Source organism: Amblyomma maculatum, chromosome 1, assembly GCF_055883805.1.
Source record: "Amblyomma maculatum isolate TAMU_Amacu chromosome 1, ASM5588380v1, whole genome shotgun sequence".
NCBI classification, from domain to species: Eukaryota; Metazoa; Arthropoda; class Arachnida; order Ixodida; family Ixodidae; genus Amblyomma; species Amblyomma maculatum.
The window spans coordinates 236,658,003-236,730,091 of NC_139344.1; the positions used below are offsets into that span (position 1 = coordinate 236,658,003).

The following is a 72,089-nucleotide window of genomic DNA, read 5'->3' on the forward strand; positions in this document are numbered from 1 at the left end:
CTTGGAATTGACCGCGAAAATCGAATTGATGCGGGCATTCATGACAAAAAAAAATGGCAGCGGTAATACAGTGACAGTGACATGCTTTAATTTACGCAGTTCTTGTAAACATTTCGGGCCCCCAGAGGACGTTCCATATGATGATTACATTTAACTTAAAGCCGAGAAAGAATGGCATAACATTTGTTGGTTTTTTTCATGTGTGTTCCAGAATAAATCTTTTTCAGGGCCGGTTTTGGCCTTGGGGACGTTTTTTCCTAGTTGCCGCTTCGTCAGGGGACGTTTCTTCCGGAGACGTTTTTTCCGGGGACGTTTTTACCTACACCTGTTTGCGTGCACGTTACTTCAATTAAGCACTAATGAAACTGACCATACAAATATTTCAACTTGTCTCTGTGGCCTACAGCATACATGCAGTAAAGAAGCAAAAGCAGCCAAGCTGCTTGTTCCATGCAGCATAAATAATTATGCACTGCTGTTGGAAACTGCACAGCATATATTGGTGGACGATCGTTGAACGTGCAGCTTTCTTCAATAGGTTACGCATCTCGCGTGACGCAGCCTACAGTGACACTGAAAAATATGCCATCTAAAAGACATTTTCTTGCAATATTATGCTGCAGCATATATGTGTATAGTATGCATAGCTTCGAGATGCAACACATATACTGTTGGTATCGCCCCTCATAAAGTACTAGGATTTTTGCATCTTTTCATCAGTCTAAGATCACCGATTCAATCGTTTCTTTTTTTTTTTTTTCATTTGGCAATGAGACGGACAGCATTTGCAAGTGTCATTATGCAGCAGAAAGCTTTAATTCAGAGTAGTTCAGTTCAGCAAGGGTTTGTTATAGTCTCAGGAAACTTAAAAATGGCATATAGATGTAGATGTGCAAGTCAAACCTCAAAAGGCTGTAGCAACTTTTTTGCTCGGCATATCCTTGTGCTGAAAAGAGAGTCAGTCCGGTTGTTTATAATCAGCCAAATGAGTGATGTAGAGAAAGAAGCAGAATTGTTGTCATCTTCTCTCCCATCCCATCTGTTAGTGCTGTTCAGTCGTTTGAGAATTGTCTTTCTGTGGTCTTTGCAAGGGATTATGAGTTCCTGAAGTTCAGTACTGGAGTTGGCTTTCAGATTTCTGTTATCACACTTACTTTTCCTTCTACAGATGAAACTCCAAGCCAGTTCTTCATACAAACTTGTGATGCCTGACAGTGGTAAAGCTGTGCAGTTATAGTGCGTCACCTCCATTCATATGCAAAACACAATATAAGGGTGATTTTGACTGCCAGTTTGACTATCTTATACATGGCAGCGGCAACACATCAACATTGTGCACATAGCATAGTGGCAGATACAATGAACGAAGGGCAGTGCTAGTCAAGGTGTGCAGCAGGAACATCATTTACTAAACTTTAAGTGAACAGTTCTCATTCGACTGAAAAGATTCTGCACAATAAATACCAAAAAAATCCTGATTAGTCGACATATTGGTCATGACATCACAGTTACATGACCTCGCGTGATAATTTCAAACATCTCACAGTGAAATAAAGCTAACAAAATAGGGAGGGTGCAAATGAAGCCAATTATCAAGGAAGCTCTTCTAATGAGGACATTTCAGAAAATAGTAGTTTAACAAAATAAATAAGTTGATACTAAAGCTCGAACCCATGTGTGCCCTCTGCATGCAATGTCTATAGCCATGTACGGTCAAAGGTGTGTTAGTGGGGCATTTAGGGAATGCTGTTACATTGGTAATAATTTTGAAAAGTAGATAACTTTAAACGAGAAAAATTATATAAACATTTGCAGAATGAAAATGCAGTTCATGTTTAAGATGCTGTCACGTCTATTATTGAGGTAAACTAGCTGAAGCTCCAAAATTATTTTAACTTTGTGTAACTACTTTCTCTTCTTATATTTTGCACTGATCATTATAATTAATCTTTGATCTTCTGCATGTTATGCCACTGATGTGCATTCAATGAATTAAGTTACAATGCTCAAATCTTGTCTTAGTTCATCTTATTTCTCCCGCATTTCTTTCATGCCATGATATATATATTGCGGATACATTTTTGTTTTGTGATATGTTCATGCTGAACTCTGTATTTATTAAAGAATATGTATTCTATTGCCTATATTTTACATTCAATGCAAGCAGCACGCCCATGTAGATATACGAAAGCATTAAACTTGAAATATATACGGCATATATATCAATGATTATTCAGGAATTAACATGTAAATACAATATGGTTCGCCAACCAGATGAAGGAAATTGGTATCAACTGTCTAACTCGGTGATAAACTGTAAAACTATGACACAAACTTTAACTCTCTTAATGATCTTTTCTATTTAACTGTCAAATATGAGGACATACATGCGGATGATACCACTAAATGGCAGAAAGTGAAGTGGAGCTCAAGAGACTTCTGATGCGCGTACAGGAAGAGAGTGAGAAGTTTGGACTTAAACTGAACATTAAAAAGACAAAGATCATGGCGTCTTGCCCCATCAAGTCCTGGATCATGGAGGGACAAGAAGTGGAAACTGTGACAGATTTTCTCTTCTTGGGCTCCAAGGTAACCCCGGAAGGAGACTGCAGCAATGAAATTAGGAGACGCCTACTTCTGGGAAACAGAGCCATGGCTAGCCTTGACTGCCTAGTAAAGAGCAGAGACATTAGTCTGCCAACCAAGATCCGTATAACTCGTGCTATGGTCTTTCCAGTTGTGATGTATGGATGCGAGAGTTGGGCTGTGAAGAAGGCTGACCGCCGAAGAATTGACTCGTTTGAATTGTGGTGCTGGGGGAGACTCTTGAGAGTTCCTTGGACGGCCAGAAGATCAAATCAGTCGATATTGTCGACCATAAACCCTGACTGCTCATTGGAGGTTCAAATTCTAAAGTTAAAGCTCAGCTACTTTGGTCATCTGATGAGAAGAGAGGAGTCGCTGGAGAAAGATTTGATGTTGGGAAAGGTTGAGGGTCACCGGAGAAGGGGTAGGCAGCGAACGCGATGATTAGATGGCATCCTCGAGGCACTGCAGATGAAGTTATGTGATGCTAGGAAGATAGTGTGATTAGATGGCATCCTCGAGGCGCTGAAGATGAAGTTATGTGATGCTAGGAAGATAGTGAGAGACCGGAAAGCGTGGCGTGATATGGTTCATAGGGTCACGAAGAGTCGGACATGACTGAACGACTGAACTGAACTGAACGGATGAGGACATACGCCTTTGAATATCTTCCAAACCAACTAGAACATCCAATTGAGAACTATATATATACCATATGAAGTGCCATTTGAAATCCCGGGGACCAATTCAAATTTTCAAAACCACTTTGAATATCCAATAGGGTAGGACATATATGAATTGTAATCCTGTATAATATGGAAAATCCAGTTGGGATTCTAAATGATCATTATGAACGTGAGAACAATTGGGAGTGCCCATTGTTTGCAAAACCATTTGGGTAATTCCGTTAGCTGCCAAATTGGTCGTAATTTTGTGCCCATTTGAGCTCATATAAGGCTGTATCTAATTGGGTCAGTGTGGGGCCGAATGGAACCATGTTATAACTGGTTTAATTTTTTACGGGGAGGCTTAGTGAGCCAAGTGAACTCGCATGGACCCTGAATGAGCACTGCGAAATCGAGTGCTGGTGCTGTACGAACATCGTGATTTTAAGCGAGCGTACAACTGAGCGTCTCCTACAACTGAGCGTACAAGCTCTACGAGACCGCGTACGGCGTCTGCGGGGGTTTTACGTGAACTGTACGAGATCTTCTACAAGCTGCTTGAGCCCTCGTACATCTGTACGAGACATCCTACAATCCTCGCACAACCCTGCGAGACATCGTACACGCTCTAGGAGACACCGTAGACGCCCTACGAGACATCGTACAATCCTCGTACAACTCTACGAGACATTGTAGACGCTCTAAAAGACCTCACAGAATTCTTGTAGAAATCGCATAGCTCTTAGAAATCTCCCACATTTCTCGTACACATCGTAGCAATCTCGTACATTTCGCATACACTTCTTCAGTAGATTCACACATGCCTTCAACACTTGTAGCTAACCAGCATGAACGCCAGAACCGCACATCCAAATTCTGTAGGAAAAGCTCTCATAGAAAAGAAACCCAGAAAAACAAGCATGGGCTAGATAGACAGTGCTCTACTGTGCCGGCAACGGGCTCTCATGACAGTGTGGTGCAAATGTTGCAACAGACAACCGCACACGGTAGTCTCATATAAAGCAGCGGAAAACAAGCAATCAAACCAGCTAACATCTTGTTTGGCGTTCACCGCTCGTTCCATTGACCTAGTTTGACGACAGGTAGGTTGCATGCCCACAAACGTGCGCCTGCTCCCTGCGTCCGTCACTGTGGAGTCAGACGAGTTGGGAACGCCTCATCCATTTTGATAGCAATTGAACCGCTTGTCGAATAGCACACCTCTTTGCGTGACGTGGCACTGACGTCAGAGAGGAGCGCTGAGGCCTTTTTGTCTAGACGGTGATCCTGGGCCCCATATTCAGTCCCTATTTTTACGCAGAAGCTCGCGCAAAGGAGCTGTAGTGTATCCAGATGCGCCAAGAAGCGCCCCAAATGGTTTGCCATGCCCAGAACGCTACGCAATTCCGCTACATTGCTCGGCGGCTTCATTTTTTTCACGGCATTTTTCTTTGCTGGATCAGGTTGTACGCCTTCCTCACTTACACGACCCAAAAAATAAGCCTTTTAACTTCGAAGAAACGCTTGGATTTCTTTAACGTTACATTAGATTCTGTAAACATGGTCAAGACGTTAGCAAGTCTAGAATCATGTTGTTACTGGGTGCTTCCAAAGACTAAAATATCGTCCATTACGTTGACGACTCCAGGACAGTCTGCAAGGATTTTGGACATTCTTTTCTGGAAAAACTCAGCCGCCGAATTAATTCCGAAAGGTAACCTGGTGAAACAGTACCGCCCGAATGGTGTAATGAGAGTAGTAACTTACTCCGAAGCCTTGCTTAGGCGTACTTGATAAAAACCAGAATTCGCATCCAGCTTAGAAAAACGTTTTGACCGGCTATGTAGAACCCAGAGCTGGATCCACTGTGGGGAGGGTGAAATCCTCTCGTACAACGCACTTATTCAGTTGTGTAAGGTCTACACAGATCCTGACATCCCCACTCGGCTTTGGCACTGGTAGTATACCGGCCCACCACTCCGTAGGCCCGTCAACCTTACGAATAACGTCCATTTGCTCAATTTTTTCGGGATCAAGGCGGACACGTTCCCTGAGTGAAATTGGAACTCTGCGTGGTGCAGTTATTGCATACGGAACCGCGTCTAGGCGAAGCCGTATCCGATATTCTCCTGGCATGGCGCTCAGGTTACTGCAAACTTCGGGGACCGGAACGCTACCGGTAGACCCTTCCTGCGCGACTGAGGCGACATACATCACAGCTTCTAGTGCCTCCAGAGCGGGCAAACCGAGAAGAACATGTCTTAGCGAGCTTACCACATAACATGCTTGGCGAGAACGTTTCCATTTCCAAGCAATTTTTGCCTCGAATTTGCCCAAAATATTGAGGCGTGAACCACTCGCGCCTGTCAAAACCTCGTCAACTCTCGTTAAGTTCACAGGGAGTCCGGGAAAAGATGACGGAACAACGGTAAGTTCGGCCCCAGTATTAACTTTTGCAAACACTGGAGCAGAGTTATCACATACCTGAATGTACCGCGCTGTTAAACATGGCGTTCTAATCTCTCCCACAAACATTTGTCCCGTGTCCCCTTGCACTGAAAAACTCGTATTTTGCGTTCGTTACCTGTAGAAGTCTTGTAAGACAAAAGCTTTTAATGGCTCATACTGCTGTGGACAAAGTGTGTCCCGCTTTTGCGGCGGTTGTCGCGTGGCGTTCCCTGGCGTGCGTTCAAGTGTGGGACTCCAGATGGCAGGAACGCAAGATAAGATGAAACTTTTGGAGGAAAGGCACAGTATCTGTCACACTTTCTCCGACAAGTGTGCGTTTGGATGGTACGCGTAATAGCAAATTGGCTGAACTGAGACGTTAGAAAACCAATTTCCAAAACCTATCACTTGATCTTACGTAGGGTGAATAATCTCATTACCTGAAAAGGAAAATTAAAAGCCGACAGCAGGGAAATGTGCAATGTTTTCGGAATGTGTAAAACAATGAAAAGCTAAATTTATTTCCTGTATTTAAACGTCCTGCCAGGCACTTAGGGGTGGATTGTAAAGGTCACACAAGGAAGCGGCCAAAACACCAGCATGTCCTTGCTGTACGCGTAGATTTGCGACAGTTGAAATTTTATTCTCATTTTGCCGTTTTGTAACCTTTCATGGGCACCTGTACATCACATTGTGTTAAGCCCTGAATTTGTTTCTGCTGCTGTCGCCTCTATTGTATTTTCCTAGTCATGAAACACCGGGTTCTCAGTACTGAGAAATCCATCCCCAAGAAAACATCCTTTCATTTTTCGCCCTACTCGTCTGCCTCCACCACATTTCTTCTTTTCAAGGCATAACTTACATACCCTGCCAGTGATGGGTGTCATGCCCAGCTGAAGAGAAGTCACGTCAAAACGTTGGCTTGTGAGCTGAGGTTAGCTTCGAACCTTTGTACACTTTTCTTTGATACTGTGTACTATCTTCTGCTGATAGCTATACCTGATCAACATAATTCTAATTATTTCATTCTGCTATTCAAGAAACGCCTGCACGTTTGTTTCCTAGCTATGATTGCAAGTGCTTTAGCAGCAGCTAACGTAACACATTTCTGAACAGATCTGCGTCTCTTAAACACTAAGCACTATACCTCTCAGGTGGATGTGAAAACTTTTATTGTCCGGAAGAGCTGACACCGGAGTTCCGGTACCGCTCGCAGGCATCCAGGGAGCCTGATGTCACCCTAAGTGGCAGGGGTTAGTAGACGAAGCGGTTCGCCGCTTCGGTTGCCAGACGAACAATGCTGGCCTGTGTCACCGGGTCTTCGCTATCAAGCCTGGCCTCCCATGCTTCAGTGTCTTTGAATAAATTGTATCCCAGGGAGTGGCTGCATTCCCAGAGGATATGTTTTAGAGTTCCTATATCTTTAAAGAATTTGCAGAATTGGTCCTCCGGATTTCCAATTTGCGTGAGGTATCTCCATCTGGGAAACATGTGGTTCTTGGCTTGCAGGCGGCGCCAGGTGACTGCCTCTGTGGACGTGAGGGACCTATCTGGGGATGGATATTTCCTCCGTCCTAACTTGTAGTGCTCGATGACTTCGTTGTAGGTCGCGAGCGTCTCGGCCTTAAAGTTAGGTTGACGCCGGCGTCCACCCCGGATAATGAGCGCTCGGGAAAGGGCGTTGGCTGCTTCGTGAGCGGGGGCCCAGGTTAGGGTGATCCTTCTGTCTATGTCGCTTTTCGTTAATATGTTCCACGCGTAGTGTGATATTTTGCCTTTGCAGAGATTCCTTTTTGCCGATTTGCTGTCACTGTTGATCGCCTTCGCGTCCGTACTAACGCACGCTATGGCGATCGCCGCTTTCTCCGCTGCCGTGGCGTCTACTGCGCTTGTATATATCTTGCCTTGCTCTATTCCGGACGCGTCGACTACCCCTGAGAAGGAGTTCCCGTCATCGTCAAAAGCGGCGTCTGTGTAGGCAACCGTCTCGGGTGGTATTCTGCTTAGTTTTGTTACCAAGTGCTTGGCTCTGTGCTGGTGTCTTTCCTCATCGTGTTGTGGGTGTATGTTCTTGGGTATCGGTGAGATCGTGAGGGCTTTCCTAATTTTGAACTCAACGTGGAACGTCTGGTATTTCGGGCTTCTGTTCCCTTGTGATCCTACCCAGCTTAGAATTTCCTGTCCTGTCTCAGTTAGACTTATTGCGTTCGAGTTGCGCCGTTCACGTTGCTTCCGCTAACTCCTCCCATGTGTTATGCACCCCCATTCACTCTAGTGGCTCGGTTGAGGTCGAGGTTGGGAGTCCCAGTGCTCGTTTGGTGCATTTCGTTATTATGGCGTCTAATTTGTTTTTGTCTGCTTTTTTTATGTTAAGGAATGGGGCTAAGTAGCGGATCCGACTCAAGATGAAGGCCTGGACCAGCCTCAACTTGTTCTTCTCATTTAGCCCTCTACCTCTGGCCGAGATTCTTCTAATGATGCCTACCACTTGGTTTGCATGCTCGTCTAGCTTAGCTGAGTCGTGGGATTGTTTCCTGTTTTGGTTATGAGCATGCCCAAAATTCGGATCTCATCTACTTGCGCAATTTCTTTCCCGTTCAATTCTATCGAGATTCTGGGAGGAGACGCGTTGGCTGTCCTCGTCCGAGACCTGATGATTAGTAGTTCCGACTTCGTCGGGGAGCAGCTCAGCCCCTTACTTTTGGCATGGAGGTCTATCATGTCGGCTGCCCGCTGGAGCCTTTCCTCGATAGACGCATCGCGGCCCTCATTGAGCCAAACGTTGACGTCGTCTGTGTAGACGCTCGTTTTTAGCCCTTCGATGCTTCCTAATTTGCGCAGGAGGTCTTTCATAACTAGATTAAATAGGAAGGAGGATAAGATGGCCCCTTGTGGGGTGCCCCTGTTTCCTAATTTAATCTCTTCCGAGCTGAGGCTCTGCATGTGTAGAGTTGCTGTTCTGTCTTTGAAAAATGATTTGACGTAATCAAAGGTCATCTTCCCTACTCTAATATCTCACTGGCCGTCAAGGATGGCCGACTGGCGGACATTATCAAACGCTTTGGTTAAGTCTATGCCCAATATACCTTTCAGTATCCAAGCAATGTCGATGGTAGAAACGTTTGTCTCATATATACAAGAGTGCTTGTAATGCAGTTAGTATCAGTGTCGCCAGCACTACAAAAAACTGCAGTGTGATTGCACTCAACTGTCCAGCACTTTTGCCTCCAATGTTAGGCATTCATGTCGAGCTGTCATCTGGAACATCAACCACAAAAGAAGCTGGACACTCCAGTCGGTCTACGACTTCGAGCAGTGAAGCCATCGAAAAGCTCAACCAGCAAGTTTGGCACTAGTGTCAGGCAACGATGTCGGGGAGAGAAGCCATCAGATAGGTTGAAACAACACCGTCCGGAATACAGAGTCTGTCCTGAAACTAATGAGGCTAGTTGTGGCTTTGCGCGTGTATTAGCTCATTTGGAAAACTTGTTTCGGGTAATACGGGGGAACCTTCAACTTCACAGTGTGACGAGTTCAATTAGCTTCGAAAAGGCGAAGCGAGTGGACGGGCTTGAGCGTGCAAACCTGTTCCTTAACGGCGTCGAGGAAACTGAAGCAAACGTCATAACAGCGATGCACGGTGAAGTTTCGAAAAAAATACGAGGGACTTCAGCAACTAAAGTAATGAAAGGCGACAGCCTGAGAAGTCTCATCTTGTCTAGCGTTCCTGCCATCTGCACAACTGAACGCGCGCCAAGGAACGCCACGCGACAGGAGAGATGGCGTACTATCCAAACGCACACTTGTCGTAGAAAGTGTAACAGATACTGCGCCTTTCCTTCACAAGTCCCACCTTGTCTAGCGTTCCTGCCATCTGCACAACTGAACGCGCGCCAAGGAACGCCACGCGACAGGAGAGATGGCGTACTATCCAAACGCACACTTGTCGTAGAAAGTGTAACAGATACTGCGCCTTTCCTTCACAAGTCTCACCTTGTCTAGCGTTCCTGCCATCTGCACAACTGAACGCGCGCCAAGGAACGCCACGCGACAGGAGAGATGGCGTACTATCCAAACGCACACTTGTCGTAGAAAGTGTAACAGATACTGCGCCTTTCCTTCACAAGTCTCACCTTGTCTAGCGTTCCTGCCATCTGCACAACTGAACGCGCGCCAAGGAACGCCACGCGACAGGAGAGATGGCGTACTATCCAAACGCACACGTGTCGTAGAAAGTGTAACAGATACTGCGCCTTTCCTTCACAAGTCTCACCTTGTCTAGCGTTCCTGCCATCTGCACAACTGAACACGCGCCAAGGAACGCCACGCGACAGGAGAGATGGCGTACCATCCAAACGCACACTTGTCGGAGAAAGTGTAACAGATACTGCGCCTTTCCTTCAGAAGTCTCACCTTGTCTAGCGTTCCTGCTATCTGTAATCCCAAACTCGAATGCCCGCCATGGAACGCCACGCGACAGCCGCCGCAAAAGCAGGACACACTTTGTCCAACCACAGTATGAGCCATTAAAGCCTTTCGCCTTAATAACAAAAACTAACTGTTTACTTGTGAGATGCCTATGTCTTCCGTAACGACTGCGTTAATTCTTCTCCATTTGCGTTGCCTTCGTTTCAAGGAGGGAAAGAAATCACAATGCCACAGCCTACGAGATCAAGAGAAGATACTTTCCAGCGGTTCCAATTCGCCTGGTAAGAAAAGCCGTACGACCCTACCACAGTAATCCCACATGATGAAATTCAGTTTCTTTGCGGACGAAGTTAGCATTAACAATATACAATAACACTTCTTCATACGACGAGTATGATTACATTTCTGTGTTACTGTTCTGAGCCGATATCTTGAAAGCCATTTCCCCAATTCCGCCGACGGGTACACACAGTAGCAGCCCGTTGCAAATCGGAGGAACTGCTTGTGCACGTCGGAGTAGAAAGACTTGAGTATGTCCCAAAAGTCCCTGAGCAAAAGAAACACACCACCGATAGATGTTTGCTCAAGAAAACACTTGTAAACAGCCATTGAAGTAGGCATTAGGGCTCCTTCAGTTTTTAAAGGCGATGATAACTACTGCCTTTTTCAAACTTTTCGTTTACCGAATTGTTCTCCCTATGAGTAGTCTGCCCAATACTGGGATTTAAAAAAAAAAAAAAAAAAAGCACTAGAAGTATTCGTTTCCACCAAAGATATGTAGCTGTTTATGGACAACTGAAACCTCGCAGAGCCTTAGCACTGAAGGTTTTAGAACACTTTGAAGCAGTGATTAATCAAAATTAAAGCATGTCTCCTTTTGCGAGATCATAAATATAGGAAAGCGCTTCGTTTGAACAGTGCTTGATAGGAAAATGTTTTTGGAAAGAACAACACTATTGCTAGTTTCCTGCACATTGTCTAATATAACGTGGCACATAATGCTTCGACCAGCTTCAAATCCCGACAAAAAAAAGTGGACCGATTATTTAGTTCAAATAATTTTTAACCAGTGCACACATAGTTATTTAATGCACAATACATTATGGATCACAATAAAAAGGTATACACTTCATGAAAATAACAAGTCATACATGCCGATGTACCGTGCTAAGCTAATATATGACCACATGACTAACTACTCGCTTTGTCAATTACGCGCCATAATTAAACTTAATTATAAAATTGTGATGAAGATTTAACTTAATGCTACAGAATCAAGTCATATATTGTCGGATAGCTTATATCGAGTATAATTAAAAACAGCAATTGCGGGTCTTCACTACTTACTGATAATTGGTTCATTGTGATTAATTATCTAACTTTACGTCACCACGTCAAGCCATATCGCTGAAAAGGTTTCGATGAGTAGCATCCAAAATCAAACGCTTAACACCCCAAAAGCCATGTAAAACCGAGCTAAAGCTCGTCTAACTTCGTTTCAAGCATGGTTAGGCCGCTGCCACTTTTTATTCATTTATTTCCACTGTATTTCCCACAAAATATTGTTTCTCCTTTTTCATTCTCGTCAATTATTTATCTTGTTCTTCAAAAGCAAAAGAAAGTGCGCTCCAGCTGACAGCAGCATGGCGGGCCGGAGCACTGAGAAGGCTTTGTTCCATCATCGCAAGTATGGTGATGAAGGAGCCGTGCTTCCATTGCTTATCGATGACTAGCCACTGATGGACAACCTGTATAGATCACAATTAGGCAGGTTTAACCTTCCACCAAGAAGCGCAACGAGTTTCACGTCAGCTGTGGAGGTAGCTCATTTCGTCGCGCTGAGTGGTCATATCTTTGTGGAAGGCTGCACGAACGCGCTCCAATTGCGACGTCCGAGCTCTCCTTCTCTGACCTTGTAGGTCACTTCTCAGGCGGCGAGCCTCTATTTTGAGATGTCCTCTATCCAACTTGTAAAGCTGAGTCTCTCTCTGGAACAAACGAGAGCATGTGGATATTCGCTGTTAAGGCGTATTGCAGTTGAGGCTTGGCGAAGGACCCTGCGGATAATGGAGGCTTTCACCACATCAATCCGCGCCTGAACTGTGGGCCTCGCTTTTGAACGTATTGGCTGCACTTGTCTGCGAACTTGTCACAGCTTGCTAGACGTACTGAGTAGGTGCTCTAGTATAAGGCGGAGGCCAATCAAAATGGTCGACACAGTAAGCACCATCGTAGCATTAACAGGGCTTGCTCGTCTTGCGCGTTTGGCAGATAGCGAGCACAAGAGACAAACAGCTGTAAATTGTCGTTTATTAATCGCTCCAAGTTAAAATCGCGCGCAGATGAAAAGAAGATTTTAGGTGATCAAGGGCTTTTAGGTTTCTCAGGGAATCAAGGCTTTTAGATCTCTTTTGGTAATGCTCTTGCCCACGAACTCAGAGGAAGTTGTTACCTGATAATTGGTTCGTCTTCTTCAAAGCTGTCGTACACGGTGACTTTTCGTAGTTCGTCCAGATCCAGTTTCGGACAGCCGCAGACGAGCATTTCCACTTCTTCAGGGCGAAGCATCTGCCAATCAACGCAACGCAACCACGAATCGTGAGCTCTGAGATAATATATTTTTCTCTTTCGTTGTGTTACTTATAATGAGCGCTTTCGAAGTGCAAACGCTGTGGAATCCGAGATAGAAGGCTTTAAATGGCTGAGTGATGGCCTTGTTGAGAACCAAGTCCACGTACAGGTCTACGTATTCTGTGCAAGAAGAGGCAAGTCGTAGTGCCGCTTATACACCAATAATTTTCCTGCGCTCGAAGGTGCGTTTGTGTACCAGTTCATTCAAATGTACGTTAGCTGATTCCCTTTTCTCTCTTCAAATCTATAAGCAGTTTATCATAAAACAAGTTATGACATGGTTGTTTACGTCTAGTGGTAGTTTTTGATACGTATATCACTTAATGCAGACAGCTGGGCCTGTTGGTAGTTTTGAGCACAATGAGACGAGGTACTAGCGTGGCGACAGAAAGACCAGAACGAGCAGACCGAGGACAGTCAAACATTCGTCTGCCAATCCTCAATCCTGACATCATTGCGCTCTTACCATGTCTCAGTGCTGTGCTTAAGGCTTAACGTTTAGCGCCTCACGTGGCCTCCATTAAGCAGTAATTCTATTGCATTGCCGTTCATTGCAAGCAGGGCCTCCACTGGGAAAGAAATGTGCCGCTGGTCGCATAGCTGTCAAAAGACCGCCGAAAAAAAGTGGGAAAGCCAATAATTGCGACAAAAGTCACAATTCACTTAAAAAATATTTAGTGATAAAAGTGATCGAAAGCAGTTGAAAAGTATAAAAGGAGAGGCGCCTCCATGTGCGTGTCACTCGTCTTTTGCCACAGGTGGAGATCAAATTCGAGGTAAAGGTATCAGCTTCTGATACCACCGAATTCCTAACAGTGATTAGCTGCCCTTATAGATTCTCTCTCTCTCTCTCTCTCTTTCAATAATTTTGGGGACGATGGATTGCTCACCTGCTCTTTTTTCGCTTGTAACTGGAATGTCCTTACCGCCGTACTTGATGGTGTGAGTGTTTACTTCTATATACTCTGCGACGGATACCTTTCATGAGAAAAAAAGAAACAGTCGCGCCTGCATAGTTCAAACGCACGCAAAAGATGGAAGAGCGAGAACGAATTATGCAAATGCTAGTTTTCTGGACCTTTCACTACCTGAAAATTCATACAGAAGTCCTCTTCAACGTTGCCTTCGTATGCCAGCAGCTCGTTCAAACCCACAGCGACGTCCTGGACGCAGAAAGTGAAAGAGATGAAGGCGTACACAGAAATAGTTTTCCTTTTTCTCGTAAGGTCATGTGACATATGAGTCGTGCGCAAATATAACCAAACACATATTACGGCAACAAAAACTGAGGCGAAGTTGACAACACCTCTGCGTAAGCGCAAACCATGATTGTCCGGGGAATTTTTAGTTAGAACCAGCGGATATTTTTCACAAAATGGACAGTCTATCATCCAGCATAAGCGAATCACGCCATTATGAGAGGAATGGCTCCTTGCGCCTGTGTTACACGACTGTTACGGGCTTTTGCGTTCATGTCGGCCGTGAGCGGCCACCAGAGTTAAAAGAGTGCAGTACAAAATAGCGCATCGAAAAAAAAAGGTGCCCTCAACTTCATCCTCCAGCTAGGCTATCTCATTGCGGAACACATGCATGTTCTTCAAAGTTCTGATGTCATCCATATACGCAAGGAAAGCACTGAGAAGAATGCCACTAAAGTAGCCTTTGTGCACTCTTTTAATTATACCGCACCACGTGGCAGCAGAGATGACGTAGCGCATACCGCATTTACCCCTCATCTGTTATCGGCGTCTGAGCTCAAGCATTTGTTTCTTACTTCTTTTACTATGCATTCGTGACCGTGTTCTAGGCGAGGTTCTCCTGGTGGATGCAAGCATCGAAGATGTCATAACATACGCATAGGCATACTCACATACATTTTGTGCAAGTGACGAGCCAACCAGACACACAAAAGCAACCACAAACAAAGAAAAAGAAGGCAGCCATTGCAAGCACCTGCTAGAGCGCAAAAGAACACGCACGAGGAAGGAGGCTACGAGAGCATTCTCTAAGCAACTGAGAACGCGCCATAAAGAAAGGTGCCCTATGCATTCAAAAGTTATGTAAAAAAAAAAAAACGTTTCTTAGAAGCTTATTTCTGGTCATACCAAAAGGATATAAAGCATTCATTCACTGATAAAATTTCTCTCTCCTATGACGCCTTTTAAAAAAAAAATGTTTGCTTAAGAGTTGACCGTGTTTGTATTACTGTGTCCCTCCCGTTCACATCGAACATTAATTACACCTATGTTTATTAATGTGTAAGCATTAAGGAGATATTTTTAAGGAGTTTGTCTCCAGAACTTTGTCGGCAGGATTATGTCGAAGTGAGAACAGATAGGAAAAGAAAATGCTTGTAGTCGATAGACGATCGAAAAATGTCGTCAGAGAAGAAATTTGGTGCATTCGGAGTCATTGGTAAATTAATTATAGCCAATTCAGTCAAATATACGTTGAAATCTTGAAACGGGTTGATTTTGATGTCCAAAGCGATCGCGTGGTACCTCACTTCCGGCAACGTGACCTATGAGGACATCGGAATAGTGACGTAGTTATGTCGACATCGGATATGGCGTCAGTGCGCGATGTCATAAACCCGGAAATGGACGCGTTTGGACATGAAAGAGCTGAATATAATGAGAGAAAAGGGTCAGAGAGTGTTTAAATCGTGTTAACTAATCAAACGAAGTACAATTAAAGCAAACATAAGAAAAAAAGGAGTCCAAAACTACGTAACGAGTATATGAGATACAAAAGACGCGGTTGCTACAGTAGCTGCCGCCGTGTCGTCATGGCGCAGCCTAGCAACGCGGGACCTGCTTACGCATTCCTTCAAAGCAGGTGGCCGCATTCATCTCAAACGCTTTTCAGTTTGAACCAGCGAGCTGTATGTGTAGTGTGCCCATCTCGCAATCCGATGGTCCTGTTTTTCCCATTCCATCCAATTGAATTTTCCCCTTTTCAGCTAATTTACTTTCCTCAGGTTACGGAAACTTATTCGTGAGAAATTTGGCGTCAATTCGTAGACTCTTGACTAGTTCCTGAATTTATATCGTCCATTTAAAATAGTTATTTCTTCCCTGTGTAGACGGACGGACGAACGGAAGGACAGAAGAAGGTAGAAATGTACCCGTCGAATGTATTCCTGCTTTAGAAAAAGAGGCCATTGTTTGATGTCGATGAAACCTACACTCTTCCTGTAGCCACTGCGAAGAAGGCCCGGCATGCTCCTAGGCTGATCTGTTTTGTCCTCTTTAGTGCACGCTCAAGTTTGATCTTTTATTTGCGTTCTTTTTTTTTTGCTTCACTGACCAGAAATTTTCGAGACTTGGAACATTGTTCAGGCATATGGCACACTCTCTCCGAAGGCACAGATAAACTATACAACACCTCGATTTAATGGGATGACGCATGACTTTATAACTAGTTGCTTATAACTATGTGCGCCTTTTGGTCCAAAGTCTTCAAGCCACTTTGCTTGCTTTTTTACGGTATAGCTTAGTTCGGTTCATGAGCTTTAATGATGCCCCACAGCAAGCCTGGCTACGACTCATCGGTTTAGATCGTTTATGAGATTTAAAGTCGCAATTCGACTCAGGGACGCCGTAGTGAAAATCTCCAGAAATGTCGACCACCTGGTGTGCACTGACATCGCACAGTACACGAGCACCTTTCTTTTCGCTTACGTCGAAAAGCGGCCACCGCGGTCGGGATTCGATTCCGCATACTTGCTTACAGCAGTCGAGCGCCTTAACCACTGCGCCACCATGACGGGGTGCGGCTCTGGCTATGAGGGACGCCGTATCAGTGGAGAGCTTCAGGTAAATTCGACCAGCTGGAGTTCTTTAACGTGAACTGATAGCGTACAGTACACAACTGTCCTACATTTCGCCCAGAAAACACGTGTTGTAGGACTGCCCATGGTTATCAAAAGAAAATACCTTCCAAGCCATTTCACCACATTCAATGCTTGGACTACACCGAGCAACGACGCACGGGCGCAACTCAAGCTGCTATCCCTCTGGGAGTTTGCACGTGAGGCAGGTACCGACATCCAAATGTGACCTCCCTGTCTCTGCCGCGTATTTCCAAACCATATCCCGTAGGCGCACTGGAGCAAAAGACGCTCTCAGCTAGTTAAACGGCGATTGTTGCTGAAAGGTCTCTCTGAACGCAACCTAAAAGTAACATACTCACTGTAAACGGCGATTACTGCTGAAATATGTCCCTGAACGCAACCTAAAGGTACCATACACTCACTAAAGGCAGGAAATAATTACGGGGAAGGAAATTGCTTAGTGTAACCGTTGCCATATCGATTGTTACTGAAAGGTATCTGTGAACGTAACCAAAAGGTAACATACACTCACTGAAGGCAGGAAATAATTAACGTGAAGGCAATCGCAAAAAAATATTCAAAAAAAAAAATGCAACACGGGAGTCGAACAGACGTTTAAGTGGAATCACTGCAGAGATGGGTGGTGTTAATGCATTGCGCCACAAAACTTTTTTTTTTCTTTATTTCTTTATGACCTTCCAATATGTACTTTGTTTTGTGTTATTCGTGTTGTGTTCTTGTGAAATGGTTTGCGCCACAAAACAACGGGAACAGTGGACTTTAAATGCGTTCTTATTCGTTTAGACAATATTTCTACTATTTGCCGCCAGGTGGCGCTGCTCAGAGGAATCACGCGCCAGAACGTCGTCTGCTCGAGTGCTCCTACAGGATATGGTTTGTTAATTCGCGTCCCCTGCCCCCCTCTCCACTGAATAGGACTTCGAGTCAGCTCCATTTAATTAACATTACTCTCCCACATTCTGCCTTTATAGAAAAGCGGCTGGCGCGGACATGGTTAAACAAGGCCTTTCCCGTTCAGTAGTCAGGCGACCTAACCACTCAGAAATCGGGACGGGTATAGACGGCACTTAAGAAACTTCTTCAGAGCGAAAAGGTATCAGCGGGATGAGTTCAAGTGTTTTTCTCAGTTAAGTTTCGAAGCCGCTCTCCACGCTGTCACCCGCCGTGCTCGTCCAGAGGGCGACGGTCTGTTCAGCTGCTGGGATTCGAAAGGGTTCTCCTCTCACCCGCCGTGCTCGGTTGCGCTGACCGGCGGTCTGTTGAGTTGTACCTGCTGGGCACCTTGGAGTACTACCCGGAGTCGAACCAGGTTTACAGCAACTTTATTGTAACTGGTCTCTCCTCTTTGAAATTACCCCTGACAGCTCGTTAAATAGACTCCCTAAACAAAGCCCCTATCATTGCGCCAATTGCCAATAGGGACGCAGTAAACTCTCTGGGCGGGGCCAATAGGCTCCAGCACAGTTCCTCCTCACTCCCGTCATCCTGTACGCACAACATCACGCGTGCACATTCCAGAGTTCAAATCCGCCGCCGTGGTCACGTACGTCCTTGCCGGACAGCCCGAGTCCCATGGGAATGAGCTTCCTGGCCTCCGCGGCTCCTTTACACAAGAGCCCAGCGCTCGCACACACACAAACACACCTCCACACACCGTGGATGATCTGTGGTTCGGAATAGTGCTGCTCGCCTTGCCGACGCGGGACATCCGGAGTCGTCTTGCGGGCGGGGTTGCGTCGGCGACTTGAAATCCGCGCCAGCCAGGTGATCCGCGATCCAGGGTCACGGGAAATGAACGAAAAGTCACGCACCGCGCTCCGGCTCTCAAGTGCACGCCCCGCAGCTGCGCTCTCGACGAGCAGGCGCCAGACCAGAAGCCGACGGTGTGGTATGTCGCGTTGATGAGCACAACATTCTCCCTCTCTTGAGATGCGTAACTTCGCGTTGATGCCAGAGCCAAAATGCACGGGTCAAAAAGCAACCCTTTGGCCTTCGCTTGAGCGAAAAAATGATTGGGGCTGCCTGTTCGAAATAGCCCCATTTCTTGTATGATATTTTCGAGAGACCCTATTGTTACCCGAGAAAAATAGACTTTGCTTGGAACTTCATCTAGAACGACATCGACTGAGCTTGTAGCCGATTTAGACTAAAACGTATGGCTAATGGAAAACTGCACCCTGAAGTGAAGGGCCAAAGTAGTGGTTTTCTCTCGACACGGCAAGCAGTTCACCGTTTAGCAGATAGCGAATTATCTCCATAAAACGAACTCTGCTTCTGGAAACGATGCACAGAAACGCAAATAGCCTAGTATTTATGCTACTTAAGGTTTATACGGGTTAATACTACAACACAACTCAAGAAAAAGGCGATGGACAATAAAATGAATTATTGTCTTAGTCTGGGGAAAAACAAAAAGCCACTTATTACAAAAACATTCTCAAAACTTCTACCACGAAGCATGAAAAAAAAAACAAGTGCAAACTTTGGGAAATTGGTATTGTGCGTTCCACCATCTACCCTATCAAACGCTGTTCTAAGAGTTTTTGCATACAATACAAATTACCAATAACATGCCGGCGGGGTACTTTTAAATATTCAAAAGCTGCCTCTCATATAGGAGGTTGCCTGGAAGAGTTCCTTCACGCACATAGCCGTGCAGAAAATGTTGCTTGTCAAATTCAAGACCAATGTCAGTAGCTTTCAACAACATCGAAAGAATATGGAGCTCTATATAGTTTTCAGAGGTAAAAGCTGTTGACAAATATTGGCTTTACTGCTGGCAGGCATCCTGCCGGCGCCCACACTGTACTGAGATGTCTCAGTGGGAGTCAGCAACTGTGGCAACTGTGACTGTCGGATGAAGACTGTAGCACGTAATGTTTCTCTTCTCAAGACTGTAGCACCTGAAGTTTCTCTTCTCTTCCAACGACGTAATCGAGACCATGTTGATATATGCACACTCGGTACGTCAGATATTGATTATGCACAAATTGGTCAACAATTTATCACCAAGTTCCTCATCGTATTCCTTCAAGCAGACATTTCTTGACAATATCGAAATGGAGTCAAGTTATCAAAGGATAGTCATTCAGTGGAGCATTCAACGGCTGGTCGCAAGCTCTTCCTGGACTCCTTTCAGACTGCCGCGGCCAGAGGGCGGGAGCACACGCGGTGCATCAACAGTATCTCCCTTGTTCGAGAAGGCTGGAAGCCCGTCGCCATGTACTCCCTCTTCATTGATGCCACCACGGCCAGGTGGAAGAAGCGCACGCGGTGCATCAACAGCATGGCCTGTCTTAAATACGACTGTAAGCTCGCAAACATATACCTTTTCATTGACGCCACCGCGGTCAGATAGCAGAAGCGCACGCGGTGCATCAACAGGACGCCCTTGCTGAAAAAGGCTGGAAGCTCGCCGCCATGTACTCCCTCTTCATTGATGCCACCGCGGCTAGTTGGCATAAGCGCACGCGGTGCATCAACAACACGGCCTGTCTTGGAGACGACTGGAAGCTCGCCGCCATGTACTCCCTCTTCATTGATGCCACCGCGGCTAGGTAGCATAAGCGCACACGGTGCATCAACAACACGGTCTGTCTTGGAGTCGACTGGAAGCTCATCATATACCTGTTCATTGACGCCACCGCGGTCAGATGGCAGAAGCACACGCGGTGCATCAATAGGGTGACCCTTGCTGAAGAAGGCTGGAAGCTCGGCGGCATGTACTTCCTCTTCATTGACGACACTGCGGCCAGATGGCACAAGCGCACGCGGTGCATCAACAGCATGACCTGTATTGAAGGCTGGAAGCTCGCCGTCATGTACTCCCTCTTCATTGACGCCCCTGCGGTCAGATGACAGGAGAGCACGCAGTGCAGCAACAAGGCGACCCTTGCTGAAGAAGGCTTGAAGCTCCGCCCCATGCACTCCCTCTTTATGGACGCCTCCGCGGCCTGGTGGCAGAAGCGCACGTGGTGCATCAACAGGGCGACCCTTGCTGAAGAAGGCTAGAAGCTCCGCTCCATGCACTCCCTCTTCATGGACGCCACCGCGGGCAGGTGGCAGAAGCGCATGCGGTGCATAAAAAGGGCGACCCTTCCTGTACATGACTGGAAGCTCCACTCCATGAACTCCCTCTTCGTGGACGCCACCGCGGACAGATGGCAGAAGCGCACGCGGTGCATCAACAGGGCGACCATTGCTGAAGAAGGCTAGAATCTCCGCGCCATGCACTTCCTCTTCATGGACGCCACCGCGGCCAGGTGGCAGAAGCGCACGCGGTGCATCAACAACACGGCCTGTCTTGCAGACGACTGGAAGCTCGCCGCCATGTACTCCCTCTTCATTGATGCCACCGCGGCTAGGTGGCATAAGCGCACGCGGTGCATCAACAACACGGCCCTTCTTGAAAACGACTGGAAGCTCGCCTTCATACACCTTTCCATTGACGCCACCGTGGTCAGATAGCAGAAACGCATGCGGTGCATGAACAGGGCAACCCTTGCTGAAGAATGCTGGAAGCTCGGCGGCATGTACTTCCTCTTCATTGACGACACTGCGGCCAGATGGCACAAGCGCACGCGGTGCATCAACAGCATGACCTGTATTGAAGACGACTGGAAGCTCGACGTCATGTACACCCTCTTCATTGACGCCACCGCGGTCAGATAGCAGGAGAGCACGCGGTGCAACAACAAGGCGACCCTTGCTGAAGAAGGTTGGAAGCTCCGCCCCATGCACTCCCTCTTTATGGACGCCTCCGCGGCCATGCGCCAGGAGCGCACGCGGTGCATCAACAGGGCGACCCTTGGTGAAGAAGGCTAGCAGCTCCGCGCTATGCACTTTCTCTTCATGGACGCCACCGCGGCCAGGTGGCAGAAGCGCAGGCAGTGCATAAAGAGGCCGACCCTTGCTGTACATGACAGGAAGCTCCACGCCATTAACTCCCTCTTCGTGGACACCACCGCGGACAGATGAAAGAAGCGCACGCGGTGCATCAGTAGGCCGACCCCTGCTGAAGGCTGGATGCTGGGCGTTATGTGCTTCCTCTCCATTGATGACACCGTGGTGACGTGGTAAAAGCGCATACAGTGTATCGATAAGGCGACCCTTGCTGAAGAACGCCAGAAGCTCCCCGCCATTTACTCCCTCTTCATTGAAGCCACCGTCACCGAGGTCAGGTGGCAGCAGCGTACGCGGTGCATGAAGATGGCGACCCTTGCCGAAGACTGGAACGTCGGCTTTATCTACGTCCTCTTCATTGACGCCACCACGGCCACATGGTAGAAGCGCTCGCGGTGCATCAACAGGGCGACCGTTACTGGAGAAGGCCGGAAGCTCGCCGCCTCGTACTACCTCTTCATTGACGCCACCGAGGCCAGATGGCGGTTGGCATATGTTGGGCGCTGCAAGGTCGCAATCATTAGCAATATCAGGATTGAGTGCCTGGGTCTGGAGAGACTCCCGAACGCGCTTGAGCTCACCCAAGAGAAGAGAAACTCCTGCTTCCGTTGTTTTGAGGAAGAGTGCCTCGATGTAGGCGGCCAGCTCAAGGAAGTGGTTCCAAGGCGAACGTGCTTTCATCTCAGAATTTTGCGACCCGTGCTGCGCCACCGAAATACGGAAGAGAACAGCAGCTTCCTATAGAGAAGAGACGCTCCCCTTGTAGCGGGTGGAACTTCGAACTGGTTCGCTGCGTTTGGTTCCAGATGGAAGAACTGTTGCGCTATACCTGCAGTCGAAGTCCTTTCCGGTAGCCACCTGCGCCCAGTTTCCGTGAAAGGAGGTAGAGAAGCGTGACTTCACTGACCTGGAACGAGAATTGAGTGTGCAGTGAGGACTTCGTTCGGTGCCGGATGGCTGAAGATGAGACGCAAGCCTTGCATGAGCCCTAAAGAATATTTACCGGGTGCTTCTTCTTGGCTACGTGGCAGACGCCGAGCTCAGTTCGTGAGCGAGCGTGTCGCGCGGTATCACGAGAGTGCGACCTTTCCTCATTTTTTTCTTCATCGCCTTGCTATCGGCGGGGCGTGGCTTTTTTTTTCTTTTCTGCGCCGGAAACCATTTTATGTACTGGTTTATAAAAAGAGTGCTATTGTACTGGGTATGCTTAAAACTTCATAGAGAACGAACCATTGACACCGCTGTTGATTACTCAGTCGCTAGGGTGACTGCTGATCCCGAAGGCGTGGGTTCGATTCTATAACCGAGGCGGTTGCGACGGCGGCAAATCGCAAGACGTCGTATGCTTTGAGATGCGAGTGCTTGTCATACAACCCCCAGGTGGTCAAAATTACCCGAGTCCTCAATCACGGTGCCTTTTTTTTTATAGCCAATGTCACTTCAGTATTTTAACTCAATATGCTATACAATGCCAACTGACCACTTGATAATTAGTGCCTGATTTCTTAGCGACTAGCGAGCGCGTTTGCTGCTATCGCTGCCGCAGAGTTGCACAGCACTTTACAGGTGCAAGTCAGCCCAGTAAACTGTTGATTTCAGTGCTACAACAGCTGTCTGTTCTTTAGTGCTAAGAACACTGTATTTAGTGCCCACGGCATTGCCACCAACACGTGACCGTATGAAGCATTCTTTCAGCCACATGCCCTTCTATATGCATCGCCCTGGATTCCACTGCGCATCGGGTACAAACCATGCCACTTTATCCTCACGCTGTGCATAAATAGATGTTTTGCAGACTGCTCGATTTAAATCGCAAGCGGGAAAACCTTGATGAGGTAACTACATTCATGGCTCTATGTGGTATAAAACCACTACCTTCACCATTCACCTGCACTGTGAACGAGGGGTCCGCATAGACAGACTCCGAAACACTATACCTTTATTCTACCCTTGGCATCTTTCCGTTAAATGCCATCGCTATTATACCCAAATATATGCTATTCACCATTGGGTTTTTGCCGGTCATGTCTCTGCCATCCTTTATTGCAAGACCTAGAGCAGTGTTCGACGGGAGACTAAAACTTCGATTTTGTCGTTTTAATTTGCTAGCTTTCGTTTGCTCGACTGAACAATTCAGAAAGGCTGCCGTGAGCTCTAAGCATATATATTCAGTACAAGCGCAGACTTATAACGGAAAGAACAGACTTAGAGCTTATAACGGAAATGGGGTGTGGGAGACACGATAGAAGAGGAGAACGCTGGCAGATAATTTTGTCGCGTATGGACCAAGTTGCAGGCGCAACTTCAAGCCCCAAAATGGCTCACTGCCTACTCCTTGCCCCTCTTTTTTAATTAAAAAAGAACTTGAGCTTTAAAAAACGCGAAGCAATGAGACCGGCCGCACCAGCCTTACTGGCATCACTTCTGCCGGGTCATCTATCGTGAACTTGCACATCCCGACGTATGAATTCTCAATGTTGTGCTGGACGACGGGAGGGTTGAGCAGTTTCTTGCAGCACGCCGTGGGAAAGTGGAGGTCCAGAACGATTGAGTTATAGACGGCGAGGCCCATTAGTTGCTAAATGTAAAGAATACAAGTTCGCTCTACGTAGTCAGCTACAGTTCGCGAGAGCTTGTTGCTAGTGATGAGGTATAGGCCTGTACCAGGCAGCACACAGGTAACCAAGGTTCATAGTGCTTAAATGATATTCACAAGGCATGCAAGAAAGACGAGACGAGCACTACAGTCGAGATGAACAATCAAGCGATACTCGGTACCGACCATGTTTCTCAACAACGCATCCCACTTTGCGCACAGTAAAGGATATAACGCCTTTGACGTTGTACTCTAGTAGCTTCCCGAGCTGCGTAGTGCTGAAAGTGGAGCACCTTGCTTTGTTGTTGTATACAAACACGGCTGCAAATATCAGTGAAACGACGAGTGGTAAGTGAGCAGCATGAATTAATCGCGTAATATTCGTGCTAACGTATAGCCAGATAAATCACCCACCGTAGTCAGGGCTGAATATCTGCCTGATAAGCAGCAGAAACCACTATTTTGCGAGCCTTCCCATGTCCAGCCCTGGATCGCCCACGAAAGTAACTTTGTTTTTTTTTTTTAATCAGATCCCTCTGTTTCCGGGCAATCTGAGGCAGCGATAAGATGGGTGTTGTTCCTAGTTATTCTCTGGCCTCATAAAATTCTTTGTGAACGGTGCTCAGTCGAAAGCGCGAAAAGAAGGTAACATAGTTGCTTGCTCACCTCGTTGAGGGAGTCCGACACGAGATGAGAGCGTCTAACGTTAAGGTTGAGAAAGAACAAATCAATATCCGGCACCTGGTGGCTAAGTGCGCGGTTCAGCAGGCTCCTCTGTGGAGGATGAAAGAGTTAGAAGTATTGCAAAAATGAATATATAAATAATGTGAGGGTAAAGCATTGCTTGAACTTAGTGACAGAGCGAAAGCTGTGAGTGTTGCAGCGATAGCCTCTGTAACACCGCCTTTTCAATCCGCGGGTTTTTATTTTATGATTTTTCTTAGGTTGTGGGGAAAGGAAGGCGTATTGTACTTTTAGATGGACACCACGGAATGGTGGACACCTACACATAAACAGGTCAAGGTCGTTTTCGTTTTTTTTTTCGCTTGTAAATTATACATTGGCTTATAAGGAAGGACAGGCGCAGTATCTGCCAGACTTGAAGGAAGGGAGGAAGGTGGAAATGAAAGCGGAAAGTGTGAAAGAGTTTCCGTAGTGAAGGGCTACGGAGTAATTTCGGCCACCAGAGGGCCTTTAATGTGCGCGGACATCGCACAACAGAGGGCTGTCTCTGCGTTTCCGCTAGGTTTTGGAGAAAGGAAAGCGCAGTATACTTTTGGGTGGACACCACGGAATCGTGGACACCCACATTTATTAGGTCAAGGTCACCTGAAGGTCAAATTTAAGTGCCACGCTACGACCGCCTCTACCTATCGTAGTGAACCTTTCTCTTCATAACTTCCATGCTTTCTGTCCTCTTCTAAGGTGAAGTGAAGGTGATAGTTTTACCTTCTGCCCCCCCCCCCCCCCCCCCTGCTCAGCCTCCTTTCTCTCCTTCGATTCCAAGGACCACCGGCCTAACGTCCTCCCTCACCAGATTTGATTCAAGAAATATGCGGAAAAAGTCCACTGTGGCCTTTCTCCACGTCGCAACATGATAGAGAAGAGAAACGTGCCTATCAGGAAGCGTGCCTATAATCGTGAAGAATCTCGTTCATTTTAGCGTGCGGGAACAGTTAGCGAGAGGAACGTGAAAAGAACGCCGCGTGCCTAGACTAAAGCAGGCCTAGCCGGGTTTTACCATAATTTAGTACAGCTGTCTCTGCGAACGAGTACACGATGTTCCAGATCTATTAGTGTGCTTTCCCTTGCGTTTAATTTCATCTGTTGTTCCGAAACTCGCTGTAAGATGGATTTCTTGGCTACGATGCTCAGTATAAAAGGGCACCGGCAGTACAAAAACCTACAGGAAAGTATGAACCTGTTAGGCGGAATTGTAACACCATGCGAAAATTTGAACCCAAAATATTTATACGCCTTTGGACATTGTTAGCCCGAGCCACACATAATTTTCGTTTCTTTATTTGCTTTACCGGCAACACACGGATCATGGTCACTGTTTAGTCGTTCTCCAAGGTGATATGAGTGATTCATTTTTAGTTGTCCTCTTTGACAGAGCATCATTTGGGCCTTTATGTAGCAAGTGCGGAATGTTTTCAGGCGTAAAATCTGAAAGCAACAGGTGGCCCCTAAAGGCTGTCTTTTTTGTTCTTTTTTTTTTTTTTTTGTCCAGGTCGCCCTACCTAGAACGTCTTTGTTTTCCAAGAACCTCAAAAATTACCTGTAGCCTATAATGATAGCAAGAAAAAGATTTTATATGCGTAGAAAGACTGAAAATAATTTACTTGGTGTGCTTGCCGGGAGACTGCCACCGGTAGTACTCAGACACCAGGTCGATATGGTCCAAGGCACTGTTGTAGAATTCGGTGTAGTTCAAAATGTTAGGATTCTTGTTGTTTGCACATAGGTCGGCACCATGAGGAGGGGCTCACTCACACTCACACTCACGACCAGTGACTCTCAACCCCACTCACTCGCACTCACACTCATGCCCGCTGCCATACACCGCCACTCACTCCCACTCACACTCATGGCCACTCCTGTTCGCGGCCACTCACTCACACTCACACTCACGGTCACTCTGGTACCCATCCACTCACTCACGCTCACACTCACGCCCTCTCTCATTCATGGCCACTCACTCACACTCGCACTCACGGCGACTCTCATACACGTCCACTCACTCACACTCACACTCATGCCCGATCTCATTCGCGGCCACTCACTCACACTCACACTCATGCCCATCCACACTCGCATCCACTCACTCGCACTCACACTCATGGCTGCTCCCATTCGCGGCCACTCACTCACACTCACACTCATGTCCGGTCCTGTTCACGGCCACTCACTCACACTCACGAACACTGCGTGAGTGTGAGTGAAGCGATATGAGTGCACTCATGAGGGAGTGCGCCGACCGATGCAGGAAAGTATTAGAATAGAGCAGATAGGTTTACGTTCGCTAAAAAAGCATTATGAAGGACATTACGCTATTTGTTACTTCTGCGCTTTTGGCTCAGCCGTTAATTCAGTCTACTGGCGCATCTTGTTGTTAAAACAGTAGCCGTTTTTATAAAATAAACAACACTTCATAGGTCCCATTTCTGCGGCAAAATCATCACTCCGAATAAAAAATAAACTAAAATTAGAGCTACGAGATCTGTTCTAAGCGATGGGTCCGGAATCAAAGTGAGCCGTGATTTTGGAAACGATAAACACGAACAAGAATCGCGCATGCTAAACGTCCGTTTTATGTAGAGCGGTTTCACCCGCTGACATTGCGATCATCCTCAGCCTGCGACAGAATATAGTGTATGTCTAGCCTCAAACGGTTTGAGCAGCGTCACTGTGCTCGCTCTGCGTCCAAACACTGACGAACACCGGGACGTCTTCTGATGTGAGGTCACGTGAGAGGAGTTGCAGCGGCAGATGTGAAACTATTTGTTCTAGTTAAATTGAATCTTTCATTGAATCTGAAAGCGCACTGATTGTCATATCAACGCATTCCGTATTGTTAACATTATCGTGAGAAATCCGGGATTTTCTATGCAAACATCAAGCAACCCTGCATGCGGTCCTTGCGTGTTGGTCGAATCGTACTCACTGCATAAGCGTGGCATGCAAAAGCACTGGTCAAAAATCACACTGCAACATCAATATTTTCGTTTGGCGCAAGCGCACTAAATTTACAGTACGGTATCTCAGTTATCCGCATGGCGATTTTATCCTGCAGCGTTTGAACATATTCATCGCAGCTTTGGTAGCGCTGCCAAGAAGTACAAAGATCGAGTATAGCTGTGGTTCTCTAGAAGATTGGGTTCTAGGGCTCTGCATAGTATAGCCCTTTTTTTCAGTTAATGAACGTTTTTTGACAATACCGCACTCCTGGAGCGGATGAAAGATGAAGTTTCATCTCGCTCAACTTTTCGGTTCCCCGACGCGTGCTCTCGCTGCTTCATGTACTTCCTTTTTCCCTCCATATTTATACTTCTTGTCCTGGCTTCTTTCGTTCTTGCCCATTCCTCCATCCAACTTGCTAAAAACTCGTTTTTCGCACAGCATTTCTCATATGTATCGCATTAAAGTCCTATATTTGATAATTCAGCAACGCATAAATAACGGTCAAAGAACAACGAACGCGACCCGTCGCCGAGCACGGCGAGTGCCCTGGCCATAAGATCGCCTTCGAGAAAGTGAGCTGTGAAACATACTGCCCTCAAGTTGTATCACACCCAGCTCACAAAGGCGACTGCAAGCAGGTTACCGGGAACGCTAGCCCGCTAGCTCCCTTGGAAGCGAAGGAGGCGGCCCTACTGCTGCTCACTGATCATATGGTTAACATTAGCTTCGGGCTTATTCATCCCTTTATTGATTGTTCGTCTCCCCCCCCCCCCCCCCCACACACACACACACACTGCACGGGGACAAAAGCTAATTTTCCTGCCTTGCTGTAAAATTGTGCAGACATTATTTCACAATGGTGAGGTGGGCTTATTTTCCAAGCAGTAGTTGTGTGCAGGGCTGTTTCGCCTAACCTGGGCAGAGATGCGAGTCATCTGTGGACCTCCCTAGACTCACTCCTCCCTCCGATCCTTCTTCCGCTCTACCCTTTTTACCCTTGACAACAGGGCGGTGACGAACCTAGCCCTGTCTCCTCGCATGAGGCGAGCTAGGGGAGACAGGGACAATGTAATGCGTACATTCCGAAGGCCTAGAAGATGCTAGCACTGTAAGCAAGTATTGTGCAACAGTTTGTTGCGTCGATGAAGCAAGGGACGTCGTTTCGCGGAAAACCATGTGCAGAAAACACCTCCCAACATTTTCTCGTGGCATGAAAGCAACCCCCTCGCCGAGCACAGCGAACGCGTCGACCACAAAATCGTCTTTGAGGAGGAAAGCGTCCTTGCCGTGGAAACCAATCTTTTCAAAAGATCACACGTCGAGTCTTGGTTCATCCGAATGACAGCAGCAGCTGTAAATAGGAATTCGGGGACGCCACCCTCCGCGTTCACAATTGGACTCCGCGAAGTGCTGGGAAAGGGGAAGCAAAGGCCGCTGCTTGCTACTGCTGGCCCTGCATTTCAGTCGCCCCTGAGGAAGGGGCCGAGTTGGTCCTAAAACGTCGGGTTGTAATAAATATTTTTGGTTGGTGATAGTGTTTCTGAAACTTTTGTTTCAAGAACCCAACCAGGCGGATTTCCGCCGAAGATGTTATCGTTCAAATCCAGGCGAAAATGGCGGCCGAAGAGGCATCGCGCGTGCACAGTAGTGCTACTTGAAAAATGTCCATTGGAACATCTTAAGCACCCGAGCTGCAGCCAGCGGAAAGAAAGAAATACGGTTCAAAAATTACTTCATATGCCTGATGCCTTCATTTAAGGCTGAAGATCGCTCGTGCTGCTGAGCATTCGCATGGCAAGGGCGTGAGTGCACTGCAAAGCGCCAACCAAAAAAGGTATGCAACATTCTAAACTGAAATAAAAAGAAAATTATGCTCTGAAGATTGCCTCCTTTTTATACGAACGAATGAAAGACAAGAGGAACCCACAAAACAATGCAGAAAAAAAATTAAAAGGACATACAATAATCGTAATTATAGAACTGCCAGTGCTCAAATTTCCGGTTTCATTCAGACATTTTATTTGAGAAAGCCAGAGCTGGAATTCTCAGAGTTATGGCGCTCATATAAGGTTCTCTAATTGTTCAAAGTTGGCCTTTCTTTGTTTTATTCTTTTCTTTGGATATATTATAAAGGCGCCCCTAACAGCGTTTACTTTGAACGCGGCTTTCACTAACAGTCGCAAGTCTTTAGATTTGACGACTGGTGATGGCAGTGCTCAATCAAACGACAGGAAGGAAAAGAGTGCTGCTTGCCGCTGCAACTCCTGCCTAAAATCTGGAGCAAGCGAGCTTCGACCGGCGGGAAAGCAAAGGGATAGGGAGAGAATAGCGAGGGGATGTGCAGAGGGGAGCGACAGCAAGAAAGGACACGAGGAGCTTTGTACATTATTTCCGGATTGCCTTGCCTTTCAAGCACTGCAACATCTTAATAAATGCCCTGATATTTGGCCTGCAGCCTTTTTACCATTTATTTTGTCAGTTGAAGGAAATACTATGGATAGCAGTCTAGAGCAGCAATAAATCGAATTGTATAGCATGATAGAGACAAAGTATATAAGTAATTTATCATTCTTGCAACCAGTACAGCACAGACCACGGATTGACGTAGTAAAACTGCTTAAAAGGTCCTATAAAAATGGCTGTCGATCTCGGCTCACGCCCGACAGCCGAAAGGTCTCAACAGATGTGGAACAGGCCGAGCTCAGGCTTTCCGGTGTGCCCCGGTCTTAGCAGTGCATTAATCAGATGTCATGTTTTTTTTAATTCTCGCCATGCCTAATTGTTGTCTTCTGCGTCTATGACGCCCTGCTTTTAAGGGACATAGACTGACGTTGGCTTTTATTGATATGTTAATTAACAAAGATAGAACTGTCGTTTGCCAGCATTTCATTAAAGTTATATGTGCCATACCATAATCAGACCAAAATGGGGATTTTGTAAGGGAGGAAAGGCAAAACTCCTTGTCCCTTCTTCCTGTCGCTAAACTCTTTTCTTATCCCTCTTCCTTACTATCCCTTTATTTCCGCCGCTCCAGTACAGGTGCTTCTGGTGATTAGATAGCTAATATCGATGCTGGCGAACATCTTTTTACGTCCGTTTTTGTTTATGTGAATAAAACCACTTACTACTACTGTATTACTATTACAGGGAAGGCAAAATATTTACCAGATAGATCACTACCATCAGCTGTATTCACAAGCAAAATGCGATCATATCAACCACGTGCTGCCGACTTGGCAGCCCTTTCCGAGAACTTTCAGCCCGTGATCGCATATTGCTTATAAATGAAGTATGGTGGTAAAATGTGCGAAGTCTTCTTTTGTTTATGTTTTTCACAAAAAGCAGAATAAATTTGGAAATTTCCCTAATTTCGCGGCTAGTTGGCGGCGCAGCTGGCCCTTTCAAGCCAAGGTTTGCTTTAATCATTGAACCATTGCTGCGGGAGTATTATGTTTAGAAATAAACCTGGTAACACGAGTTTGGATGTGTTCAAGTTTTTCTCTGGGATACAAGCGAATAGCGTATGGCGTTCAGATTTGTAATGAAAAGCTGTTCTTTTGCTTTTTTTTTTTAGGGGGGGAGGGGGGGGATGACTTTATGCAAGTGATGTCGAATGAGGCTAAGAATTGGAGGATACGCATTAGATGTTGAATATATCTACTCCGTGTCATGTTTACTGAAAACTCGATCCCAAGATATTTATGGTGCTAAACCTTTCCAAGACGTCGGCAGACGTGCACGGGTGATTAGCACATGTTGACATTTCCCATTAATCAGCATGCCCCACTTAAAGAAACATAGGTTGCTGAGTACACTGTTAACATGTATAGTGATCATTTTGCACAGCATGATAAATGACAGAGTCGTGCAATATAACTAAATTTGTACTCAAAGATTACCACATCATTTATATACATAAGAAAAAAACAAATATCGAGACCAAAACAGACCCCTATGAAGTATGGACTCCTGAAAGAACATATGAGTTGGTTTAACTCTTTTGAACAAAGCATGCTGCGCTCAGAGACGAATGATTTCTGAACTGAGCAAATATATTCACTATGGTATCCGAACTATTCATTTTATTTCTGAAGCATTCAATGCATACTTTACATTATCACAAAAGGAAGTGACGTGCACACGCACATTTCTGTGACCTACGGTCAAAGGTACCAGTAGAAATTTTGCATAACAGTCACTCATGCAATGACTTGTCGCGAAGGTTAAATCCTCAAGAAAACAAACAAAAGAGGGAAAGAGAACACACCAATTTAATAAGAAAACTCAGCCAAAGCCGAGTAAACAAATGTAAACAACCAAAGTGGCTATGATGATTGCATTGTAAAAGTGATGGTGCACTAAACGCAAAATTAAAAAGGTGTCATATATATCTGAGCCAATAATTGACAAAGCACACCGCTGATAGGATGAGGGAACAAAAGAAATTGAAAATTTCAAAGGGATCGTTGATGGTGGCATGTACAGCATTGGGCTTAAGGCAGGTGGAATATATATTGATCCAGAGATGGACAAAATTTCTTCTTTCCAAAGGGATACAATGGCGTGCTACAATTCAGTTTGCTTATTGATTACAAGTTATGGCTGCATCAAGTATTTCGCGAATAAGATGGTTTTCTATTTGCCGTTATACTTGTGTTTGTAAAGGTTGGAGGGCGGCAGCTGCGGTGTATACTTTCAGGACAGTGAATGGTCAAGTCACCAATATTTTTTCTCTCGTTGTGAATATGCTTCTGCAGTCTTTTGCTGACACAAGTGGCCTGTCTCCCCGACGTATTCTTTGCGGCTAAGAAAAAGATTTAAAATATACGACTCCCAATGGCGCATATGAAACAACGGGTGATCGATACGCCTTACTGCACATTCATGCATTCGTTAGGCTGGTTTGTCCATGCGTCGATAAAATCTAAATAGACGGTGACGAGCACAAAATATTATAACTCTCGATCTCTGTACAGTCATTATCAGAATGTTGAACGTCATGAACGTCAGAACTAAAGGCTAGTTTTTTGCTTGATATCTTGCATTCGGTGAGGTTCGAGTTCATTTAACAATTTCTCGGCTTCTTAATGACTGGGAAATACTATCTCGTCCAGCAACATATGCAGCAGATACATGATAATTTAAGTATTATCAAGGCGTGAGGAACTATAGCGAGGCAACCGGCAACGGACTACCTCACAAACGGTGATAATAGAACCCATTTCTTTTTCCGTCAGGTGTTATAACCTAGTGTTGGGAGAAACAATGTTCTGTTTTTGGCATATTTTCACTCTGATAATTGCGTCATTTTTGGTTGTATGAACGTGTATGGCCAAAAAATATATATTCTGTTCGACAAATTTCGGCGGCTGAAAACAGAAAACGGCAAGTTAACAGAGAGGCATTATGCATTTCTGCCCTCTAAGTTGGATTCCTTCTTCCGCACATAACTGCTTGGTGGATATTTTTATAGCTGTGAAGTTCGCTGAACTTTCGGATGCGGTATTTGGTCTCCCGCACAGAGTGGTTGGCGCGAGGTAGCAATCAGTGTGCACCTGTCCCCGGTCACGGGGATTACCAAATTGGTGGGACCACGGACGCACGACGGAGGCTCGCTTGTGCTGAAGAGCACTCATTCCCCTCTCGTCTTGCATTCCTACCAGAGAAGTCTTTCCAGCGCACAACTTCAGGCAGCGTTCACAGTGTTGAATGGCATTTCTGTGGCCAGTGGACTTTTTTTTTCTTTTTTTTTTTCTTTTTTTTTTTGGGGGGGGGGGGGGGGGCTATTGTGCGGAAGCAGGTGTACAATGGCTGACCAGTGTGCGATGAGGCACCAATGGTCGTTTGGGCTGCAGGTGCAAGCATTTCACCCCTCAGCGACAACTTTCTTCTTTTTTTTTTTGTTTGTTTCACCAAGAGCCTTCAGCGATTGCTCCTGCGGCATACGTTGGTCCCTAGGGTATGCACGTGTGCGGGAAAGAAAACGTAGGGGAAAGCAGAGGTTCGGAATGCAGTGACGTCAATGCTGTTCGTATGTGTGCTTGGGACCTCTCCTTTCCCAAGTTTTTGATTAACATCCTTTCCCCAGTCTTTGATTAGCTGACGGAAACTTTATCTTCCTTTCCCTAATCGTCGATTGGTGAGAAGTTTTGTCCTTTTGATTGCCGTCCCCGCCAAGGGCGGAGACAAAGGGTTTAAAAGTAAGCGCTCTGGTTGAAATCAGGGCCGATTTTGTCTGATCAACGGGTCAGTCATGTAAATAGTTTTCTCCTTGCTTGTTTCTGCTTGTTTTATTTATGTGTAAATAAATAGTTAAGCTTTTTTTTTTCTGCTGCTGAGTAATGTGAATGTTTGCGAGTCCGAACCATCAATCCTTCAAGAAACCCCGATTTCATCATCAAGTGTTCCTCACATCGCCACATGAAGGGGAAACTCAATTCAGCCATATTCAAGGAAGATCCTGCCACAGGCGCACACAGTCCAGTTGGAAAGGCCATTTCAGGCCCGGGACATCGAAGTTCTGCTGACGGCTGGCCTGAAAGTTGATTACGACTTCGTCGGCAGCACGGCGCATCAGAAGCAGATTCTTCGGATGCCGGCGTTGAGGAGACAAGTGATATGCAAGAATTCAAGCGGAATTATTTGACGCCACCTTTAGGTAAGCAGGTTCATCATATTTTGTTTGATTTTATAGGCACAAAGTTACATATTTAATTTAGGCTCACCTCTATGGCGCTGTGATGCATGGCTGACAATGCGTTAACAAATGCAGGCTTGTAAGCAGTCGCCTTGACCAAGCTAGGAAGTCGGTTTTATTTTTGGGGCCATTTCACTGAATACTTGGCGATAATTATACTGTTTAGTAACTTTCGCGTGTTCCTGCTTAACGATTAATCCGGCCTGCGAGATTCAAAATTTGCAAGTGGCTGAGCGCTCCTGAGTAGTAGCGTTAACTTATAACCTAGAAAGCGTTCAGTGGCATAAGGTTGCACAGTGAATAAAGAGGTCACACTATTGGTTCGGATATCAGCGCAGGCATCTAATTTTGCTATAGAATCATGACAGTACAACATACGCGCAATTTGGACAGCAGTAATCTATTCTGGTCGCAAGCTTTTGCCCCACTCTGATCCTAACAAAACGGTCAGGCCATCAATATGACCGGTGGCCATAGTCACATTTGCATTTTTTGTACCTCGTGGTATTTATTTGACGCCCCAAAAGACAAAACTCACCTATGTTTGAAGAAAGGCGAAATGTGGACTTCTGAACATGCTCTTTTTCGATTAAAACTTTTGCAGTAAAAAGAATGCTAATTTGACTGCGCACTAGGTGGCTCTTCATAGCGCGCTCTGTCGTTGCACTTCGAAAATATTTAGCTTCTCTAAATGGCTATAATTCATCCTCAGCAGACGAATGCTTGAAACGCACACACCACTACCCATTAAAACTATGAGTAATGCTCTATGCACTACGGAGTGCACCAACAGCGAATTTGGCTATGTGCACTACGCAGTTTGTGGCGCCATCTAGGTAATTTTATTCAAACTATGCGCATGTTATGCGTCACGTGACCGCACCTCGTGACCCTTTGCGCGAGGAGCATGGAGGAAGGCGAGGTGCCAGCCACCGGCAGATCGACGGAGAAAACATCGTGGACCGCGCGACCACGTTCGCCCGCGCAGTCATGAATATTACCGTGGGTGCGAGGTTATATATATATATATATATATATATATATATATATATATATATATATATATATATATATATATATATATATATATACACACACACCGTGCAGTAGGGCCACCGCAGCAAGTAATTACAACTATTGTCGACAATCGCGGGCGTGGATGCGATGCCAGATCGCGGGATCAAGGTACGACTGCACGCAGATACGGGCACCTGCAGTTTGTTCTTTCTCTTCAAAGCAAGTAAACACAGATAATTTTGTAACACAAATGTTAGCGCATGCAATAGTTTGACCATAGTGCGGCGCCGAGTGAGGAGGGTATATTTACAGGTCCTGGGCGCTAAATCGCGCGACTCAAAATAGCCAGCACTCCTGTGCGCCTTGTGGGTGTCTTCATTATTTTTTTTTCCTTTTACTAGAGGGAGTGAGGGGGTGCTTGCAAGCTGTCGAAATTTCAAATCCAATGCGTGGGAAGGATGCTAATAGGCGCTTGGCCGCCGGAGCGCGGCATACAGCGGCTTCGAGGTGGGGGAGGGAGAGCCGTATGTCATGTGAGCAAAGCGCTCAGCCCGCACGCATTTTTTTTTTTTTTGTTTCCTAGAGGTGAGGAAAGGAATTGAAAGGAGAAGCGGGTAGGCTAGCTAACGTAGACAGCGCGATTTCAAACCAGTGACTACTTGGAACTGCCCTCGACCACGGCCGGTCTCGACAAAGCACAGAGCATATGTACGCTTGCTTCCTTTCGTTTATTTTTTTCTTCCCCCTAGCAGTTAGGTATGGACTGCTTTGGCCTGATCGAGCGCTAAAGGTCTGACTGCTTCTGTGCGCGCGTACTTCGCTCAATGGGCCGTTTTTGCATCTTAGATTACGCCTCTAATGTGAAACAACTATAGTGCCAAAAAATTGTCTGCCCATAAGCTAAGCATCATCTTGTGTAATTTCAACCTGACGCTCCCTCAGAAGGTGCCCTCAGTTTGAAGATATTTCTTTTTCGCCACTGCAAAACTGGATGTGTGTGGGCGCGCGTGTATGCAAATAACTAATGCTCAGGTGGGCCCCCTTACGGTCAGTACTACAAGTTTTCATACAACGAGGAAAGCAAACACAGGATCCCTGCAGCGCGCTGCGAAGAAGAGGGCTCACGACTGTGAGTCCCTGCATCGCCTTGAATACCAGCCACCCCATCAAACCAGCGGAAGAAAAAGAACGAAAGCAAAAGATTGCGAACGCACAGACGCGGCGCTCACGTACTCTACATTCCCCCGCATCGCGCGCCCAGCCGCGCCTCTCTCAAGGAAAACAAAAACAAACAAACAAAAAAAAAAAAAAAAAACACCAGATACGCGTACGTCACGTGATTGCGCACCGGGGAGCCTGCAAAAAAGTGCTGGTCGGCCGGAGGAACTCCGACGGTAGTCGGCCGGCTTCTATCCACGGTTTCCATGACCACGGCCGGTCTCGAGGGAGAGCGCGTTTCTCTCTTCTCTTACGGCCTCTCCAATGGGGTCTGTTTCCACCGCCCTCCGCGCCTCGGTGGGGTCGCCACTGCCCCACTGCTGCTCCTCCGCTACAGCCGTTCACGCGCAAGGGAAACGCGCGCTCGCTCTTCGCTCCGCCCGCATTGGTTGCAACCGGCAGGTCCTGATATTTCACTCCTTATGGCTTATAGGAAGAAGCCGTAATCAGCGTCTGATTTATCGTGTATGAGCAACAAAATAGTCAATAATGCGCGTGCGCGCGAGAGCGCGCGCGCCTTCGTCAGTGCTGCCGCGCACGGTCGAATGAATTTTCGGGTGCACTTACATTAACACTTTTTGCCTAAATTTTTCACAAAACTATATGTATCATTTTATGCAGTGTGCCTTTGAAAGCTATAAGCAGGTATAGCGCGACCTGACGCTAGTGCTTGGCAAACTGTTCAGCTAGTGGATATTCTGTCAGCCGCTGCCGTTTTCGTTTAGAGCAAAAGAGGCACTGACGAAAATTCATAGCACGTCTCAGATTCAGAGTAAGGAACAAAAATTTACGCATACAGTTAAAATTTCACTTGTCTAGTGAAGCGGATTGTTCTAGCTTCGTTTAAAACAAATCAGTAGGTTGAAAGACAGCAGATGTATACGTAATCTCGCGACTGATGCACACGTAGACAGTCGTAGTCAGGTTAATACAGCGATAAAAAAAAAAAACATTTAATCAAGGAAATGGGAATAAACAAATATGCATAATTGAAAAGAGCAGCAAGCAATAAAAAAAATGTCCTTCAAAGTTAACACATTGCACTCATTCATCAAAACGGTACATGCGGCTAGAAAATTAAAGTCTCAAAATCTTTCTGGACGGTTTGTGCACATAAGGAGCTGGCCTTTCGCTCCTGTCTGTCACCTTCCTAGCATAATTGACAAGAAGGATTCTGAGAAATTTCTCACATATTAAAGAAGCAGACCTTATAGCATGGCTATTGTTAATGCCTTCCAGATAACTCAGCAAAGGTGAGTTCTCAAGTATTGGCTGGATTAAGATTTGAAGGACTTCAAGGACATTTGTGTGTGGTAGGTGCACGACAGCTTTTTTTTTTTTTTTTTTTTTTTAACACAACCTTGTGCAAGAGGGCTACAAACTCTGGTTTTGGATAATGCAGTCCGCTAGAATCTTGTCCTCGCAGAATAGTGTACATGGGGCTGCTTCTTTCGCTGGTTTCAAGAAGGATATAGCACAAGCCCCACACCCGAAGTCACTGATTAACTTTACAATTAATGTATCCAGCGACGTAAGCTAAACCAGAATACGTGACAGTGGGTAATGGGATGACAGGAGATACCATCACTTCTTTCAGTTCCTCGGTTACTGATTGCAGCAGAGCTGAAATGATTTCGTCGGTGTCGACACTAGGTGCCTAGGCGCGCAATACAGCGCGACATACAACTCCTATAGTCACCTCGATCTGAATAAATAGCACAGAGAAAAGCTTTTATATTCATTATTGAGGAGTGTCCCTTGAGTAACAGTGGCGAATGTGTATTAAGCAAAGCATTCTACCAAAATAATGGGGCAGCGATTGCTCTCTAAGGCAGGCATTACTGCACAGATAGTTACAAGGAACTATTAGTTCAAAAACATACTAGAAAAGGAAAGAAAATATTGCTAATTAGGGCTTGAAATAGATTGCCCGTTTTTTTTCATAAAATAATCATGATATCATGTAAACATTTCATTAAACCAACGTTTATTTGCAAAATTAAAATAATGCTTATAATACAACATAAAACGTTTGCTGGTCTATAAATTATAGCAAAATTGAAAACAAAACTTAAAGGCGTTTACTCTGACGTTATACTAATACTTTATGTCATGTAAGCATTGTGCAACTTACATTACATTTTTATAAAGTTATTTTCATCTTCGGTGTTACCTCGATGGTTTCTCATCTAGCGCTGAAAGATGGTTTTGCCATTGTTGCTGTTATGTTTGCCTTGAATTAAGAAGCTTCGACGTGATCACTGCTCATTCACTTTTTTTATTCATATTCTTGTACAGGCTTGGGAAAAAATTCAGATTAAAATGAACAAAATCAGATACCATGCCGCAATACATGTCATATGCTTGTCGAGCGTTTGCTGAGCGAGTGTTTTTTAATATAAAGACTGCATTCACGTGTGTAGCACGCTGACAGGATGCCGCTGCAGCATCTACCTTCTGTAATCGTTCATTTAGGGGCTGCACTCACCACGAAACCCGCGGGCGACAGCGCGAAACCAGGCAAATGCCACCCGCCGCCACTGAAGCAGATGCGGAGCGAACGGTGAGCAGGTCGCGCCCCTTGCGGCGGCGGAGGGCGTGACTCAAGGAGAAAAGTTCCCATTGTTCACGCGGCGATTGAGAAGGCCGTAAGAAAGAGCGCGCGCTCTCTCCCTCGAGACCGGCCGTGCCATGACTTGCGATCAAGCAAATAAGTTGACGTCACCAGTCCCTCTTTCTATGACGTAATTGTGACGTTGCAAAACGATCACGTGACAAATCTGCTTTACTAGACTCACACTAGATGGCGCCACATCGTCGTAGTGCATAGAGCAACTTCCCGTAGGAGTGCACTCCGTAGTGCATGGAGCATCGTTCTAAAACTATTACGTATTCCCTGACCACGTCTGGAATGTCGACAGTGTTAGCTCAAATGGAGTTGTCTTAATTTTCCTCTTTGTCTGTGCTATGTTTTTTTTTTTTTTTGCTTTTCTTGGTGCCATTTACTTTCACCTTCATGATTGCTTTGCTTGTATTGTTTCTAAGACTCTTTTCAGGTTATCACAGCCAGTAACCCTGCTTTCTGGATCAGCAGTCACAGCCTGTGCATTCGGATATTTCTTTCAAGTCTAAGTGTTCTTCATTTTAACGCTGGTCCCTGCTCCTGAAGTGAGGAGAGCACATAGCATCAGCTAATGGTGGACGTACTTGGGTTGACAAAGACAAGTTTTCTCTTTGAACTGTTGGTTAATGGACTGAGGCTTTCCTTTCATCTCCATCAGTTTGGCCGTTCGGTAATAAAAATCTGCTGATCCTTGTGGCTGTACAGTGCTGAGAATTTACTATCTGCGTGGTAATTTGATAAAAATGCCTGAAAATGTGAAGGAAATTATTTCCTGCCGAGGAAAAATAAAGGAATCCGGGTTGATGATTGTTTTGTATCTGGATGTCTGGAAGAGAAGCATTCCGACCCGATCATGTTGATATTGCATAACTTTTCTTGTGTTATTTCTATTCTGACACTTATCCACTGATGTCCACTCACTCGCACTCACATCTACTCTCGCTCACAGCCACTCACTCGCACTCACATCTACTCTCGCTCACAACCACTCACTCGCACTCACGTCCACTCTCGATCACAACCACTCACTCGCACTCAGTCACGTCCACTCCCACTCGCAACCACTCACTCGCACTTACACTCACGTCCGCTACCGCCCACATCCACTCACTCCCACTCACACTCATCGCCGCTCCAATTTGTGGCCACTCACTCGCACTCACACTCATCGCCGCTCCAATTCGCGGCCACTCACTCGCACTCAGACTCATGGCAGCTGCCATTCATGGCCACTCACTCCCACTCACACTCACGACCACTCTCGTGTCCACTCACTGTTACGACCAAGCATCCGCATTTGCGCGCTCTATTGTTCGCCTGTGGGCATGGATAAGTGCTGTGAATATGTGGTGATGGTCCAATGGCTCTAAGTGAGCCTGTTTCCAGGAATCCTGTTTTGTAAGCCTGTTTTGCTTTGTGGACACTCTGCAAATGCCAAATTGACCCTGCCAAGAGAACGTCTGGAAAAACACAAAGAAACGTCCCCCTGCGGGAAATGCAGGAAGTGCTTTCTTTCTTTTGTTCACCCTTCCAGTCGATAAGCCCTATCGTCCAGTGAGGAATGTCTACTTTCCAAAGGAGACGACAGAGTGACATGTCCGCTGACGTGCAGGACAAGAAAGGAGCATGACGCATACAGCCATTAAGTGATTTCCCGGGAATGCAGGAAAGATTTGCAATTGTCGAAAAGGGACAATGTTGGGAGCCCTATGCGGCGCGCACGTGTACTTGGGTTTCAGAGAAGTAAATCCACTTGCCGGAACCAGCTGCCTATCGATTCTTGGCTGAAGAATAGAAATGTACCTCCTCGCCGTTCCCAAGCTTTTCCCGCCAACAAGTGACCAGGCTCAACGAAACAATGCCGGGCCAGTCAGTGCTTCAGACCATCAGTGCAGTGATGTGTTCGATTGGATGCCGATATCTGAGGGGCGTGCCCTGGATTTGGTTGGTCAGCATCTTCAGAGAGGGGCTGGACATAGGGGGTTTTAAGGACGCTGCAGAGCACGAAATGTCGCTCTGGGCCCTGGGTAAACGGCTCATCCAGTCGCTTCTCGCTATGAACTCTTAACGTTTGTCATTTTGCTGATGTACCCTTCTTTTTCATGTAAATATTCTTGTAAATACGTTTTCTCAAAGTGCCAGTAAACCTGCTTGTACATATTTTACCAACTTCGAAGATTCAGTCCTTCTTCAACCCCGAGTCTCTGCACGCTACCAAGTGAAGGCCGGGTCGACATAGCCCCAGCGTCACGACAACTGGTGGCAGCGGTGGGATCTGAATCTACAAGCCACAACATCTGATGACTGGAGGTGGGATCTGGATCTACAAGCTACAACATCTGGTGATTCGAGGTGGATCAGAATCTACAAGCCACATCTTGTGATCGGAGGTGGCATCTCAAGCAACAAGCAGGCGCAACAATCGGCCAACAAGAGAGCAGCTCGGAACATCGATCGCATGTGTGGGTGAGTGCTTGGCTTTTCTTCTGATGTGGACCAGGTTCTAGAACAGGGTTAGAATTTAGAACTGGTAAAAAGTGTTGAAACGCCTTTAGGTTTGGTAGTTTGCACTGTTGTTTTGGAAGTAGCCGACACTCGGAGCGATCATGGACCTACAAAGGCTGCAGAAACCGGACCTGTTGCTATTGTGTGAGGAATTGGGAATTGATACAAGTGGTTTGGCACGAAAACCCTTGATTATAAAGGCAATCACTGATCTGGGAACCGATGATGAGGAGCTCAGTGAAGCATGGAACCTCATCGGGCAAAAAAAGGAACAGCTCAGACAGCAGAAAGAGCGGGAAAGAGAGGAAAAGAAGCTAGAAATTGAGCTCCGGAAATTAGAACTAGAGTTGAGCAAGAGGTCGGGCGATTGTCCCCAGCTAGCGGTACCTCGTCTCAACAAGGAGACAGATTTCAAGATGTCAAAGTACATGCAGCCATATGTGATATCAGGGGATATCGGTCTGTATCTGGCTAACTTTGAGCGAACCTGCGAAAAACTGTCCTTCCAGCGAGACACTTGGTCTCAGAGATTATTGACGGTTCTGCCCTGCGAGGCAGCGGAGGTTGTCGCGCGGCTAAGCAAGGAGGACGCGGACAACTACGAGAAGGTCAAAGCTTGTCTTCTGAGAAAGTATAGGCTTAGCGCCGAGGCGTTCAGACAACGTTTTCGGAACGCTACTAAGTCCAGGGACGAGAGTTACCCTGAATTCCTGTACAATTTAAGAGTAAATTTGGGCGAGTGGCTAAAGAGCACAAATTCCTACAGTGATAGGGACGCTGTAGTCGAGCGAATTCTTTTGGAGCAGTTTTATAGCTGCCTCCCAGAAAAAGAAAGAAATTGGTTACAGGACCGAAGCGACATTAAGTCGGCAACTGAAGCTGCCGAACTCATTGAGGAGTACGCTTCGCGCCGACAATTCAGCAACCCAGCAGTAGATAGGCTCCGCAATCCCAAGTTCAGTGTGAAAAACCGTCAGGAAAGGCACTTTGCTAGAGTTGGAAACGAAGAAATGAAGGTTTCTTCAGGCAAATTCCCTAGAAAGGACGGCAGTGAGAAAAGTGGGGAAGTGACCAACTTGCAGAACACAAAGAATAAGCTTGAGGCTAGGAAGCCGCTCACATGCTTTAGGTGTAATGAGCAGGGTCACATTGCCGTCAACTGCCGGAAAGAAAAGATTGCTTTCTCGTATGTCAGTGACTGCGATGAAAATATGCAGCTTTTAGAACCCTACCTGCATGACCTAGTAGTCAACGGGAAGCCTTGCAAGGTACTGCGCGATTCGGCCGCAACGATGGATGTGGTCCATCCGGCGTATGTGTCGCCTTCCGACTATACAGGACAGTGTACGTGGATCCGCCAGGTAGTGGAGGAACAGAGTGTGTGCTTGCCAATCGCGAACGTGGTCATCGAGGGCCCTTTCGGCAAGTTAACAACCGAGGCTGCCGTTTCAGGAAAGCTTCCTAAAAGCTATCCGTATTTGTTTTCCAACAAATCGGACATGCTACTGCGAAAGAGGGGCATCCTGTTCGGAGACAGAGTTGTGCAAGCCTTAACACGTTCAAAGGCGCGAGAACTAGCTACACTGCTCATACCAGAAAATTCCACAGCGGAGGAAGCGGCAGTTAAAACAGTGGTCGAAGCGGAAGATAGCGGGTCAGAAAACTTTGAGAGCGAGGCATCTCAGATATGTCAACTTGAAAGTGAGCTTGATGAGACGCGGAATGAGGACGTTCTTGAGAGTAACCTCTTGCCGCCGGTGTCTAGCAATCTCACGAGACTTCTAAGTGGAACCCGAGAGGACTTAGCTATGGAGCAAGCCAATGACCTCGGGAATAAGCTCGGAGTACAGTGGGAAGGACCTGATGAAGTCGTTGCAAAGCTTTCTAACACTAACTACGAAGTGAAATTCCCCGGTAGGCGTAAAGCAGTGCGCATTTATCATTGCAATCTTATGAAGCCTTATGTGCAGAGGGAAGCCGTGGTAAATCTAACGTTAAACCTTCCCGAGGAGATGGGGGATAACTTGATTTGCCTCAGCGGAAAAGGAAGCAACGCTCAGGAGCTTCTCAAAAAGACGGAGCAGAGAGGAGAACTAAAGAAATCCCAGCTGTCCGATCTGGGCGAAATAATAACAGAGTTTGAGGCCTGCTTCGTGGACAGGCCAGGCAGGACTGATTTGACTGAGCACGATATTGAGCTGACTTCAGACGTGCCAGTGCGATCAAGGTGCTACCGATTCTCTCCAAGACAAAGAGAAATTCTGGATAGGGAAGTAACTCGCATGCTGGAATTGGGAGTAATAAAACCCTCGGAAAGCGATTATGCTTCACCTATGATCTTAGTAGAAGCTCCAGGTAAAGACCCTAGGCCTGTGGTAGACTACCGAAAGCTAAATTCTCTCACCAGGGATCAAGTGTATCCTATTCCGAATATTGAGGAGAGAGTAGAACAGGTCAGTAGAGCGGCATATGTGACTACGCTGGACCTTACTCGAGGATACTGGCAAGTACCGCTCACTGAACGCGCCAGCAGATACGCGGCTTTCGTCACTCCGACGGGCAGCTACCAGCCAACAATGATGAGTTTCGGGCTCAAAAATGCTCCATTTTGTTTTTCCCGACTCATGGATAGGGTTTTAAAGGGGTGTGAAACATTCGCAGTGCCTTACTTAGATGACATTGCGGTTTTTTCCGACTCATGGGCGGACCATATGGTACATCTAAGAGCTGTACTGAGCCTTTTGCGTCAAGCTGGACTAACCGTAAAGGCCGAGAAATGTTGCCTGGCAAGGGCGACCGTGGACTACTTGGGTCACAATGTAGGTCAAGGTTTCAGGAAACCCAGCGAGATTAAGATTTCTGCGGTAGCAGACTACCCGCGGCCGAGCACGAAGACGGAAATTCGAGCATTCCTGGGTCTGACTGGGTTCTACAATCACTACATCCCTAACTATTCAGCTTTGGCTAGCCCTCTGACCGACGCTCTCCGCAAGACAGAACCGACAAATGTAGTCTGGGACGAACAAAAGGAAGCCTCCTTCGTAAACCTGAAGGCTGTGCTGATTAGCCGTCCGGTATTGCGAGCTCCAGACTATGGCCGAGAATTCACGGTCCAGTGTGATGCCAGTGATCGAGGGTTAGGTGCTGTTCTCTGCCAGAGAGATGACGACGGTAATGAGCACCCCGTGCTCTACTTGAGCAGAAAGCTGAGTTCTAGAGAGAGGGCTTATTGCGCGTCAGAGAAAGAGTGCGCTTGCATTGTATGGGCCATTCAAAAATTGCAGTGCTATCTTGGAGGGGCCAAATTCACCGTAGAGACGGACCATTGTCCCCTGGCTTGGCTGCAAACTGCGACATCGAAGAACAGTCGCCTTCTTAGGTGGAGCTTGATTTTACAGCAGTACAATTTTGAAATAAGATACAAAAAGGGGAAGTTAAATGGGAATGCGGACGCGCTTAGCCGCTCTTTCTAAGCGGTCCGAGATGTTCCTCACCATGTATCCAAATTGATAATCAGGTTTTTTTTTTTTTTCGTGCGCTTGTATATGTGTGGCTATGTAAAGCAGCACGTTTGGTTTTCTAGGAATACGTGGGTCCTGAACGTCTTGAGAGTGGGCTTTTCTCGAACAACAATGGCAGTTTTCTTTTAACCTGGTCTCTTCAGACGGGAGCCGAGTGCTTGCTTCGACATGTGGTTGAGTTTCAGACAGCTCGAGCAATTTGGCCTACAACAATCAAGACAACGCGACAAGCAACAGCGAGCTTCAAGCGTTCACGTGCAGGCCATTAAGTCGTCTCTTCATGCAGCAGCTGGGACTGCTGCCCTCCGAGACTCTTCTGGCGGGGGAGGAGGCTGTTACGACCAAGCATCCGCATTTGCGCGCTCTATTGTTCGCCTGTGGGCATGGATAAGTGCTGTGAATATGTGGTGATGGTCCAATGGCTCTAAGTGAGCCTGTTTCCAGGAATCCTGTTTTGTAAGCCTGTTTTGCTTTGTGGACACTCTGCAAATGCCAAATTGACCCTGCCAAGAAAACGTCTGGAAAAACACAAAGAAACGTCCCCCTGCGGGAAATGCAGGAAGTGCTTTCTTTCTTTTGTTCACCCTTCCAGTCGATAAGCCCTATCGTCCAGTGAGGAATGTCTACTTTCCAAAGGAGACGACAGGGTGACATGTCCGCTGACGTGCAGGACAAGAAAGGAGCATGACGCATACAGCCATTAAGTGATTTCCCGGGAATGCAGGAAAGATTTGCAATTGTCGAAAAGGGACAATGTTGGGAGCCCTATGCGGCGCGCACGTGTACTTGGGTTTCAGAGAAGTAAATGCACTTGCCGGAACCAGCTGCCTATCGATTCTTGGCTGAAGAATAGAAATGTACCTCCTCGCCGTTCCCAAGCTTTTCCCGCCAACAAGTGACCAGGCTCAACGAAACAATGCCGGGCCAGTCAGTGCTTCAGACCATCAGTGCAGTGATGTGTTCGATTGGATGCCGATATCTGAGGGGCGTGCCCTGGATTTGGTTGGTCAGCATCTTCAGAGAGGGGCTGGACATAGGGGGTTTTAAGGACGCTGCAGAGCACGAAATGTCGCTCTGGGCCCTGGGTAAACGGCTCATCCAGTCGCTTCTCGCTATGAACTCTTAACGTTTGTCATTTTGCTGATGTACCCTTCTTTTTCATGTAAATATTCTTGTAAATACGTTTTCTCAAAGTGCCAGTAAACCTGCTTGTACATATTTTACCAACTTCGAAGATTCAGTCCTTCTTCAACCCCGAGTCTCTGCACGCTACCAAGTGAAGGCCGGGTCGACATAGCCCCAGCGTCACGACATCACTCACACACACTCACGGCGTGAGTGTAAGTGAGGCGATATGAGTGCACTCGTGAGTGAGTGTGGCGGCCTATGGTTTGCAGCATCTGAAACATTGAAAGCAGTCAATAGATTATGCCACGACGACCAAATGGAAATATCAGTGCGATGGTGTCTGTTCTTTAGGATTTATCTTTCGACTTGCGCGTTCCTGTTGCACCGCTCGCTACGTTGCCACATTGCTCGAAGGACATTAAGACGTCTGGGTGATATCCGAAGCATGACGGCGAAAACTCTATAAAAGTGCCTGCTTTCTTTTTTCGGCGTGAGAGCAACCCAGTTGCTACGAGCGCAGCTGTTTGAGTGAAAGATTAGCATAAAGAAAACGCTGCTGCCTGAGATAGTCCCTGCTGCATGCATTTTCCTTGCGTTCTTGTCCACCCCGGGCATGAACGCGACTAGCCTCGTCCCTACTGAAATATTCTTCGTATATTAGTTCAAAAGCAAAAACTCCGGAAGGTCAGAGCGTCGAAGACTCGTCTAAATCTTGTGCCGTCGCTCTGATTGGCTACGCTGCTATGTGAGGTCACAACCACGTGGCATCGCGCGGGTAATTAAAACTGAACCTGTTACAGCAGCACCAGCGCGGGAGTTTTCTCGACAGACATTTCAAGTTCGCCAGCCAACAGAGAGAGAGCGATGGAGCCTATGGCTGACCAATGACTGACCATGACCTCCTGTAGTGCTTTCAAGCCAGAGAACATCGCATTGGATACGAACCGGTCGGGTTCAAACCTGTGCACTCGGATTCAGTAGCCGAGCGTCTATAGCCACTGAGTCACCGCGGCTAGTGCTTTAGCTCTTTATGATCAGGTTTATGTACGGTTCAACATATCTGTCATTTGACACAGCGGCTCTTAGATGGCGCCACATGTACAGCTGAAACTGCAGTACACCGAGCCCATAGCCACATAAAGTTAATGCAAACCCACTTTCCCACGATATTAAAATTTGAGCCGAAATTCTCTGCCCTTTTACCAAGAGTTGTCGCCTCTAGAAAGTTGACTCTTCCTGAAAATCATCTTTATAAACTTAAATATACATACTAAACAAAACGCTCAATGTAGTACCCATATCTTAGTTCGTATCTTTACCACTGTTTTTATTACGTCCAGCCATTAAAGGTTTCGAAGTCGCTGGAGGACATCAGGTTTCGCCGGTTACTGTTCTGCATGTCATGTACCATCGATTTCCGCCGACTAGCTCAATAGGTCAAGATTGAGACCGCTACCGCACACCATATGCACCTTTCTGAGTTCGCGTCCTTCCCTTCAATTCTGTTCGTTATCTCTCGCGGGAACTATTTAGCTTTCTTGCCTTGGCGGGCATAAGTAATCGGACTCGCTATTTCGAAACAACTCGTGCGAAATCGATCAAAATGCATAAAGCACTTCTCAAAGGCGTTGTAAAGTCAGCATCTCCTTGAGCAAGCAAGCACGCGTTGGAACACGCTTTACAGGCATGCAGTGAGATGTTTAACTGTTGCCCCCAAAAAATCATTAATACAAATGAAGTCCCATAATTGCGTTTATGACTGTTTCTGATTAGTATTTAGAACGTGTTAAGATTCCTTTACTCGTCTAAAAATCAGTTGTGTGCATGTTCGCCTAAATTCAGGGCACCATCATTTTTTTAACTTGAACAATTTCGAACAAGAACTTATAAAGCAAAAAAATAATCAAAGTTAAAATAAAGCAATTGATATCAGCTCTACATGGTAAATAAGAAGGTTTGTAAGCCTGCGATTAACATACATATGTTCAGCAGTTGCCGCTTTTCTCAAAGGCTATGTTCCCCTGAGTCCCTGAGTTCAATGAGGAAGATCGGCAGACCAGAACCTAGGGGCGGCCAAAAAACAAACATGTGAATTAAAGTGTACGCACTGATAAGGGCCAGCACTCTCGTTGCGCACGGAATCCACCACCTACTCTTACTGATAGAAGGCAGTTTGTGCCCGTTTTCGGGAGGAAATTCTCCGATGGTGATGAACTGCAACAGGCGCTTGACTATGCCCGAAGCCTCTCCGGTGAAGAGCTTAAAAATAGGACGTCTTAACAAAAAATAAAAAAAATTTCAGTGGCTGAGGGATTATCGTTACGCTGAGTTTTGTAACGAAAGTGCACAGTCTTTTCGCATCGAAAAAACGCGGTTCCGCTAGAAGAGTCGGCAAACTGGAACCAATTATCGCTGTTTTGTCATTCTCTTAGAGGCGGAGTTTAGGCGTACCCCATTTCTTTTTATTCTAGCAGTAAAATGCGTTCACTGTGATACTTGCTAGTGGGCAAATGATTTGGCTTGCATTGAAGAAAAACGAATGAAAGAACAAATAAATGTGTAGAATATTTTAAAACGAAATCTAACTGGGGGGGGGGGGGGGGGAGGGCAGTTGTGGCATTTTTTTTTTATTTCTCTCACTGATATCATGGCACTAGGATCGGGAAAAGCAGAGAGGTACGCTGAAGCTGACACTTGTGTCGTGGAGGCTGCCTGTATTTGCTGTGTGCTCCGAGCATTGGGTCTGCGCAATAGTAGCAGCGCAGACACCTCAGGCGTCGTGCACTATTATGGTGAATGTTGTCCGATTAATCATATTCGGCTACAAGCCGCGGTATAAAATAAGCATGAATTCAAGGGATGTTTGTGGTGTAGGACTGAGCATTGTTCAGGTCGCAATAACATTTTTTTTAAAAAAACCAGCTGCAGTTTAGCTTGTGGTTAAACCTGAAGTTACGCGAGAGCTATCTGCATGGCCACGCTTAGGGTCGGCTTGAACGTAAAGACCTGGCTTTTGCACGGAGTAGTTTATTCTATGGTTTTAGCTTTACTTATGGCATAGGAAACACTTTTGACCACTGGAGTGCGATGAGGCGAAAGCCTCTATCGTGCGGTGGTTCGAAGCCTTTCACAACGGCACCTCTTTCTCTCTGTTTTCACTCCCACCTTCGAGATGACGCGATAGCGTAAGCTACAAGCCAACATATAAAGCCCCGGTTTAACCGAGCCTTATAAACGTGCCTATATGTGGCCTAGCTGGATAACTTGATTGCAAGGGTCCCGGCAGGCTGATTCTGATATCCCACTCCCATATGAAAGGAGAGGCCCGAGTGGGGACTCCTGTCAAACGTAATGTCAGGTAGCTCTACGTCCAGTTAGTGCTCGGCCATGTCAGCTGCCAGCTACCGCCTCACACGACTTCTTCTTTCTTCGCTCTTCGGACAAGCACGGACCGGCGCGATGAAATAGTGAGACTGTGGCCAATGGAGCTCTCGCTACAAAACAAGAAACGGCGACATTTATTCAGACGTTTAGATTGACAAAACCTTTTTCTGCAGCTCATGCTTCTCTTTTCGTGAAACCTATTTCACGTTATTCTCTTTAAGTTTGTAGATTGCTCACAATATGTATCCTCTTCATAATTCTATGAAGAAAGGAGTAATTTTTAAAAATTAGCGGACGCCCAAGCTTCGCCTGAAGAGTAATTACTTCGGAAATGGGGCACAGTTAACACGACCTAATATAGGCGTGATTATGCTGTTGCTAGTCTAGTAATTATCTTGGTAGTAAATCAGTTAACGTCTCCACAGCATCACGCCCTGCTCAGGCACACTCGAGTATATGAATGTCAATAACGTTTATTATAAACGTTCATTTTGCAGGCACTGCCTGTAGATTATTTAAGCGAATTTCAGCGGTGTACTTCTTTTTTTTTTTTTTTTTAAAAAAAGAAAACCAGCTAGTGACCTCAGCCGAAGTTGTCTTCGCAAGGAACAATAAATCATTGCATCGCGTAGAACAATAAAGAAAAACTTATAGCACAAGGCAGCACATTTTCTGACCAGCGTATTTATCGTAGTACCCAAAGCTCCTTTATCTGGCGTGGAAAAAAAAAAGGGGGGGGGGGGGGTAAAAGAAACAATAATGCCTGATGCATGTTTGCAATGCTTGATACTTGTTTTAAAAACTGCTTTCTTTCTAGACGAGTAATTGACCCTTATATTGTTCGGTAGGAATTTGAAATGCAGCCGTCCTCATTGGTTTGGTGACAGCAGACGCTGTGAAGAGAATTTCAATTTCAAATTCGCCTGAACGTTTGCGGACAGCATGACGCAATCGGTAAACGAGGAACATGGCGGAAACTCTGCAAGCAGAGGGCGATGCGGGCTTTACTATAGTTTTTGCAAACCCGCTTCACATTATATAAATTGAGGTATACTTAAGCTCCGCCTTTAAGGGTATGACGCGATAAAGGTAATGGCTCCAGTTTACCAAGTTTCCTTAAGTGTCCTTGTTCACGCACACGAGCTTCGCTACTACTCCGATCCGTAACTTCTTAATTTCTTCCTCTAATATCTGAAACATGCGGTCTGTCGTAGGATGATTAGGGAAAGTCCATCCGACATGGATATGAGCCCCATTCACTAAGCAGTACGAACGAGGTGCCTACGTAACCTAGGGGCAGCGCGTGTTCAGATCTCACCGATTTTGAAGCTCCTGTCAGATCAGTCGCGTCGTTGGTCACGTGACCTTAGACAACCCTACGCCCAAATCAGTGGCCATGTCATGCCAGCCACCAACAACCACCTTCCTGATTTTTCGCTAAAAACTACAACGCAAGCGCAGACACCAGGTATTGAGAAATGGACCTTTAATACTGTCGCATTAAAAAGTGCGGTGCAGGCCAGTTCTCATCGCAATACTGCGTAGCCGCAAGCGAACACATCGGCGTTTTATTACGATAGCAATACAGCGCCAGGTTTCAAGCCGCGTCATACTCTTAAAGGATGAGCTTGAGTGTCCGCAATAGCGTAGCACCTTACACTGATAGGGCGTAATAGGAGAATAATGTAGCTGGCAAAAGAAGCTTATGCCGTTGCTATCGCAATTCAACTACGATTAACCAGAGTTACAACACAACTAATTTTTGTTTTCGGTGAAAAGATAAGTGACGTAATATTGAATCGCAGTTCACAGCAAAGGGTTTGTACCCACTCAAGATAGGCTATGCCAGGTTCTCAGTGTTTTATTCAACCCGATAAGGCAGTACACCGACAGGTGTTTGATAGCAAGTATTATATTTGTAAGAAAATGCCGGCTCAGGCTGGACTATATCATCCACAGTTTCAACCTAATCCCGGAAAGTTGGCTTCGGGTTGGTTCTCCCACTGGGCACAGTGGGAAGGGAGCAGTCCAGCGGCCGCCATCAGGGTGGCCTCCGTGTTTACAATTGGCCGCACGTTCTGTCAAATTAAAGAACACGCGACCACTCCTCGCATTGACCGTCCTGAGCGAAGCGGTCACCTTGCAACCACAACGCAGGCGCTTGCTGTCGGCACGAACGAACCCAAATTCATTCGCCCTGGGCCCGTATTGCGAGTTTTCGTCGTTGTCGAAGTGTCGCTATATCACGTGACCTCGAGTAATCACATTGGTCGATCAGCGGGATCAGCCGCCGGATCGGTGGCTGGACACAGGAGTCGAATCATCTTCAAGAAGTGGCTTTCGCGATGATGGTGCGACCAGCCATCATGGACTGGCTGCGGTCAACTGTGGTGGTGTGCCTCCCGCCGACTGCGATGTCGGCTCAGTCCAGCTGTCCATGCCGACCGGCGGGCTCCTCAGCTGGCACCGAGTTAGGCACGGTGCGACCAGCCACCATGGGCTGGAAGCGAGCAACGATCACGTGCCTGCCGCCGACTGCGACGCCGTAACGTCCAGATGTCCATGCCCACCGGCGGGCACCTCAGCTGGCACCGAGGCAGGGATGGTGCGACTATCCACAATGAGCTGGATGGAGTCAACAATCACGTGCCTCGCGCCGACTGCGACGCCGTGAACATCTAACTGTATATGCCGCCAGGAGGGCCCCTCATCTGGCTCCGGGGCAGGGACGGTGCGACCAGCCACCATGGGCTGGACGCGGGCAACGATCGTGTGCCTCCAGCCGACTGAGACAGCGCCTATGTCCAGCTGTCCATGCTGACCGGCGGGCTCCTTAGCTGGCACAGATGCAGGATTAGACGCCGCAGAGACATCGGGATGGGAACAGTGGGCTTTGCCTTTAGAAGTTGGAGCCGACAGGGACAAGGTCGAGAACCAGGTGGGCGAGGTAGAAATACGCGCCACGATGGCGCTGCAGGCCATACGCAGTAAAAAATTAGAGGGTTTCTAAGATGTCCCTGAAGAGGAGAATGGCGAAAGCCTACCCTTCCTATCTTATAATTTGACTCCCATCGTTAGCCTCTTGTCGGCATTGGTTGTAGTGCTCCATATAATTATATTGCCGCGGAACCTTCAAAACTGTATTTGTTGTTTTTTAACAGCCGCCGGCACGCGGCCTTATCACTCGGATTCTGGATCACGTATCAGTTCCCTATTCTTTGTTTGCTAATGCTCGATGTCGCGAGTCACACCTTTATCAGTTTCATTGTAGCGCAAGATGCACCGAGATCTGTCTCGAAGGTTCCGGCCACTCGTGTGTCTTTCTGCAATGTTCCAGCCTGTGCTGATAGCTGTTTGTGACGTTATCTAGGTTTTTCTGAGTAGCCTTTAAATTGAGCGTTGACGAGTGCGACGGGCATTCTTTGTTCGACGATCGACGAGCACATTTGTTGCTATCGCCGCCGCCGTGTGGCTTAGTTCTTCTGCGGGCGCAAGTCAGCCCAATAAAGAGTGAATTTCAGTACCATCAAGCCCGAGTCTTCCTTTGGTGTCAACGGCCTTGTGACCACTACGTGACAATATTGCTTTACAGGAAAAAGAAGGCGTAGTATCTATCACACCTTCTCCGGCAAGTGTGAGTTTGGACCGCACACCATCGCTTCTGTCGCGTGGCGTTGCTTGGGGCGCGTTCAAGTGTGGCATTGCAGATGGCAGGGACGCATCCCGCCTCGGCCAGTCAGAAAGCCGCAAAAGCGGGACACACTTTGTCCCCGACAGCCTGAGGCAGTAAAGGCCTTCGCCTTAATAGCCACCGTGCACTGGGTTCGGGTTGTCGTAGCGGCGTCCGGCCACTGTCAGCTTGAGCGTCCAAAGGAGCGGAGACGCATCGTCAAGCAGCGAGGCCCGTGTGCAAGCCCAGAGCGAAAGACTGGTGTCTTGCGGGTGTCTTGGGCTTACAGTCACATGACTGAAACCATATTCAACAGCAAAACGTTCAAACTCAGTGCATGAAAATTGTTGTCCATTATCTGTCACTACCATCTCCGGGATGCCATGACGAGCAAAAATGCTCTTCATCCTTTCTGTAACGGTTTCAGCTGTAGTTAATGGGAGCAGCGCAATTTCAGCGTAGCGGGGCAGATAATCGACCAGCACCAAATAGTGGCGATGGTGGATAACACACAAGTCAACACCAACTCTCTCCCATGCAAAATTCTGAGTAGCAGTGGGTATCAATGGTTCTGAATTCTGAACAGCACATTGCGCGCAAGTTTCGCATTCTTTCACAGGCTGCGCATGTTGTTCGCTAAGGCCTGGCCACCAAATCAAGTCTTTAGCAATAGCTCGGCTTCTATAAATGCCTTGATGCCCGTCGTGCAACTTTTTTAGCGCTTCTTTTCTGAGGGACTCAGGCACTACGAGTTATTTAAAAGCAACTCGTTGCCTTCAACTATAGGGAACCTCCACTGCATAGGTAGCGCTGTAAATGTTCCGCAGCGTCACTCATAAATGCTGCTGTTAGCCGCTTTTCTTGGCGATAAACGACCGAGCATGTTCAGCAGCCTTACAGATAGGCGTGTGACAGATAACGTCCTTGCCCAGGCGCTCTGGGTGTAGCCCAGTTATCTGACACACGTAACGCAAAGCTTCGACAGAGCGTGCAATATGATCCCTGTAAACACATGCAGGTGGCCTAAAAACGCCCTAAAAAACCGCCTCAGAAGTATTTGTTATTCTCGCTAGGATATGTGTTACGGCGTGGCGATGGACACAGCACACTTCTTGCTGGTTGCCGATAAAGGCGCGCTCTTGCCACCAATGGACGAAATGGGAAGGAAGCCTCGGTTTTTCTGGCCAGCCTTGGCGACACAACAATCGAAGAGCTTTGCAAACTGCATCAGTTTCTTGAGCCTTTCTCTCTCTTTCCAAAATATTATCACCGGTTTCAAGTCCCTCAATGCGCGCCTTTGCATAGGATTCGCATGCCTCTGGTGATTGGCGCTCGCGAAAGAGCGTCCGCAGTGACCAAGTGTTTTCCCGGAACATAGACTATCTCAAAACGATAGCGCATGAGCCGCAATCTGAGCCGCAGTCTGAGCCGCTGCAATATTGGCGGGACAATATCAACGGGCATTTTTCCTAGTAAGGAAACAAGTGGCTTATGGTCCGCTTCGAAGCCTACGTCCAGACCTCTGAGGTATTCGTCGAATCTTTCGACAGCCGAAGTCAGGGTTAACGCTTCCTTTTCTATTTGCGCATCGCGCTCCTTAGTTTTCGTGAGGGAACGCGAGACGAACGCCACCGGGCGTCGCTCACTGTTACGTTACGCTTGGGAAAGGACTGCGTCCAGGCTGAAAGAAGAATCGTGGGAAGGCCGGGGTCGTACAAAGCCAAGCATTTCGCGGAGCAGATAAGAGATTTACACTTTGTAACGCAGCGTTCTAAGCAGGACCAACACCACCTAGATAAACGAAGCCGCAGTGCTCCCGTCGTGACGTCAACAATCGAGGCCGCCGGGCGAAGCAGATTTGCGTGCAAAACAAATGTCGACAGAGCTTACAGCTAGACATAAACCAATGGTTTATACGAGGATCTTATTGGATTGTTGAACGAGTGTCAGAATGCTGTGGCGAAAATGTGGCACACGAATTGAGAATGGGTTGCATTTAATTCAGTTTGATTACAGATGAATTAACTAAGAAGGATGAGTTTCCCCCGAGTTGTACGAACGATAAAATAATTTTAATTAGCGCAAATTAAGATCAAAAAATGTTAAACTGGATTGAACTAAGAGTGGATTAGAGTAGATTAGGTTAGAACAATGATGGAATGCATTAAACAACAGTGCAGCACGACATGTTTACTTTCATTAGAGAATAAATGTTTTGCATTAATTTGAAAACAATGCATAAAGATTGATTAAGAGAAAATAAGGTCGGTTTATGTCGAATTAAGGTTGAACAACATAGTATTACTTTGGTTCTTTGTAGATTGAAGTCAGAAATATTTCACTGTATCACTTAACTCAGCAGCATAACTCAATGACGTTCTGAGTGATAAGCAATGCTCTCACATTGCCATTAAAGCTATAAGATGGTAGAATACGGGTTTTAGCATTTCTTTTTCAAGCTACTTGTAGCCAGCCGTTTTTCGTTCGTCCAGGGAAAAACAGATTTTGTGTAGAACGTTCGTGCTACACCAAAGAATATACATCAAACAAATTTAAATGTGAGGCCATCCTCGCAGGCACGCGATTGGTAAAGGTCCTCGTTGGTCCTAATGATAATCCTCCCGAATGATGACACCTTCACTCACGTGACATAGGTAGGCCTACAATAATTTTTTCGGCCTGTGAATAAAAAAGAATGCTGATATGTTCAAGAAAATGTTCCTGCAAGATCCTTCAAGCAGCCGATCAAATACCACTAAGATGCAGCATGCACGTTGTATCTCTGTCTTCATCATTAAAAAAAAAATGAAAGATGGCTTAGCTCTGCTATGCCTGGATATACGTAGCGAAAAGCAGTGTCTACCTCGGGATCAGAAGAAGTTAATTTCTCCAGTCTTCTGCGCCGTTCGCCCGCAGTAAACTGTCCTTGACTTCCATGACGAACGCGTCTAAGTTCACCGGCGCTCTGTAATTCGTTTACAGGAAAGGAAAGGCGCAGCGTCTGTCACTCGCGGAAGGTAAGAAGCGCCACCCGGCGGCGTTGGAGCGCACTCGTTCCCGCTTGGTCCTCATAGCTGACGGCAGATGGGTGACGTCACATGCTCTGTGGTGCGGCGTTCGAGGAAGCGCCAAATGAAAGGAGCCGCACAGACAGGGATGGAACGCCCGGCGGGTTCAGCTTCGTATACGCGTGAATCTCCTGGTGACGTCACCACCAGACATGAAGTCATTATCACTTCCGGTTATTATACATGACTGGATGTGAGATCATGGTGATTTCTAATCCGATCAGGACATCACGGTCCATGACGTCACCATGTGACGGCTATGGACGTCTCGAAACGTCTAACCATTGCTATTGGTTAGGGATAGTTAACCATGACTTACACTTTCTGAGTACTAGTTAATGTATGATTACTGTTAGTTAAACACCCCTTAACTAGTAGGTGATGGTTAGTGATAGTTACGATGACCTCTAAATGCATGGGCCCCTATGGGCATTTGCAACGCTGGCGTAGCTTGGCGAGGGGCACCGCAGCTGGCCTTGGCTGTGACGTCACTCGGTCGCGGTATAGACCCTATTCACTATCAGGTTTAGCAGTACTCGCAACCTTGTTTTGCGGAGACGCCATAACGTTGGGCGCTTCGAAACTAAAAGCATACAGAAAATGCTTCCGACGCGCAGGCACCGGTCTACGAGCGTCCTTCCTGCTGCGCGCAGCTCATTTGTCGGAGATTCAAGACGCCGTTTAGAATGCCGTCCGCCGTCCAACCAGAGCTCGGATTTCACTGACGCGTACCCTGATTCACCATAGGCCCTCTCTCTCTCTATTTTTCTCCCTCTCTCAGGTGGCGTTGTGCGTGCCATGGTTGCCGGTAAAGCAGCAATGACGTCACGTGAATAAGCTCTATACCGCATATGGCATACGGCATCGACATGCGGCACACGCGAAGCTCGACTCTGACTCTCATAGTGAAGCTTTTCGTATTAAAATTCTAAAAACAGAAATACCTCACACTGTAATGCGACGAACAGATCAAATACTCTCGGAGAATGACGTGCAGCCTTGTGGTAAGGAAGTTGATCCCGATGGAACGCGTAGACTTTCGGTACAAATATATAGTTTCCACACAACTCAGCACACAGCATTATGCATGTTCGTCTACAGCAAAAACATGACTACTTCACACATGCCTTCAGCACTTGTAGCTAACCAGCATGAACGCCAGAACCGCACATCCAAATTCTTTAGGAAAAGCTCTCACAGAAAAGAAACCCAGAAAAACAAGCATGAGCTAGATAGACAGTGCTCTACTGTGCCGGCAACGGGCTCTCATGACAGTGTGGTGCAAATGTTGCAACAGACAACCGCACACGGTAGTCTCATATAAAGCAGCGGAAAAGAAGCAATCAAACCAGCTAACATCTTGTTTAACGTTCACAGCGTGTTCCATTGACCTAGTTTGACAAAAGGTAGATTGCATGCCCACAAACACGCGTCTGCTCCCTGCGTCCGTCACTGTGGAGTCAGACGAGTTGGGAACGCCTCATCCATTTTGATAGCAATTGAACCGCTTGTCGAATAGCACACCTCTTTGCGTGACGTGGCACTGACGTCAGAGAGGAGCGCTGAGGCCTTTTTGTCTAGACGGTGATCCTGGGCCCCATATTCAGTCCCTATTTTTACGCAGAAGCTCGCGCAAAGGAGCTGTAGTGTATCCAGATGCGCCAAGAAGCGCCCCAAATGGTTTGCCATGCCCAGAACGCTACGCAATTCCGCTACATTGCTCGGCGGCTTCATTTTTTTCACGGCATTTTTCTTTGCTGGATCAGGTTGTACGCCTTCCTCACTTACAGGACCCAAAAAATAAAATAAGCCTTTTAACTTCGAAGAATCGCTTGGATTTCTTTAACGTTACATTAGATTCTGTAAACATGGTCAAGACGTTAGCAAGTCTAGAATCATGTTGTTACTGGTTGCTTCCAAAGACTAAAATATCGTCCATTACGTTGACGACTCCAGGACAGTCTGCAAGGATTTTGGACATTCTTTTCTGGAAAAACTCAGCCGCCGAATTAATTCCGAAAGGTAACCTGGTGAAACAGTACCGCCCGAATGGTGTAATGAGAGTAGTAAATTACTCCGAAGCCTTGCTTAGGCGTACTTGATAGAAACCAGAATTTGCATTCAGCTTAGAAAAACGTTTTGCACCGGCTATGTAGAACCCAGAGCTGGATCCACTGTGGGGAGGGTAAAATCCTCTCGTACAACGCACTCATACAGTTGTGTAAGGTCTACACAGATCCTGACATCCCCACTCGGTTTTGGCACTGGTAGTATACCGGCCCACCGCTCCGTAGGCCCGTCAACCTTACGAATAACGTCCATTTGCTCAATTTTTTCGGGATCAAGGCGGACACGTTCCCTTAGTGAAATTGGAACTCTGCGTGGTGCAGTTATTGCATACGGAACCGCGTCTGGGCGAAGCCGTATCCGATATTCTCCTGGCATGGCGCTCAGGTTACTGCAAACTTCGGGGGCCGGAACGCAACCGGTAGACCCTTCCTGCGCGACTGAGGCGACATACATCACACTAGTGCCTCCAGAGCGGGCAAACCGAGAAGAACATGTCTTAGCGAGCTTACCACATAACATGCTTGGCGAGAACGTTTCCATTTCCAAGCAATTTTTGCCTCGAATTTGCCCAAAATATTGAGGCGTGAACCACTCGCGCCTGTCAAAACCTCGTCGACTCTCGTTAAGTTCACAGGGAGTCCGGGAAAAGATAACGGAACAACGGTAAGTTCGGCCCCAGTATTAACTTTTGCAAACACTGGAGCAGAGTTATCACATACCTGAATGTACCGCGCTTTTAAACATGGCGTTCTAATCTCTCCCACAAACATTTGTCCCGTGTCCCCTTGCACTGAAAAACTCGTACCTTGCGTTCGTTACCTGTCGAAGTCTTGTAAGACAAAAGCTTTTAATGGCTCATACTGCTGTGGACAAAGTGTGTCCCGCTTTTGCGGCGGTTGTCGCGTGGCATTCCTTGGCGTGCGTTCAAGTGTGGGACTCCAGATGGCAGGAACGCAAGATAAGATGAAACTTTTGGAGGAAAGGCACAGTATCTGTCACACTTTCTCCGACAAGTGTCCGTTTGGATGGTACGCATAATAGCAAATTGGCTGAACTGAGACGTTAGAAAACCAATTTCCAAAACCTATCACTTGATCTTACGTAGGGTGAATAATCTCATTACCTGAAAAGGAAAATTAAAAGCCGACAGCAGGGAAATGTGCAATGTTTTCGGAATGTGTAAAACAATGAAAAGCCAAATTTATTTCCTGTATTCAAACGTCCTGCCAGGCATTTAGGGGTGGATTGTAAAGGTCACACAAGGAAGCGGCCAAAACACCACCATGTCCTTGCTGTACGCGTAGATTTGCGACAGTTGAATTTTTATTCTTATTTTGCCGTTCTGTAAGCTTTCATGGGCACCTGTACATCACATTGTATTAAGCCCTGAATTTGTTTCTGCTGCTGTCGCCTCTGTTTTATTTTCCTAGTCATGAAACACCGGGTTCTCAGTACTGAGAAATCCATCCCCAAGAAAACATCCTTTCATTTTTCGCCCTACTCGTCTGCCTCCACCACATTTCTTCTTTTCGAGGCAGAACTTACATACCCTGCCAGTGATGGGTGTCATGCCCAGCTGAAGAGAAGTCACGTCAAAACGTTGGCTTGTGAGCTGAGGTTAGCTTCGAACCTTTGTACACTTTTCTTTGATACTGTGTACTATCTTCTGCTGATAGCTATACCTGATCAACATAATTCTAATTATTTCATTCTGCTATTCAAGAAGCGCCTGCACGTTTGTTTCCTAGCTATGATTGCAAGTGCTTTAGCAGCAGCTAACGGAACACATTTCTGAACAGATCTGCGTCTCTTAAACACTAAGCACTATACCTCTCAGGTGGATGTGAAAACTTTTATTGTCCGGAAGAGCTGACACCGGAGTTCCGGTACCGCTCGCAGGCGTCCAGGGAGCCTGATGTCACCCTAAGTGGCAGGGGTTAGTAGACGAAGCGGTTCGCCGCTTCGGTTGCCAGACGAACAATGTTGGCCTGTGTCACCGGGTCTTCGCTATCAAGCCTGGCCTCCCATGCTTCTGTGTCTTTGAATAAATTGTATCCCAGGGAGTGGCTGCATTCCCAGAGGATATATTTTAGAGTTCCTATATCTTTAATGAATTTGCAGAATTGGTCCTGCGGATTTCCAATTTGCGTGAGGTATCTCCATCTGGGAAACATGTGGTTCTTGGCTTGCAGGCGGCGCCAGGTGACTGCCTCTGTGGACGTGAGGGACCTATCTGGGGATGGATATTTCCTCCGTCCTAACTTGTAGTGCTCGATGACTTCGTTGTAGGTCGCGAGCGTCTCGGCCTTAAAGTTAGGTTGACGCCGGCGTCCACCCCGGATAATGAGCGCTCGGGAAAGGGCGTTGGCCGCTTCCTGAGCGGGGGCCCAGGTTTGGGTGATCCTTCTTTCTATGTCGCTTTTCGTTAATATGTTCCACGCGTAGTGCGATATTTTGCCTTTGCAGAAATTCCTTTTTGCCGATTTGCTGTCACTGTTGATCGCCTTCGCGTCCGTACTAACGCACGCTAGGACGATCGCCGCTTTCTCCGCTGCCGTGGCGTCTACTGCGCTTGTATATATCTTGCCTTGCTCTATTCCGGACGCGTCGACTACCCCTGAGAAGGAGTTACCGTCATCGTCAAAAGCGGCGTCTGTGTAGGCAACCGTCTCGGGTGGTATTCTGCTTAGTTTTGTTACCAAGTGCTTGGCTCTGTGCTTGTGTCTTTCCTCATCGTGTTGTGGGTGTATGTTCTTGATTATCGGTGAGATCGTGAGGGCTTTCCTAATTTTGAACTCAATGTGGAACGTCTGGTATTTCGGGCCTCTGTTCCCTTGTGGTCCTACCCAGCTTAGAATTTCCTGTCCTGTCTCAGTTAGACTTTCTGCGTTCGAGTTGCGCCGTTCACGTTGCTTCCGCTAACTCCTCCTATGTGTTATGCACCCCCATTCACTCTAGTGGCTCGGTTGAGTCGAGGTTGGGAGTCCCAGTGCTCGTTTGGTGCATTTCGTTATTATGGCGTCTAATTTGTTTTTGTCTGCTTTTTTTATGTTACGGAATGGGGTTGAGTAGCGGATCCGACTCAAGATGAAGGCCTGGACCAGCCTCAACTTGTTCTTCTCATTTAGCCCTCTACCTCTGGCCGAGATTCTTCTAATGATGCCTACCACTTGGTTTGCATGCTCGTCTAGCTTAGCTGAGTCGTGGGATTGTTTCCTGTTTTGCTTATGAGCATGCCCAAAATTCGGATCTCATCTACTTGCGCAATTTCTTTCCCGTTCAATTCTATCGAGATACTGGGAGGAGACGCGTTGGCTGTCCTCGTCCGAGACCTGATGATTAGTAGTTCCGACTTCGTCGGGGAGCAGCTCAGCCCCTTACTTTTGGCATGGAGGTCTATGATGTCGGCTGCCCGCTGGAGCCTTTCCTCGATAGACGCATCGCGGCCCTCATTGAGTCAAACGTTGACGTCGTCTGCGTAGACGCTCGTTTTTAGCCCTTCGATGCTTCCTAGTTTGCTCAGGAGGTCTTTCATAACTAGATTAAATAGGAAGGAGGATAAGATGGCCCCTTGTGGGGTGCCCCTGTTTCCTAATTTAATCTCTTTCGAGCTGAGGCTCTGCATGTGTAGAGTTGCTGTTCTGTCTTTGAAAAATGATTTGACGTAATCAAAGGTCATCTTCCCTACTCTAATATCTCACTGGCCGTCAAGGATGGCCGAGTGGCTGACATTATCAAACGCTTTGGTTAAGTCTATGCCCAATATACCTTTCAGTATCCAAGCAATGTCGATGGTAGAAACGTTTGTCTCATATATACAAGAGCGCTTGTAATGCAGTTAGTATCAGTGTCGCCAGCACTACAAAAAACTGCAGTGCGATTGCACTCAACTGTCCAGCACTCTTGCCTCCAATGTTAGGCATTCATGTCGAGCTGTCATCTGGAACATCAACCACAAAAGAAGCTGGACACACAAGTCGGGCTACGACTTCGAGCAGTGAAGCCATCGAAAAGCTCAACCAGCAAGTTTGGCACTAGTGTCAGGCAACGATGTCGGGGAGAGAAGCCATCAGATAGGTTGAAACAACACCGTCCGGAACACAGAGTCTGTCCTGAAACTAATGAGGCTAGTTGTGGCTTTGCGCGTGTATTAGCGCATTTCGGAAACTTGTTTCGGGTAGTAGGGGGGAACCTTCAACTTCACAGTGTGACGAGTTCAATTAGCTTCGAACAGGCGAAGCGAGTGGACGGGCTTGAGCGTGCAAACCTGTTCCGTAACGGCGTCGAGGAAACTGAAGCAAACGTCATAACAGCGATGCATGGTGAAGGTTTGAAAAAAATACGAGGGTCTTCAGCAACTAAAGTAGTGAAAGGCGAGAGCCTGAGAAGTCTCACCTTGTCTAGCGTTCCTGCCATCTGTAATACCAAACTCGAACGCCCGCCAAGGAACGCCACGCGACAGCCGCCGCAAAAGCAGGACACACTTTGTCCAACCACAGTATGGGCCAATAAAGCCTTTCGCCTTAATAACAAAAACTAATTGTTTACTTATGAGATGCTTATGTCTTCCGTAACGACTGCGTTAATTCTTCTCCATTTGCGTTGCCTCCGTTTTAAGGAGGGAAAGAAATCACAATGCCACAGCCTACGAGATCAAGGGAAGATATATACTTTCCATGGGTTGTGCAATTCGCCTGGTAAGAAAAGCCGTACGACCCTACCACAGTAATCCCACATGATGAAATTCAGTTTCTTTGCGGACGAAGTTAGCATTAACAATATACAATAACACTTCTTCATACGACGACTATAATTACATTTCTGTGTTACTGTTCTGAGCCGATATCTTGAAAGCCATTTCCCCAATTCCGCCGACGGGTACACAGCAGCAGCCCGTTGCAAATCGGAGGAACTGCTTCTGCACGTCGGAGTAGAAAGACTTGAGTATGTCCCAAAAGTCCCTGAGCAAAAGAAACACACCACCGATAGATGTTTGCTCAAGAAAACACTTGTAAACAGCCATTGAAGTAGGCTTTAGGGCTCCTTCAGTTTTTAAAGGCGATGATAACTACTACCTTTTTCAAACTTTTCGTTTACCGAATTGTTCTCCCTATGAGTAGTCTGCCCAATACTGGGATTTACAAAAAAAAAAAAAAAAAAAAAATACGCACTAGAAGTATTCGTTTCCACCAAAGATATGTAGCTGTTTATGGACAACTGAAACCTCGCAGAGCCTTAGCACTGAAGGTTTTAGAACATTTTGAAGCAGTGATTAATCAAAATTAAAGCATGTCTCCTTTTGCGAGATCATAAATATACTAAAGCGCTTCGTTTGAACACTGCTTGATAGGAAAATGTTTTTAGAAAGAACAACACTATTGCTAGTTTCCTGCACATTGTCTAATATAACGTGGCACATAATGCTTCGACCAGCTTCAAATCCCGACAAAAAAAAAAAGAGGACCGATTATTTAGTTCAAATAATTTTTAACCAGTGCACACATAGTTATTTAATGCACAATACATTATGGATGACAATAAAAAGGTATACACTTCATGAAAATAACAAGTCATACATGACGATGTACCGTGCTAAGCTAATATATGACCACATGACTAACTACTCACTTTGTCAATTACGCGCCATAATTAAAGTTAATTATAAAATTGTGATGAAAATTTAACTTAATGCTACAGAATCAAGTCATATATTGTCGGATAGCTTATATCGAGTATAATTAAAAACAGCAATTGCGGGTCTTCACTACTTACTGATAATTAGTTCATTGTGATTAATTATCTAACTTTACGTCACCACGTCAAGCCATATCGCTGAAAAGGTTTCGATGAGTAGCATCCAAAATCAAACGCTTAACACCCCAAAAGCCATGTAAAACCGAGCTAAAGTTCCTCTAACTTCGTTTCAAGCATGGTTAAGCCGCTGCCACTTTTTATTCATTTATTTCCACTGTATTTCCCACAAAATATTGTTTCTCCTTTTTCATTCTCGTCAATTATTTATCTTGTTCTTCAAAAGCAAAAGAAATTCGCTCCAGCTGACAGCAGCATGGCGGGCCGGAGCACAGGGAAGGCTTTTTTCCATCATTGCAGGAATGGTGATGAAGGAGCCGTGCTTTCATTGCTTATCGATGACTAGCCACTGATGGACAACCTGTATAGATTACAATTAGGCAGGTTTAACCTTCCACCAAGAAGCGCAACGAGTTTCACGTCAGCTGTGGAGGTAGCTCATTTCGTCGCGCTGGATGGTCATATCTTTGTGGAAGGCTGCACGAACGCGCTCCAATTGCGACGTCCGAGCTCTCCTTATCTGACCTTGTAGGTCACTGCTCAGGCGACGAGCCGTCGCACTATTTTGAGATGTCCTCTATCCAACTTGTAATGCTGAGTCTCTCTCTGGAACAAACGAGAGCATGTGGATATACGCTGTTAAGGCGTATTGCAGTTGAGGCTTGGCGAAGGACCCAAGCCTCAATGGCTTGGCGAAGGAATATTCCTTCGCCAAGCCATTGAGGCTTGGCGAAGGAATATTCACTGAGCAGTGACCTTGTAGGTCACTGCTCAGGCGACGAGCCGTCGCACTATTTTGAGATGTCCTCTATCCAACTTGTAATGCTGAGTCTCTCTCTGGAACAAACGAGAGCATGTGGATATTCGCTGTTAAGGCGTATTGCAGTTGAGGCTTGGCGAAGGACCGTGCGGATAATGGAGGCTTCCACCACATCAATCCGCGCCTGAACTGTGGGCCTCGCTTTTGAAGGTATTGGCTGCACTTGTCTGCGATCTTGTCACAGCTTGCTAGACGTACTGAGTAGGTGCTCTAGTATAAGGCGGAGGCCAAACAAAATGGTCGACACAGTAAGCACTATCGTAGCATTAACAGGGCTTGCTCGTCTTGCGCGTTTGGCAGATAGCAAGCACAAGAGACAAAGAGCAGCTGTAAATTGTCGTTTATTAATCGCTCCAAATTAAAATCGCGCGCAGATGAAAAGAAGATTTTAGGTGATCAAGGGCTTTTAGGTTTTTCAGGGGATCAAGGCTTTTAGATCTCTTTTCGTAATGTTCTTGCCCACGAACTCAGAGGAAGTTGTTACCTGATAATTGGTTCGTCTTATTCAAAGCTGTCGTACACGGTGACTTTTCGTAGTTCGTCCAGATCCAGTTTCGGACAGCCGCAGACGAGAATTTCCACTTCTTCAGGGCGAAGCATCTGCCGTTCAACGCAACGCAACCACGAATCATGAGCTCTGAGGTAATATATTTTTCTCATTCGTTGTGTTACTTACAATGAGCGCATTCGAAGCCCAAACGCTGTGGAATCCCAGATAGAAGGCTTTAAATGGCTGAGCGATGGCCTTGTTGAGGACCAAGTCCACGTACAGGTCTACGTATTCTGTGCATATGAGGCAAGTCGTAGTGCCGCTTATACACCAATAATTTTCCTGCGCTCGAAGGTGCGTTTGTGTACCAGTTCATTCAAATGTACGTTAGCTGATTCCCTTTTCTCTCTTCAAATCTATAAGCAGTTTATCACAAAACAAGTTATGACATGGTTGTTTACGTCTAGTGGTAGTTTTTGATACGTATATCACTTAATGCAGACAGCTGAGCCTGTTGGTAGTTTTGAGCACAATGAGACGAGGTACTAGCGTGGCGACAGAAAGACCAGAACGAGCAGACCGAGGACGGTCAAACATTCGTCTGCCAATCCTCAATCCTGACATCATTGCGCTCTTACCATGTCTCAGTGCTGTGCTTAAGGCTTAACGTTTAGCGCCTCACGTGGCCTCCATTAAGCAGTAATTCTATTGCATTGCCGTTCATTGCAAGCAGGGCCTCCACTGGGAAAGAAATGTGCCGCTGGTCGCATAGCTGCCAAAAGACCGCCGAAAAAAAGTGGGAAAGCCAATAATTGCGACAAAAGTCACAGTTCACTTAACAAAAATATTTAGTGATAAAAGTGATCGAAAGCAGCTGAAAAGTATAAAAGGAGAGGCGCCTCCATGGGCGTGTCACTCGTCTTTTGCCACAGGTGGAGATCAAATTCGAGGTAAAGGTATCAGCTTCTGATACCGTCGAATTCCCAACAGTGATTAGCTGCCCTTATAGATTCTCTGTCTGTCTTTCTCTCTCTCTCTCTCTTTCAATAATTTTGGGGACGATGGATTGCTCACCTGCTCTATTTTCGCTTGTAACTGGAATGTCCTTACCACCGTACTTGAGTGTGTGAGTTTTTACTTCTATATACTCTGCGACGGATACCTTTCAAGAGAAAAAAAGAAACAGTCGCGCCTGCATAGTTCAAACGCACGCAACAGATGGAAGAGCGAGAACGAATTATGCAAATGCTAGTTTTCTAGAGCTTTCAGTACATGAAAGTTCATACAGAAGTCCTCTTGAACGTTGCCTTCGTATGCCAGCAGCTCATTCAAACCCACAGCGACGTCCAGGACGCAGAAAGTGAACAAGATGGAGGCGTACACAGAAATAGCGCCTTGTTTTTTTCTCGTAAGGTCATGTGACATATGAGTCGTGCGCAAATATAACCAAACACATATTACGGCAACAAAAACTGAGGCGATGTTGACAACACCTCTGCGTAAGCGCAAACCATGATTGACCGGGGAATTTTTAGTTACAACCAGCGGATATTTTTCACAAAATGGACAGTCTATCATCCAGCATAAGCGAATCACGCCACGATGAGAGGAATGGCTCCTTGCGCCTGTGTTACATGGCTACTACGGGCTCTTGCGCTCATGTCGGCCGTGAGTGGCCACCAGAGTTAAAAGATTGCAGTACAAAATAGCGCATCGAAAAAAAAAAGGTGCCCTCAACTTCATCCTCCAGCTAGGTTTTCTCATTGCGGAACACATGCGTGTTGTTCAATGTTCTGATGTCATCCATATACGCAAGGAAAGCACTGAGAAGAATGCCACTAAAGTAGCCTTAGTGCACTTTTTAATTATACCGCACCCACGTGGCAGCAGAGATGACGTAGCGCGCATACCGCATTTACCCCTCATCTGTTATCGGCGTCTGAGCTCAAGCATTTGTTTCTTACTTCTTTTACTATGCATTCGTGACCGTGTTCTAGGCGAGGTTCTCCTGGTGGATGCAAGCATCGAAGATGTCATAACATACGCATAGACATACTCGCAGACATTTTGTGCAAGTGACGAGCCAACCAGACACACAAAATGCAACCACAAACAAAGAAAAAGAAGGCGGCCATTGCAAGCACATGCTAGCGCACAAAAGAACACGCACGAGAAAGGAGGCTACGAGAGCATTCTCTAAAGAAACTGAGAACGCGCCATAAAGAAAGGTGCCCTATGCATTCAAAAGTTATGTAAAAAAAAAAAAAAAGTTTCCAAGAAGCTTATTTCTGGTCATACCGAGAGGATATAAAGCATTCATTCAATAATAAAATTTCTCTCTCCTATGACGCCTTTTTTAAAAAAATGTTTGCTTAAGAGTTGACCGTGTTTGTATTACTCTGTCCGTCCCTTTCACATCGAACATTCATTACACCTATCTTAATTAATGTGCAAGCATTAGTAGATATTTTTAAGGAGTTTGTTGTTGACTTGTTCCTGAATTTATATCGTCCATTTGAAATAGTTATTTCTTCCCTGTGTAGACGGACGGACGAACGGAAGGACAGAAGAAGGTAGAAATGTATCCGTCGAATGCATTCCTGCTTTAGAAAAAGAGGCCATTGTTTGATGTCGATGAAACCTACACTCTTCCTGTAGCCACAGCGAAGAAGGCCAGGCAAGCTCCTAGGCTGATCTGTTTTGTCCTCTTTAGTGCACGCTAAAGTTTGATCTTTTATTTGCGTTCTTTTTTTTTTTTTTGCTTCATTGACCAGAAAATTTCGAGACTTGGAACATTGTTCAGGCATATGGCACACTCTCTCCTAAGGCACAGATAAACTATACAACACCTCGATTTAATGGCATGACGCATGACTTTATAACTAGTTGCTTATAACTATGTGCGCCTTTTGGTCCAAAGTCTTCAAGCCACTTTGCTTGCTTTTTTACGGTATAGTTTAGTTCGGTTCATGAGCTTTAATGATGCCCCACAGCACCCCTGGCTACGACTCATCGGTTTAGATCGTTTATGAGATTTAAAGTCGCAATTCCACTCAAAGACGCCGTAGTGAAAATCTCCAGAAATGTCGACCACCTGGTGTGCACTGACATCGCACAGTACACGAGCACCTTTCTTTTCGCTTACATCGAAAAGCGGCCACCGCGGTCGGGATTCGATTCCGCATACTTGCTTACAGCAGTCGAGCGCCTTAACCACTGCGCCACAATGACGGGGTGCGGCTCTGGCTATGAGGGACGCCGTATCAGTGGAGGGCTTCAGGTAAATTCGACCAGCTGGAGTTCTTTGACGTGAACTGATATCGTACAGTACACAACTGTCCTACATTTCGCCCAGAAAACACGTGTTGCAGGACTGCCCTGGTTATCAAAAGAAAATACCTTCCAAGCCATTTCACCACTTCAGTGCTTGGACTACACCGAGCAACGACGCACGGGCGCGACTCAAGCTGCTATCCCTCTGGGAGTTTGCACGTGAGGCAGGTACCGACATCCAAATGTGACCTCCCTGTCTCTGCCGCGTATTTCCAAACCATATCCCGTAGGCGCACTGGAGCAGAAGACGCTCTCAGCTAGATAAACGGCGATTGTTGCTGAAAGGTCTCTCTGAACGCCACCTAAAGGTAACATACTCACTGTAAGCGACGATTATTGCTGAAAGATTGTCTCTGAACGCAACCGAAAGGTAACATACACTCACTAAAGGCAGGAAATAATTACGGGGAAGGTAATTGTTTAGTGTAACCGTTGCCATACCAATTGTTACTGAAAGGTATCTGTGAACGCAACCTAAAAGTAACATACACTCACTGAAGGCAGGAAATAATTAAAGTGAAGGCAATCGCAAATAAAATATTAAAAAGAAATGCAACACAGATGTTTCAGTGGCATCAGTGCAGAGACGGGTGGTGTTAATGCATTGCGCCACAAAACAACGGGAACAGTGGCCTTTAAATGCGTTCTTATTCGTTTAGACAATATTTCTACTATTTGTCGCCAGGTGGCGCTGCTCAGAGGAATCACGCGCCAGAGCGTCGTCTGCTCGAGTGCTCCTACAGGATATTACATTACTCTCTCACATTCGGCCTCTATAAAAAAGCGGCTGGCGCGGACATGGTTAAACCCGGCTTTTCCGGTTCAGTAGTCAGGAAACCTAACCGCTGAGCAATCGGGACGGGTAAGGGGTATAGACGGCACTTAAGAAACTTCTTCAGAGCGAAAAGGTATCAGCGGGATGAGTTCAAGTGTTTTTCTCCCTCTCTTGTGATGCGTAACTTCGCGTTGACGCCAGAGCCAAAATACACAGGTCAAAAAGCAACCCTTTGGCCTTCGCTTGAGAGAAAAAATGATTGGGGCTGCCTGTTCGAAATGGCCCCATTTCTTGCATGATGTTTTCGAGAGACCCTATTGTTACCCGATAAAAATAGACTTTGCTTGGAACTTCATCTAGAACGACATCGACTGAGCTTGTAGCCGATTTAGACTAAAACGTATGGCTAATGGAAAACTGCACCCTGAAGTGAAGGGCCAAAGTAGTGGTTTTCTCTCGACGCGGCAAGCAGTTCACCATTTAGCAGATAGCGAATTATCTCCATAAAACGAACGCTGCTTCTGGAAACGATGCACAGAAACGCAAATAGCCTAGTATTTATGCTACTTAAGGTTTACACGGGTTAATACTATAACACAACTCAAGAAAAAGGCGGTGGACAATAATATGAATCAGTAAGATGTGTTGTCGGCCTAGTTGGTGCAGTGCTTCAGACATCTTATAGTAGCGCGAACAAAAACACAAGACAGGGTACAGGACGAGCGCTAGGACGAAATAATATGAATTATTGTCGTATTGTGCGTTCCACCATCTACCCTATCAAACGCTGTTCTAAGAGTTTTTGCATACAATACAAATTACCAATAACATGCCGGCGGGGTACTTTTAAACATTCAAAAGCTGCCTCTCCTATAGGAGGTTGCCTGGAAGAGTTCCTTCTCGCACATAGCCGTGCAGAAAATGTTGCTTGTCAAATTCAAGACCAATATCAGTAGCTATCAACGACATCGAAAGAATATGGAGCTCTATACAGTTTTCAGAGGTAAAAGCTGTTGATAAATATTGGCTTTACTGCTGGCAGGCATCCTGCCGGCGCCCACACTGTACTGAGATGTCCCAGTGGCAGACAGCAACTGTGGCAACTGTGACTGTCGGATGAAGACTGTAGCACCTAAAGTTTCTATTCTATTCCAATGACGTAATCGAGACCATTTTGATATAAGCACACTCGGAACGTCAGATATTGATTATGCACAAATTAGACAAAAACTTATCACCAAGTTCCTCATCGTATTCCTTCAAGCAGACATTTCTTGACATTGTCGAAATGGAGTCAAGTTATCAAAGGATAGTCATTCAGTGGAGCATTCAACGGCTGGTCGCCTAGCTCTTCCTGGACTCCTTTCAGACTGCCGCGGCCAGAGGGCGGGAGCGCACGCGGTGCATCAACAGTATCTCCCTTGTTCGAGAAGGCTGGAAGCCCGTCGCCATGTACTCCCTCTTCATTGATGCCACCACGGCCAGGTGGAAGAAACGCACGCGGTGCATCAACAGCATGGCCTGTCTTAAATACGACAGTAAGCTCGCAAACATATACCTTTCAAATAACGCCACCGCGGTCAGGTGGCAGAAGCGAACGCGGTGCATCAACAGGACGCCCTTGCTGAAAAAGGCTGGAAGCTCGCCGCCATGTACTCCCTCTTTATTGATGCCACCGCGGCTAGTTGGCATAAGCGCACGCGGTGCATCAACAACACGGCCTGTCTTGGAGATGACAGGAAGCTCGCCGCCATGCACTCCCTCTTCATTGATGAAACCACGGCTAGGTGGCATAAGCGCACGCGGTGCATCAACAACACGGCCTGTCTTGGAGATGACAGGAAGCTCGCCGCCATGCACTCCCTCTTCATTGATGAAACCGCGGCTAGGTGGCATAAGCGCACGCGGTGCATCAACAACACGCCCTGTCTTGGAGACGACTGGAAGCTCGCCGGCATGTACTCCCTCTTCATTGATGCCACCGCGGCTAGGTAGCATAAGCGCACGCGGTGCATCAACAACACGGCCTGTCTTGGAGACGACTGGAAGCTCGCCGCCATGTACTCCCTCTTCATTGATGAAACCGCGGCTAGGTGGCATAAGCGCACGCGGTGCATCAACAACACGCCCTGTCTTGGAGACGACTGGAAGCTCGCCGCCATG

The 72,089-nt window shown here is 46.5% G+C and overlaps 2 pseudogenes; both read right to left on the reverse strand.

Annotated features, from left to right (window-relative positions):
• Window positions 1-6,953: 6,953 nt before the first annotated feature.
• Window positions 6,954-52,871, reverse strand: LOC146205960 (putative E3 ubiquitin-protein ligase HECTD2; annotated as a pseudogene).
• A 10,639-nt stretch (window positions 52,872-63,510) lies between these two features.
• The window catches only part of LOC146205961 (putative E3 ubiquitin-protein ligase HECTD2), a 16,749-nt pseudogene continuing 8,170 nt past the window's right edge, over window positions 63,511-72,089 (reverse strand).